The sequence below is a fragment of the Magnolia sinica genome, chromosome 10 (genome assembly GCF_029962835.1).
Source record: "Magnolia sinica isolate HGM2019 chromosome 10, MsV1, whole genome shotgun sequence".
Lineage (NCBI taxonomy): Eukaryota > Viridiplantae > Streptophyta > Magnoliopsida > Magnoliales > Magnoliaceae > Magnolia > Magnolia sinica.
In genome coordinates this window covers 51,806,266-51,878,354 of record NC_080582.1, presented here as the reverse complement: position 1 = coordinate 51,878,354, position 72,089 = coordinate 51,806,266, and the positions used below count along the sequence as shown (strand labels likewise).

Below are 72,089 nucleotides of genomic sequence, written 5' to 3'. Positions count from 1 at the left end.
GTAATTCTTCAAAGTCATCGACCTGCGTTCGATGTCATCGAACACTGGCTTCGATGTCATCGACTGGCAATCGATGACATAAATAGTAAAGTTCAGATTTTGTGAATTTCTGCACTTTGTACTCTCGATTTCCTTCCTTCTCCACTTAGTTTTCTTGAATCTTGGGTCTTGAAATCTTCAATGTTGGTCTCCGAAGATCTATTGTAAGGCCTGTATCCTAGTCCGTACCATTATGTAGACTCCCACGATCCTTCCCATTAAATTCTGGCAACCCGTGACCTATAATTGACGTTTGTACGTGACCTTAAGTCTTATCCCATAGATTTGAGTTGGCTTAATTTGAGACTTGTATGATTACGACCGCGCTGTCGCCGTGGTTCCAACGCCATGTCTTGCACACCAATTCGATACCTTGGCCAGGAGATGTGGGCCCGCGTTTATCTCGAAGAAACGTTACACATTTGCGAACCCAAAAGAATCTCTACAACCCATCCTATCAATCAATCAATCAATTAATCAATTAATCAATTAATCAATCAAAGTACACAACCCATGCTTTCTTTCTCCCTAAGACAAGCAACCTACCCTAAGTCAACTCTCAAGCCAAGTACATCTATCACTCACATCCATCACTCACACCCATCACCTCTCTCTTACAACCACCCTTTCTCTCTCTCTCTCTCTCTCTCTTCACATTCTTCAAGCAACCAAAGAGGTGCACGTCCAAGCATTACCGAGGGGAGAAAAGTCTGTTGTGTGTGGCCCACTTCCAATCCCAAGATCCATCGTCCTAGCCCTTTAATTATCATCATCTTCCATCAAAGTGAGACATAAGGAGTTTAACGTTCCATCGGACCAAGAAGATCAAACAGTGGGTGTTTTATAGGCCTAAATTTCATATTTTGATGATGGGCCAAGTGGGGCCTACCGATTGATGGTATGAATCTCACTTTGGACCCTAGATGTGGCTGATTGCCCACTATGATTCACATGATCATTCCATGATAGGGCCATTCTCCTGGACCCCATCATGATGTTTACTTTTCTAATTTGAAAGGGGTCATCTACACCTTCCATTTTGGTGGAGAAGGAATCTCCACCATTGATTTTGATTTGGTGGGCCCACATGTATTGGGACCCACTTGATGTATGATTGAAATGCATGGAAAGGGAGGGCTCATAGTGGCGGAGCCCTCCATCGCACGTCTCTCTCTCTCTCTCTCTCTCTCTCTCTCTCCTTCCCATATGTTATGGCCCACCTTGTGATATGTTTCACATCCATGCCGTCCACCTAGTGAGCCCACCTATCAGTTTGTTTAGGCGGGCCTAATTGGAGGAAATACACAAATATCCACTTTATCCAAGGCTGGTGGGTCCTACATTTGTGGACCCACCCCAATGTGAAGTACATAGTGTAATGTGTGGCCCTACCTCGCTGGAGGTAATCCAATCTGTCTATCGTCTAACCTCCTTGGACGCTGGAGGTTGGAAAGTAAAATAGAAATATCAACTTGATTAAAAAAGTTTTGGGTGGACCACTCATGCAGGCCCCACTATGATGCATGGATCTAATCCACGCCATCCTTCCTACCTCTCAGCTCATTTTAGGCGTTGAGCCAAAAAATCAAACCAATCCGATTATCTGACGGGCCATATCATATAAAATAGTGATTTTTACCATTAAAATCCGTTAGGGCCCACTTTGATGTTTCAACACACCAAAACATGCTGAATATTGGGCTTGTTTGGTCTGTCATGAGCTATAGAATCCAATGGATGGAGTGGATCCTCCTGATGCGGGCCCTACCTAGGAAAATCCTCGGGAAAATAATATATATATATATATATATAATCATGTGCAGCAGGTGCTGCTGCTACTCGTCCTGCTGGTGCGCTAAGTGGAGAGGCAGGGACTGTGAGTCTCAGCCGCAGGCCCCATCATGATGTGTGTTGAACATCAGAATCGTGCATTTGATGGGGCCCCTTTAAACAATGGGGTATCCCAAAAATCTAGCCGTACACAGAGCTTAGGTGATCCACGTCACAAGAAACAGTGGTGGGTCGAACGTCTACCATTGAAACTCCTCTAGTCCAAAGGTTTTTGATAAATATAAAATTTATTTATTTATTTTTATTAGGTCTGTGTGATGTTATCAACTATTATGATGGAAAATAAACATTATGGTAGGCCCCACGTGGGACCCACCTGTGATGGGATTGGATTGGCAGGTGTACCACACACTAGCCCTATAGCTGCTTTGATGTAGCAGGTTATGTGGAGCCCACCTTGGTGACGTGTGCACTCGATTTGTGGGGTCCTCTTTGATGTATGTGTTGTATCCAAACCGTCCATCAAATTGGCAAGCCCGTCTTAGGCTTAAGACTAAAAATGAGGCAGATGTATCAGGTGGACCACACCACAGAAAACAGTGGAGAGATGAACGCCTACTATTGAAGTCCTTTTTGGACCATAGCCATCTTGGATTAAATTGATATTTGTTCTTCCTCCCAACCAGGTCTTTGTGACCTTACTGACAGATTGGATGCAAAATAAACGTGATGGTGGGCCCTGGAATTTTTATAACGGTGCAAAATCATTATCTTCACTGCTATTTGTGATATGGTCCAGATGATCTTTCGATACGGTTCATTCCTTTGGAAATGCTCTAGAATGATCTGTAAATAGGTTATGGTCCATTGCAATGTATATAAGGCCCATGTGATGCAGCCCATTTGATGTATTTGAGGCCCATGGGTCGAGGCCCAATGGGATGTATATAAGGTCCATTGCGATGTGTAATTCTACCATGGTTTATGTAATGATGTATATGGTAGGCTATGCCTTGGGAGCAATGATGGTTTTGACATTCACATTGTAAGAATAATGTTGGTTAAATCTCCGCATTGTAACTCTCCCTAGGGCCCATTGATAGGCCCATACTTGTTGTGTGTAGGCCGTCTAGGCCCATCTTCATTGTGAGGATAGTTCATCACCATATAACATGCTTAGTATAATTCCATAACTCATGCCATACACATCATATGTATGCTTGATATGAGTAGTGACTGATCATAGCATATGCCATTGGGCAGATTATTTATGGGACTCACTGATAGGAGTTACCCACATGAGCGCGTGGTACACGCAGGATTGCTGCATGACTGAATAGTGTGACTCATGCATCTCGATATGTGTGACATCATCATTGTACGCCCTAGTGAAATCACGGTCGTGGCCTCCACATGCACATCGTAGATGGCCGGATTGGATACCAAAAATATTGGCTCTAGCACTGTGGGCACATAGGATGTCCTTGGGTGAAAATCCCATAACCTTTTTAGTACCAGGAGTTGCTCCAACGTCTAGACCAAGTGGGTACACAAGCGCACGAGTGTTGAATACCAGTAGGTCGCGTCTCCTACTGTGTCGAGGTTGGTTGGAAGGGGGTGTGGCCTTATCCACCCAAGTGACGGGGTTGTAAGCTAGGCTGAATTTGACCAGCTCACAATTGGGTCCGCTATCAACGAGCTGGGTAGGTATTGACAGACTACTAGTCAGGCGGATAGTGTGGCCTCTTCTACTCGTGGGGCTATATGGCTAGGGAGGCGGCAGTCAGTGTGGAGTGTACTAGACCCCGGTGATATCCCAAAGGGGAACTGTACTGATATATGTACTTGATGAGGACTGACATGCTTACATTACATCTCGCATATGACATTCAGCTACGTAGGCCTCGCATCGCATGGCCTTGGTATGGCCGATAGCATTCATGCCTTGCATCGCATAGCCTTGGTACGGCTGATAGTGTTCATGGACTTACCAGCATATTTTACATTTCTCTGATACTGCATACTTGACACTCACCTTGCGCACACACTTACACCACCCTCTAAGCTTTTATAAGCTTATGCACGATCGTTGCATGCAGGTGACGTTGGATCGCAGCAGTGCTTAGGCAGGAATGTGCATAGATTATTTTGGAGCCTTTTGATCACCTTGTATTTCCCTTTCTGCATTATACTTAAAGTTTTGATATAGTGGATATGTGGTGATGTTGTTTTGTGACTTGGTTATGCTTGTGGTTATGCTCCATTATAAAAAAAATCATATTAAAAATCCTCCTAGCAGGATCCCAGGATCAAAATCTGTCATATGAGTGCCGAGAGCCGAGAATGGGGCACTAAGGAGGCTGTCAGCACCAGATTCGGTGATTGGAAATTTTGTGAGCACGTTTTCTAAGTTTGAGGCGTGATAGAAGTTGGTATCAGAGTATAACTTGGGAATACCTGAGGACCACATCACATATCTAATATGAACTTAGAATAAATAGGTCCTGAGTCTAAAAAACTTAGTGATTTTTCGATATAGACCCTTAACGTTTATGCCTTCGAGAATTCTCAAAGCTGATAGGCCCATGTTCCTTCCTCTAGGACATGCCGCCTATGAGAGCGACCCGAGTGATTCCTGCTCCCCCATGTGAGCCTGGCGCAGCACTAACAGCACCCATGACTGCAAAGCAGCTTCAGCAGATGCTGCAGACGATGACCGCTATCCTTCAGGGGTAGGGTGGGCGGCCCGTTGTTACATAAGCCCAGGCAGAGTAGGAGCGTGCGAGCGCCCTTCTCAGAGACTTTCGACGGCACGATCCCCCATGCTTCCAGGGCATGTCAGGCCTTACTGCAGCAGAGATATGGCACTCTGAATTAGAGAAGATTTTTAACAATGAAATGTATGACCCAGCAGTGTGTCCTGTTAGCTATATTTCTTCTCGAGGGTGAGGCTTAGCACTGGTGGGCATCAGTCACCTGAGCAGTATCGGCTGATTTCGTGTGGACCTGGGAGGACTTTGTACATCAGTTCGATCGGAAGTTCTTTCCTAAGCACGTTCGACAGCAGTGCGCATTAAAGTTCGAGACCTTGGTCTGGGAAGACATGTCCGCGTTGTAGTATGAGGCACGTTTTGTCGAGCTATTGAGGTTTGCTACATATCTTATCGATGATGAGGGACTAAAGGCCTACCGTCTTGAGAACGACTTGCGTCCTGCCCTTATGAGCCATGTGATCGGACACATTCTTCCAATGTTTAAGTAGATTATGCAGAGGGCCCAGATCTACAAGGTAGATTGGACTAGTTTGCAGAGGGCCCATGACCAGAGAGGAGACCGGAAGAGGAAGGAGCCCTCCGGTAGCTTCCAGCAGCAATAACATCGTCCACAGCAGCGACGCATGACTCACCCAGCATTCCAGCACTAGTGGGACCTCCAGCACTACCTTTGGGACCGTTCCCAGGTACTTGCTTTGGATGCGGTAGGACAGGACATCGTAGGCACGAGTGTCCCCATCCATAGCAGCAGCAGCCGAGGGCACCATATTAGCCTCCGCTGCAGCCCCCACAGAAGCAGCAGCGACCACAGCACCAACCTCCTGGACCTCCCCCACAGCAGCAGAGGCAGCAGATCAAGCCGCCACAGCAGCAGAAGCAACAGTAGAGACCTTAGAGAGGACATGCACCTCCCCAGCAAGCCCAGGGCAGATTTTCTACTGCCCAGCAAGACCCTCAGTCATCAGGAGGGGTCGTTGAGGGTACTCTCCCTGTTTCTACATGCATTGCACGTGTATTGTTTGATTCAGTGCATTGCATTCCTTTGTGGCTGATGATTTCTGTCGATCTACCAGTTTGTCGATTGAGTCTGCTTATGCGGGTTTGTCGTTATCAACACCCTTAGGGAAGACTACAATGATAGACCAATTTTGCTCATCCTACCCCGTTCTAATTATGGATATCTTTTTGCCTGCAGATCTGTTCGTATTGCTGATGTCTGAGTTTGATGTCATCCTGGGCATGGATTGGCTCGCCAAGTACCATGCCATATTAGACTGCTCCTCGAGGACAGTCACGTTCTATATACCCGGCGTGCCAGAGTTACAATTTGTTGCTGAGCCTAGAGGAGAGCAGTTTTCCTGCCTATTGTCGTGTGTCATTGAGGAGTCAACTGCTTTGACTATCGACCAACTGCCAGTCATTTGTGGTTTTCCTGATGTGTTCCAGGAGATTTTACGGTTACCACCTCATCGGCACACTGAGTTCCAGATTGAGCTTGTACTTGGTACCACGCCTATTTCGAAGGCGCTATATCGTATGGCACCGTTGGAGTTGAAGGAACTGCAGAAAAAGTTAGATAAGTTGCGTGATCTAGGCTTTATCCGTCTGAGCAGTTCGTCGTGGGGAGCGTCGGTACTCTTCGTGAAGAAGAAGGATGGCTCGTTGAGTCTTTGTGTAGACTACCACGAGCTCAACAAGGTCATGATCAAGAACATGTACCCGCTCCTGAGGATCGATGATTTGTTTAATCAGTTGCAGGAGGCGTAGTTCTTTTCAAAGATAAACTTGTGGTCTGGTTATCATCAGGTTCGGGTCCGAGATGAGGATATCCTGAAGACGGCCTTTAGGACATGCTATGGTCATTTTGAGTTCCAGGTCATGTCCTTCGGGGTGACTAATGCGCCCACAGTATTCATGTAGTTGATGAACGAGGTCTTCCGTCCGTATCTCGACCAGTTTGTTGTGGTGTTCATCGATGACATTCTGATATATTTGAGGACCCGTGAGGAGCATGAGCGGCATCTGGAGATTACCTTGCAGACCCTCCATGCACACTAGCTTTATGCAAAGCTGGAGAAGTGCGAGTTCTGGCAGGAGGAGGTAAAGTTCCTCGCGCGGTGATGAGGCAGGGCATCGTAGTGGACCTCTTGAAGATCGATGCCATGCGTTAGTGGGGCCAGCCCACGAATGCGTCTGAGATCTGCAGTTTCCTAGGTTTGACGAGCTACTACCGACGTTTCATTGAGGGATTCTCTCGTATTGCAGCCTCGTTGACCAAGTTGACCCGGAAGGGTGCCGAGTTCATTTGGAGCGAAGCTTGTGAGAAGGCATTTGTGGAGCTGAAGGACCGCCTCACGTTTGCTCTTGTCCTCACTCTTCCTTATGGGAGTGATGGATTTGTGGTATTTATCGATGCCTCGCGAGTTGGCTTGGGTGCAGTCCTGATGCAGCACAGGAAGCCGGTGGATTATGCTCTTGCTAGCTCAAGGTCCATGTGTTGAACTACCCCACGCATGATTTAGAGCTGGCAATAATTGTCTTCGCACTGAAGGTGTGGAGGCATTATCTCTATAGGGTGAGGTTCGAGCTCTTCTCCGACCATAAGAGCTTGAAGTATCTATTCTCTTAGTCCAAGTTGAACATAAGGCAGAGGCGTTGGATGGAGATCCTAAAGGACTATGATTTTGATCTTCAGTACTACTTGGACAAGGCGAACATGGTGGCGGATGCTCTCAGCCGTCAGCCACGAGGCCTGGTGCCGCACATGATGATTCAGGAGTGGAAGATGCCCGAGGATGTGTCAGCATTTGACTTCGAGATCAGCTTGTAGTCTTCTATTGTGTAGTTATCAAGCTTGTCAATTCAACCTTCTCTTGTCACAAGGGTGATCGAGGCTTAGCAGGCAGATGAGTCAATGTAAAGTTATCAGGCAGAGGTAGCATCTGAGAGTCAGTCTGATTAGCAGATTGGTTCTGATGGTGGGCTTCACTTTAGAGGTCGATTATGTGTCCCGGATATTCCTGAGTTATGCAGAGAGCTTATGACCGAGGCACATCGATCGCGGTTCTCTATCCACCCTGGCTTAACAAAGATGTGTCGCGATATGAGGCATCAGTATTTTTGGGCAGGGATGAAGCACCAGATAGCCAGTTTTGTGGCTGAGTGTGACACGTGCTAGTGTGTCAAGGTCGATCATCAAAGACCCCCAGGTCTGTTGTAGCCGCTATGCGTTCCGTTATGAAAGTGGGTGCACGTATCCATCGATTTTATCATGGGATTGCCGAGAACTCAGCGTGGTCACGACGCCATCTGGGTTGTCATCGATCGTTTGACAAAGTCAGGGCATTTTCTTACGATTCATGTGACCTGGACTTTACACCGGCTTGCGAGGTTATTCATAGAGGAGATTGTGAGACTGCACGGCGTTCCAGTTTCGATCATTTCTGACCGAGACCCAAGGTTCACATCTCAGTTTTGGAGGAGCTACCAGACGGCGATGGGGTCTATTTTGCAACTCAGAACTGCATATCATCCGCAAACAGATGGGCAGACCGAGAGGGTCAACTAGATCCTTGAGGATATGCTTCGAGCTTGTGTGATTGATTTCTCGGGTAGTTGGGATCAGCATCTACGATTGGCTGAGTTCATGTACAACAAAAGCTATCAGGCGACCATTGGCATGGTTCCTTTTAAGGCATTATACGGCAGACCGTGCAGATCTCTGAGTTGTTGGACTGAGGTTGGAGAGCGGCATCTCCTAAGTCCCGAGCTTGTGCAGCAGACATCAGAGGTCATCGACATCATCAGGTAGAGGATGCGCACAGCTTAGAGCGGGCAGAAGAATTTTGTTAATCATCGGTGTCATCCCTTTGAGTTTGCCGTTAGGAACCATGTGTATCTCAAGGTCTCACCCATGAAGGGTGTGGTTCATTTTGAAGCGAAGGGCAAGCTTGCCCTGAGATTTATAGGACCTTTCGAGATCACTGGGCACGTTGGCACTGTGGCCTATCGGCTTACCTTGCCATCTTAGTTATCTGGCATCCACAACATTTTTCATGTCTCTATGTTGAGGAAGTGTAGGTCAGACATTGTTCCTTTTATTGATTGGCAGCTATTGGAGGTTCATGAGGATGCTTTTTACATTGAGCAGCTAGTTCGTATCCTCGATTGGAAGGAGCAAGTCCTCCGGACAAAGGTCATTACCTTGGTGAAGGTGCAGTGGGACCATCATAGTATGGATGAGGCATCTTGGGAGCATGAGGCTGAGATTCAAGAGCGTTATCCCCATCTTTTCGCTTTTTGATTGTATGTTGTATTGTATATTGATTATATATGATGTTACGTTTTTTATTCCCTTATGAGTTATGTTTAGTTGCGATGGTAGTGTAAATTTTGAGGATGAAATTTTTATTATGTGGGAAGAGCTGTAAGGCCCGTATCCTAGTCTGTACCATTCCGTAGACTCCCACGATCCTTCCCGTCGAATTCTGGCAACCCACGACCTATAATTGATATTTGCACGCGACCCTAAGTCGTATCCCATAGATTTGAATCAGCTTAATCTGAGACTTGTACCATTGCAACCGTACCGTCGCCGCGATTCCAACGCCGGGTCTTGCACACCGATTCGATACCCTGTCCAGGAGATGTAGGCCCGCGTTTATCTCAAAGAAACGCCACGCATTTGCAAACCCATGAGAATCTCTATAATCCATCCCATCAATCAATCAATCAATTAATCAATCAATCAATCAATCAATGTACACAACTCATGCTTTCTTTCTCCCCAAGACAAGCAACCTACCCTAACTCTCAAGTCAAGTACATCTATCACTCACACCCATCACCTCTCTCTTACAACCACCCTTTCTCTCTCTCTTTCTCTTCACATTCTCTAAGCAACCAAAGAGGTGCACGTCCAAGCACTTCCAAGGAGAGAAAAGTGTGTTGTGTGTAGCCCACTTCCTATCCCAAGATCCATCATCCTAGCCCTTCAATTCTCATAATCTTCCATCAAAGTGAGACACAAGGTGTTCGGCATTCCATCGAACCAAGAAGATCAAGCAATGTGTGTTTTATAGGCCTAGATTTCATGTTTTGATGATGGGCCAAGTGAGGCCTATCGATTGATGGTATGGATCTCACTTTGGACCTTAGATGTGGCCGATGGCCCACCATGATTCACATGATCATTCCATGATGGGGCCATTCTCCATGGACCCCATCATGATGTTTACTTTTCTAGTTTGAAAGGGGTCATCTAGACCTTCCATTTTGGTGGAGAAGGAATCTCCACCATTGATTTTGATTTGGTGGGCCCACATGTATTGGGACCCACTTGATGTATGATTGAAATGCATGGAAAAGGAGGGCTCATAGTGGCGGAGCCCTCCATCGCACGTCTCGCTCTCTCTCTCTCTCTCTTTCTCTCTCTCTCTCTCCCCCATATGTTATGGCCCACCTTGTGATATGTTTCACATCCATGCTGTCCACGTAGTGGACCCACCTAGCAGTTCGTTTAGGCGGGCCTAATTGGAGGAAATACACAAATATCTGCTTTATCTAAGGTTGGTGGGTCCCACACGTGTGGACCCACCCCAATGTAAAGTACATAGTGCAATGTGGGGCCCTACCTCGCTGGACGTAATCCAGTCTGTGTAACGTCCAACCTCCCTGGACGCTGGAGGTTGGAAAGTAAAATAAAAATATCAACTTGATTCAAAATTTTTTGGGTTGGCCACTCATGCAGGCCTCATCTTGATGTATAGATCTAATCCACGCCATCCATCCTACCACTCAGCTCATTTTACTCATTGAGCTGAAAAATGAAGCCAATTCGATTATCCGGCAGGCCATATCATAGAAAATAGTGATTTTTATCGTTAAAATCTGTTAGGGCCCACTTTGATGTTTTTACACACCAAAACATGCTGAATATTGGGCTCGTTTGGTTTATCATGAGCTATAGAATCCAATTGATGGAGTGGATCCTCCTGATGTGGGCCCCACCTATGAAAATCCTAAGGAAAATAATATATATATATATATATATATATATATATTTATATTTATATATAATCATGTGCAGCAGGCACTGCTGCTGCTCATCCAGAGGACGCAGCAGCAGCGTCTTACAGCTGCGCTGAGTGGAGAGGTAGGGACCGTGGGTCCCAGTCGTAAGCCCCACCGTGATGTGTGTTGAACATCAGAACCGTTCATTTGATGGGGCCCCTTTAGACAATGGGGCACCCCAAAAATCTAGCCGTACACAGAGCTCAGGTGATCCATGTCACAGGAAACAGTGGTGGGTCGAACGCCTACCATTGAAACTCCTTTAGTCCAGAGGTTTTGGATAAATATAAAATTTATTTATTTATTTTTATTAGGTCTGTGTGACCTTATCAACTGTTAGGATGGAAAATAAACGTACTCATGGGCCCCACGTGGAACACACCTGTGATGGGATTGGATTGGTAGGTGTACCACACACTAGCCCTATAGCTGCTCTGATGTAGCATGTTATGTGGAGCCCACCTTGGTGACGTGCGCACCCGATTTGTGCAGTCCTCTTTGATGTATGTGTTGTATCTAAACCGTCCATCCAATTAGCAAGCCCGTCTTAAGCTTAAGACTAAAAATGAGGCAGATGTATCAGGTGGACCACACCATAGAAAACAGTGGAGAGATGAACACCTACCATTGAAGTCCTTTTTGGACCACAACCGTGTTAGATTAAATTGATATTTGTTCTTCCTCCCAACCAGGTCCTTGTGACCTTACTAACAGATTGGATGGAAAATAAACGTGATGGTGGGCCCTGGAATTTTTATAACGGTGAAAAATCATTATCTCCACTGCTATTTGTGATATGGTCCAGATGATCTTTCGATGCGATTCATTCCTTTGGAAATGCTCTAGAATGATCTCTAAATAAGTTATGGCCCATTGCAATGTAAATAAGGCCCATGTGATACGGCCCATTTGATGTATTTGAGGCCCATGGGTCGAGGCCCAATGGGATGTATATAAGGTCCATTGCGATGTGTAATTCCACCATGGTTTATGTAATGAGGTTCATGGCAGGCCATGCCTTGGGAGCAATGATGGTTTGACATCCACATTGTAAGAATAATGTTGGTTAAATGTCCGCATTGTAACTCTCCCTAGGGCCCATTGATAGGCCCATACTTGTTGTATGTAGGCCGTCTATGCCCATCTTCGTTGTGAGGATAGTTCATCACCATATAACATACTTAGTATAATTCCATGACTCATGCCATATGCATCATATGTATGCTTGATATGAGTAGTGACTGATCATAGCATATGCCATTGGGCAGATTATTTATGGGACTCACTGATAGGAGTTACCCACATGAGCGCGCAGTACACGTAGGATTACTACATGACTGGACGGTGTGACTCATGCATCTCACATATGTGTGACATGATCATTGTATGCCCTAACAACATCAGGGTCGTGGCCTCCATAGGCACATCGTGGATGGCCGGATTGGATACCGAAAATATTGGCTTTAGCACTGTCGGCACATTGGATGTCCTTGGGTGAAAATCCCAGAACCTTTTTGGTACCAGGAGTTGCTCCAACGTCTAGACCGAGTGGGTACACGAGCGCATGAGTGCCGAATACCAGTAGGTCCCGTCTCCCACTGTGTCGAGGTCGGTTAGAAGGGGGTGTGGCCTTATCTGCCTGAGTGAGGGGGTTGTAAGCTAGACTGAGTTTAACCAACTCGCAAATGAGTCTGCTATCCACGAGCCAGGTAGGTATTGGTAGACTACTGGTCAGGCAGATATTGTGATCTCTTCCACTCACTGGGTTGTGCGGCTAGGGAGGTGGCAGTCAATGTGGAGTGTACCAGACCCTGGTGATATCTTAGAGGGGAACGGTACTGATATATGTACTTGATGAGGACTGACATGCTTGTATTACATCTCGCATATGACATTCATCTACGTAGACCTCGCATTGCATGGCCTTAGTTTAGCTGATAGCATTCATGCCTTGCATTACATAGCCTTGGTACGACTAATAGTGTTCATGGACTTACCAGCATATTCTGTGTATTTCTCTGATACTGCATACTTGGCACTTGCCTTGCGCATACACTTACACCACCCTCTAAGCTTTTATAAGCTTATGCACGATCGTTGCATGCAGGTGACGTTGGATCGCAGCAGCGTTGAGGCAAGAGCGTGCATCAGATTATTTTGGAGCCTTTTGATCACCTTGTATTTTCCTTTCTGCATTGTACTTAAAGTTTTTGATATAGTGGATATGTGGTGATGTTGTTTTGTGACTTAGTTATGCTTGTGATTATGCTCCATTATATAAAAAAAATCATAATGAAAATCCTCCTTATAGGATCCCAGGATCGAAATCCGGCATTGAGTGTCGGGAGCTGAGAATGGGGCACTACGGAGGCTATCGGCGCCGGATTCAGCGATCAGGAATTTTGTGAGCCCATTTTCCGAGTTTGGGGCGTGACATCTATCCCTTGCCTTGGTAATTCTTGAGCATTAAATTCATGCATTTAACATTCTTTTCAATCCAAGCTCTTATATTCACCTTGCAATACAAACATGTATAAAATATACTCATTAAGTATTATCATGTTCATAAAACCAAGATATAAAGTGGGGGAAATGTGTAATATTTGACACTCAACACCTCACCTCGATGCCGAAAAAGGACATAAGTCCTACATTAGTCATTTCGAATTCCTGAAACATGGCATGCTTGAATTCTTAGATCATCTGTTGGCCGTTTCTTGTGAATAGCTTATCATCAACATATAGGCATGCTATGAGTATATCACCATGAGCATTGTTCTTGATGTAGACTGCATGCTCATATGGACATTGGGCAAAGCCGTTTTCTTGAAGATAGTTGTTGATACGTGCATTCTAAGCACGTGGAGCTTCCTTCAACCCATTGAGCTTTCTTCAGCCGGTACACTTTGTGTTCCTTCCCGTGCACAACAAAAACTTTAGGCTGGTCAACATAGACCTCCTCTTCAAGTACTCCATTTAGAAATGCAGATTTCACATCAAGTTAGTAGATTTTCCAACTGTGATGGGCTACAAGTGAGATTATCATTCTCACAGTGTCAAGTCGAGCAACAGGAGCAAAGACTTCTTCATTTGACACCAATACTCCTTTGGCTTTTAGGAAGAGTAGTCAACTCCCATGTATGATTTTTTTATGACATGAATCTCTTCTTCCATGGCAGTTCTCCAGCATTCTTCTTTTACGACTACTTGAAATGTAAGAGGCTCATGGTCTACATATAAGTAAAATAGATTGACCTCTTCCATTTGCTCATATATATCACTTAGACTCCTCATTTTGACAGGATCCATGGGTGAAGGAGAGTTCGATGAAGAAGGGTTGGCCGAATTTTGAATTGATGAAGTACTTTCAAGAGAGATGGAATGTACTCCTAGACTTTTGTGCAATGCTGGTGAACCGGATCGAGTGGGTGTTGCAATGGTCTGCTCCTGGCTTTTATGTTTTTCTTCATGTTCTTTTATCTCGATTTAATTTTCTTTTATAGTTCCATCATCATTCCATTTCCATGCTTCTTTCTTGCTTAAGATTACATCTCTACTCACCGCTACTTTAGTGGTTAGAGGATTGTAGAGTTTGTAGGCCTTGGATTCTTCACTATATCCGATGAAGATATATCTCTCACCACAATCATTGAGCTTTTTTCTTCTTTCCTCTGGAACTTGAGTGTAGGTGACACACCCAAAGATTCTTAAGTGTGACATGCTCGGTTTGTAGCCTCTCCATGCCTCTTGTGGTGTCATGTACTTGACACTCTTGGTAAGACACCGATTTAACAAGTAGGCAGTACATGCAACTACCTCTGCTTAGAAACTCTTTGGTAGTCCTTTCTCTTTCAACATGGTCCTCATCATGTCGAGTATGGTACGGTTCTTCTGTTCCGCTATCCCATTCTACTGCAGTGTATAGGCTGCAGTGTGTTGGTACTTGATGCCTTATTCCCTGCAATAGTCTTGAAATGCATTTGAGGTGTACTCCCCACCTCTGTCAGATCTGAGAACTTTAATTTTGTAGCTACTTTCAACTTCAACATGGGATTTGAATCTTTTAAAAATACTGAAGGTGGACAATTTCTCTTTGATGTAATACACCCACAACTTTCTACTAAGATCGTCAATAAATGTAATAAAATATTTATTACCTCTAAGAGACGGTGTCTCAAATTGGCCACAAATATCAGTGTGAACCAACTGCAGTGGCTCTTTTCCTCTTCGTGACACTCCAATTGGGAATGAGTTTCTTTATTGCTTACCAAGTGTGCACACCTCACACTCATGTTCTGAATCTTTAATGGCTAGCAAGCCATGTACCATACTTGTTGAAGATAAAAGCTTCAGGCCATTGAAATGGAGATGCCCAAAGCGAAGATGTCATCTGCCTGATTCATTCATTACAAGACCATAGAGACACTTCTCAAGTCTTATGTTGATATAGAGTGGAAACATGCGATTCTTTTCCATTTGGACTTAAGCAATACGTCTCCCATGTACATCTCTCAAGAAAAGAGAGAAACTCTTCATATGTATAACATACCCTTTTTCAAGGAGTTGGCCGATACAGAGTATGTTACTTTTCTTGTTTAATACATAATACACATTGGAGATGAAATTTTACACACCATTCTTCTGATAAATTTTAATTTTTCCTTTACCTTTCACTGGGACTTAGATGAATCATGAAAGCTCACATTGCCTTGAACTCCTTTTATGAGTTCATGAACAATTCTTTGTTGCCGTACATATGGTTGCTTGCACCAATATCGAGATACCACATGTCCAGCCGATCACACACCTTTTCTTATGCAACAAGAAGAGTGGAGTCTTCTTTTTCATGACTCGATGCTTCCGCATAGTTGGATCGTTCATCTTGATCCACTTTTCTCCAACACTCTGATGCATAGTGGCCGAATTTCTTGCAATTATACCACTGAACATTCTTTGTATTTCCATGGCCACGCATGCCCGGCCACTACCATTTCCTCTTCCATGGACATTGGTAAAATTTTGTTGATTTTGAGCTTGGCTTTGATGATATTCACGCCCTTTGCCTCTTGCATCATTGCTACTGGTGCGACTCCCTCGAAAATGGGAACTTCCATGACCATGACTGGTTTTTTGTTCATTTAGAGTCAATCTTGACTCTAATGCTTGCTCTAAACTTGTGGAACTAGTATTCTTTAGTTCCTCAATGGAGTGCTTTTCAAGATCTTTTGATTCTTTAATGGCCATAACCACATGTTCAAACTTGATTGTAAGGGATTGAAGCACCTTTTCAACTACATGAATGTCTTCGATCTTTTTACCATTTCTTTTCAAGTTATTAATAATAATGAGTAGTCATGAAAAATAATCCAGGATGCTCTCACATTCCTTCATGTGAGCAGCATCGAACTCGACTCTAAGTTTTTGTAGCCGGACTCTCTTTAAAGAGAAACACTTGTTGTTTTTCTGATATTGCTACACGATTACAACACACCTATTTATAGGATTAGCTAATGAAAAATAATCTAGGATGCTCTCACATTCCTTCATGTGAGTGGCATCGAACTTGACTCTAAGTGTTTGTAGCCGGACTCTCTTTAAAGAGAAACACTTGTTGTTTTTTTGATATTGCTAGACGGTTACAACACACCTATTTATAGGATTAGCTAATGATTTTAAAAGATAAAATTGCCCCAGTCTAGTACATTCACCAGGAGTAAATGACATTGGGCAGCCAAACAATTCTATGAAACCAACAGATTTCATTCTTAGCAAATAGGGAGAATGAATCTGGATGAGTCTGGATGAATCTGGAAAGTGACAGGGAGAATGGATCTACTGGATGAATTTGGAAAATATCAGGGAGTACGAATCTGCTAGATGAGTTTGGTTTGGACATTTCAACAAGATCTCTAGCAAGGACTAGGGCCTAATCTATCTGCCTCTGTAAAATCTCCCTCTCCCTATGTAGATAATCAACCTTTATCCATCGATGGTCTTGCTCCCTCTCAAAAGCATATCTCTTTGATCGCAACCGGTGCACTTTTGCCTCCTGACTCTTTGCTACTATGGACAATTGGGACACCTAAGCAATAAGAGGGACATACAACAGTCTTAGAAAGTCTGCAACCATCGCATGACGAGGGTCAAGGGGGCTCTCACCATATATCACAACTCTCGAGAATGGCAAACCAATCCTAATATTGTCTCTCTATCATCTTGTTCGTAGTAGGATGGTATGTCTGTCGCAATAAAGAATCTAGAAGATTCCAATCAGGAGGAAGCGTGACACACACCCATAGATTCATCCCTAGGTGATCCCACAGCCAAAGCTGAAAAAACACAAAATATTATACTAGAAGCCAAATTACTCGATCGAGGCTAAAATCAGACGAGGTGAATGGACATATGAGCGTATCACTACAACAAAAAGCGGCATAAGCGGCATTTGCGCTGCACGTTTATCGGCGCCAACCAAGACCCAACGACGGATATCGTATCATATTAAAAAAAAAAAACTCTCTCACATCTCTCTCTCTCTCTCGCTCTCGTACCATATTAAAAAAAAACTCTCTCACATCTCTCTCTCTCTCTCTCTCGCTCTCTCTGCAACTCTATGAATCTCCTATTTCCTACCTGTCTCTCTCTCTCTCTCTCTCTCTGTAACTCCACGACTCTCTCCTTCTCTCTCTCCTCTTTCTCTCTCACGGCTGCTTTGGGATCTCTCTGTAGTATCTAGATCTGCCACTCTCTTGTTTCCTAGGGTTTTGGATCTGTTTTCTGCACTCTGCTGCAGTTTGGTCTTCTGCTGCTGGTGATTCTCAGATTCTCAGGTATGATCTATTTTAGAATACTTGATTAGGAATATGTTTTGTTAAATACAAATCCCTAATTAGGGATTTGCGTTGTAGAATCCATTTTTAGGGATTTGCATTGTCGAATCCATTTTTAGGGATTTGCATGGTCGAATCCCTAATTTAGAAGTGCTTATTACATCTACAGATTCTCGAATCAGGGTTGTTGATGGTGTTGATCTGATTCACAAGTTCAAAGGTATTAGCTAAAACCTTCATATATATATATATATATAGAGATAGGGTCTGCATTTTGGAAGATTAGAATGAGAAAATGGGTTTTTTTTTTCATTTGAATTTGCATTCTCCATATGCACACATCGCCCTACACATCTGCACGTGGGCACATGCATGAGAGGTCTAGATTCTGCATCCAGTGGACCACACTGATTAGATCGTATTCCAGGGCCCACGATTCTACCCTGAAAATTAGGTTGTTCTGCTCCTTAGGCGTGGAAATATAATCAGGGTACTTGATGTTTTCTGGATCTATGATTGTCTCTATTTTTCCTTTTCATCCCTCTTTTTTATTACTTTGATTGTATTGTGTTTGTTTGTTTGTTTGTTTTATTTTTATTTTTATTTTTTTTATTTTTTTGTGCATAAAAGGGCAATACTTGTTTTTGCTCAGAAAAACCAACCATTTCATAGTAGAATATGTATGATGTTCGTCTGAGAAATGGCTAGTTATATATATATATATATATATATATATATATATATAATTGCATTGCAATAAATCAAGCTGATAAGGAAGGAACTGAAAAATGTGGAACTGGGCCCCATATCTGCTGCTATGACCTTTAAAATTATTTGGTACACAACTCGAATTGCATGGAATTGCAACTTGGGCTTCCACCATTACTATGAATTAGAATGGTGCCATGCCAATTTGGAAATTCACTCTTTGTTTATCTCAATACAATATAATTGAGCATCCAAACATGCCACTGTGGCTATAAATCCATCTGCATCAGATACTTGTGAGTTTGGGTGTGAAACCATCTGCTTCAGATACTTGTACTATTTAAGATTTTAAGGGGATTAGATAATATGTATTTGGCTCTTGGTTTGTTTAACCTGCATTCTTTTTTGTTCGTCACTACATGAAATACTCATCTTTCTCAAAGGGGATACGACCTCTAGATATGACTTCTTTACATTAATCTTGTATGTGAACTGTCGCCATGAAAATATGTTGATGCATTTGTGGAGCAGGCATGCCTGGCTAATAAAACATGTGGATGATGTATGTTTTTTTTTTGTCATTATAGATTCTTTTCAAGTATCATCCTACGAAGAGCTTTGCGGCAAATGACATGTTTGGTTTCTCTGTTCGGACCAGGCAAAGGTAAATTGGCTTTGGGTTTTCTGATTTCTGTACCATTAAAAAGAAAAAAAAGATGCACACATTATGGGTATATTAATGTGTATTTTGTATTGGATTGTACTTGCCTGCAAACAGTACCTTTCAAAATGTAGCATATCACAATATGGTAGCTTGTATTCTATATATTTCATTCATATGCCTGTATCTCACTTTTGCTGTCACCTTTTCTAATTTGGGATCTACCTTAACTGTTGTTTGCAAATTCAAAATGCAAGAGGTACTTCCACAACCAGCTGAAGTTGTCAAAGCTTTCCTGGACCATGTATAGGAAGCAACACAAGGAGGTGATATTCAATTTATTTCTCTAATTTTGCTTGAGATGGGCCTTCTTGCTTTTTGTTGTGCAATTTTGTCAAGTGGTTTTGCCCATTGATTGGGTGGTGGAAATTAAACTTTGATGGTTCCTCAATGAGGCAACCTAGCACAATACTAGATTGGAGTCTTAGTACATGATAGAGGCCAAAATTGAATGTTCTTTTCTGGCCTCTGTTTTTTGGTGATGCTTTGGAAGCATTGTTGAAGTTTTCAGCTTCCAACTGCTTCTGTATTCCCATTGGAATTTCAAACTTTGATCATCAATGTGGGAATTCAAATGTGTCAACTTAGTGAGTTCTAGATTTATGCTCATGACAATCATGTTTATAATAGATTTTAGTCATTTTCACTTTCATGTTTGTGAAGATTCTCAATTTGAATCAGTCACATGCTGTTATAAATTCTTCAATCATTTAGGAACTGCTATAGGATGAGGGTGGCAAAAGACCAGTGCTCTCATTAACCTTGGAGCTTTCTACATTGTGGGAATTCCAACTGTTGTTCTCTTTGCTCGTCTTCCATTTTGGAGGAAAGGTGAGCTTTCATCTTTCATGGCTACACCCTTCTTTTTAAGGTTTGCTAATTCAATAGACAACAGACATTCTAACACATGAGAATGTGGCATACATGTGCTACATCTAGGTTGTGCATCAGGTAGACCACCCCAATATGATCAGCTAGAAGACTTAATAGTCAGGCTCTACAAAAATTCAATTCAACTCAGAGACTCATTATAGATATACTCAACCTGAGTTATTCCAGGTAATTTTGTCACCACCCAATCTGAAATGTTCAAATAACTAAATTAGCCTTGTCGGGTAAGTGATAATGAAGAGTGAAAATATAAAGATATCAATCCTTAATGGAATATTAGATTTTCCAGAATACATACCCATAAATCCGTTGAATGTGGCCTGTGCATCTTCTAAGTTGCTGGATCTTTCATGCGACAATTATCTTGTAAGTTAGCAATGCATTTTGTGTGTGATACGAATGAAGACTGTGTGTGGGAATATAGAAATCCAGTAATATTGTATTCACCTTATCATGACATTTGGAAATTGCCAAGCCAATTCTTTTAGTGTAAAAACATCTATCATCTAACCATAATTCAGTTTACTCCAAACAGTTATTTTGCAGAGGTGATATTTAGAATATGAAGAACATAGATTCAAACAGTTTTAATCTAAAGAAGCTATAGTTGGATTTAGATTATTTATGCTAGAAGATGCCCTTGAGGAAGCTTTGGTCTTAAGTAAGAAATAGAGATTTGAAACTGTATGTTTTTAATGAAGAATAAAATCACCTGGACTGAACTTGATGAATTACATCAACTAATCTCAATAGAACCACAAAAATGTCAATTAAAGATGCAAAGTACATCACATAATAAGGGAAATGACATAGTTACATTGAAGTAGCGAAATGACACAATTACATTGAAACAGTAATTCTTTTGCTGAATCTGTATTCTTACAGAAAATGCATGAAGCAACAAATTTTTACAAGATTTGAAAAAATTGAAAGAGAATTTTCATTTAAAGATACCGAGTACATCAAAGATACAGATAAATTTTAGTATCTTGTGAAAGAGAATTTCAGCTGTAGATTTTTTTCCTCTCTTTAGATGAAATTCAACATGATCTTCCAAATTTCATCTACAAGATTTGAAAAAATTGAAAGAGAATTTTCATTTCTACTATAGCCTGACAAAATTACTATGTTAGTATCTTCTAGAATTTCAGCTGTAGATTTTTTTCCTCTCTTTAGATGAAATTCAACATGATCTTCCAAATTGCATATCTTTGATTCTTAGAAACAATACAAGCAATCTCTTCCTATATAGCTCTACAAAGTAAGTCAGCGGGTTTCACTCCATTTGTTAGCCAGGTATTATTCATCAATCTCTTCCATAAATAATTGATCTTGCTTAATTTATATTTTTATCGCTTCATTTATGTGTTTTCCTAGAGAGTAGAGGCCCAACTTGTAACTCCTCAGAACCCGCTCTGCCGTAAGATATTACGGTGTATGACGGTTCCCAGCAGGTTAAGTTGCAAGTTATTATATAGAGTTGGTTGAATGTCTTTTATTTTTGTAAATGTTGTTAATAGTTAGTTGGATGATGAATGATACTTGTGATTGTGAATGACAATAACAACTTATTATATATGGAGCCCCAACATGCCCACAATTTTTGACCTTTACGCTGACTTGCAATTGAATTCGACGTCCCAGATGGATCGTTCATTGATTCCAACCGTGCAACCAGAATGATGAGTATCTTACCTTTATTTATGTATCACGGGATCTTCGTGGTGGGTCTGACCATTTACATGGTACTGATTTCCAACAAAATCAGTATATTAGTGGAAAAGGTAGTACGGTAACACTGGTTGGGGGCTGCACGTGATCGGTTCCCTTTTTTTGTATTTCGGCATGGTATAGTGTGCGTTTATGACCACTTTACGAATTGTTGCAATTCTCTCCATAGCATACACACACGCCAATCTGGACCGATCAAATTACGGTTCCTATTGTGGATGGAGCACCATTAGCTAGATGATGAATGCCAATTGTGATTGATTATGTAATTGTTTAAGTATAGGATAATCAGTTGCCTATTTGAGAATTTTTGTGTGGCCAAGCATAGATATAGTGTGCTTTTGGAGGCATAAAAATTCTCAAATTGTCCCACATTTGGACAATTCAAGGCTGGATAGATTGGAATGCTTTTGGTTACCTGATTTAAATGCACATGCTAGTTCTGCGTTGTATCTATCCTTTTCTCTCTGGTTACGTTTCTTATATTTATTTCTAATGTCAAATATCCTCACATTATGTGGATACTTGACATGGGAATCAAATGTAAGATCAACGTATTCGGAGAGACATGGGGAGATGCTGCCAGAATTTCAGTGTGGGCATTTAAATGGGAACATGAAAGTAGTACAATCTATCCAGTCTTGGATGGGTGACTGATTTAGTTAGTCAGTTAAAGATATCATTAGAGATTCTATTAGATGCCTAAATCGTCGTTGCTTGTGGGGTGAGCAATAATGGTCGACAGTTGTCTGATGAACCGTTTGTGTTTGCATCTCAAGCTGAGCAGGTGTTCTATGTACAAGACCCTGTCGAGAAGGATTGGCATGTTGTGATGAGGGCGAAACCTAGGGACTTGTTTGACATGCATGGGGAGGAGTTTACAGATGATACTGATGCATACTTGGGGAGCTCCCCATGCAATGATCAAAGTTTGGAGGATTCGAGTGATGACATTGATAGTTGGGAAAGGATAGATATCGATGGTACAATAATTATCACACCTTTACCTCCCACCCAGACAATGGTAGATGACCAAACAGATGATACTGAGTTTTCTGATCGTGATGGAAATGACATTATGTACAATAATTGATTTCTTATACACTAGATTGTCCTAAAGTATGAAAGAGAAATTCACATCTTTTTTCATATGGTTGAATTATTATTATTTTCACATGTTCATTTATTTTTATTGTCCAGACATGTGCTTCTGTATATTTCAATATGCAACTGTCCACAAATCAAGTTGTTCATTTTATGAATCTCCATTTAAATGAGAAATATTTGATTATCATATTGTCATATTGCTAGACATATACAGGTTTTAAACATGAGTACTAGACGCAGGGTTAGGCAATCTGTAGGCCCTATGACTGATAGCACCAGCCAGCCTCAGCTGCCCCAAACTAATGTTGGTCCTGCCCAACCTCAGCTGCCTCAGGCTACTAGTGGTATAACAAAATGTGTTCTTCTCTCGTGGACAATGTGTTTTATCGTGTAATTTGCTTTTGTTAATTAGTTTTATATGTACCATTGTGATTTTATTCAACAGATTCAACGTCCAAGAAAACAAAGACTCGAGGCCCCACAAGATCCTTTGATGTTTGGAAAATACGTGAAGGTCAACGGATTTTTATTTCCATCAACGATCTAGGGCAGCCTGATTGTGACAATGCTAGTAAGCTGACAAATTTCATAGGGACAATAGCACGCAATGGGGTATATGCTCCCCTTACATTTAATGATTGGAGGGCGGTGCCAAATGCGAAGAAAGATGATATGTGGGGGCTTGTCACGGTAATGGTTACGATGCTTTTTTTTTTTGTTCATTATGTGATTGTCCGCTTTTAACATGTGATGCAGTCCAAGTTTGAGTTTGACGGTAATGCTAAGGCTTGGGTGCTGAAGTCACTTGGTAAAAAATGGAGGGAATGGAAGGGCAAGCTGAAGAAACTCTACTACTCTTCTCATGAGACTGATGAGGAGCGGCTCGCAGATCTTGATGGGCGGGTCCAAGAAGATCAATGGAAGACTCTCGTTCAGTTTTGGAACTCTGAAGAGGGGAAGGTATGCCTCATTCAATTATAGAATTATACAAAATCTTTTGTTGATATTTTATAATTTACTGTCTGTGTGTCACATATAGGCTCGTTCTAAAAAAAATAAAGAGAATCGGAAGAAACAACTGATTAACCACGCGGCAGGCTCGAAGAGTTTTGCGCGAATACGTGAGGAAGAGGTAAATTTTATTAATAACCTGACTAACCATGTTAGTATATTTGTGTTATATAACTTGTTTGCATAATAATAGAGGAAAAGGGCCAATGGGTCGGATCTGAGCCAGGCAGATATGTTTATCTTGACTCATACATGCAAAGATGGAAAGCCTGTGGATGAGGCCTCATCAGTAGTAATGGTATGTTAATGTATTTACATGCAAGAAGAGCTCCATATAAATGTGTAGCAGCAGCTAGAGTATTTACACATTAACTGTTACCATGTGATAATTATTATTGCAGACAAAACTCAATGAAGAAATATCTCAGCAACCCGGGGCCTCACAGAGTAGCACGGCAAGGGATGATCTATTATCTCAAGTTATGGGAGAAGACAAGTATGGTCGTGTCTGCACTCATGGGTTAGGACCATCTCCATCTGATTTGTGGGGTGCAACATCCAGCCAACAAAGGATGACTTCCATTGATCAGAAGAGAGATGAAAGATATGAGGAACTACATGCTGATATAGTCTCTTTTAAAGAAAATATAGCCGCACTCTCATCCCTTAAAGAAATTATGGTTGAAATCTCATCCGCAAGAGATGCTGAAATTTCTTCCTTGAAAGAAACTCTGATGAAATTGATAGCCACTATGAATAATGCAAACAATAACCCACCCATAGTATTCAGTGCTGCAGCTAGTTCTAACATGAACCAACCGTCCTCATCATCAAGCCATTGGGTGAACTCTCAGGTAATTATATTATATAAATGTCTTTATTTACATATGCACTATGTCCTAGATTATATATAGTTTAGTTGGTATTTAATGATTGATATTGATTTATCATTTGCAGAAACACTCGACGAATAAGGGGAAGACCACGAGTTGCACTAGCGCTGGGGTAATTCCTTATACCAAGTGAATATTTCTTTTATTATATTTTGATGTTATTGTGTTCTTAATTATATGTGGTATACGGATGAGTGTTTATTCAATACAATGCAGTTTGTCAAATAGTGAATTTTATTTTGTAAGATGTGACTAGAGTTCTTCTTACAAGTATTGTCAAACCCGGGGTTACTATTGCTAAAGGAATTGTTTTGAGCAAGGATCCGCTCACAAAAGTAGGGGGGCACGAACTTGAAATTGGTTTTTGGGAAGTATTAATTCATGTGGCAATAGTACGGGAGGAGGTTTTGATAAGACCCTATGGACGATATAAAACAATTGGGGATGCTATTGGAACAAGTATTGTTTGGCCCTCTATTATGTGTAAGGTCAGATTTTTTTTTTTTAATTTTTATTTTCCATATACAATAGAATTTCTTGTACAAGAATGCGAGTACTAATTAATTTCTTTTTATTGTTTTGTTTTGTAGGTTTAAGGAGAGATGGATTGAGCTAAATGAAAGGATCTCTCTCTCTCTCTCTCTCTTGTAAATGTTTTACGTTTTGTGCATGAGTTTAGGACTGATGTGTGATTGGTTTTGGATAGAAAGTGTTTAACTCTCATTTTGGAATTTGGATTGACTTAAGATCCAATGCATATGACAGGTTGGGTAACTAAATCAACAAGTTAGCCAACATGATTTACTCTTGTTCTTATCATTTTTCTTTATAACTCAATGCAACTCTTGTTCTTTCCATGTTTCTTTACAACATTAATAGGATGGCGTTGACCTTTTTTAGCGTGTTTTTTGTGGCAGTGTTAGATGATGGAAGCCAAGCGAAGGAGAACAACTACATTTATGTAAGTATTATAAGTCTTAAGCTCCATTTGGTCATCACATCAATCTTTATGAATATAATTTTTTATCAAACCAAATGGATCTTAAGCCCCTTTTTTAACTCCGCCAATGCAACTACTTGCATTACCGGTCCCAAGCCCGGGTAAAGGAGGAAGGAGAAAGGCTTGAGCGTCAAGATTGAGTTGTATCATTTTCTTCCATATTTCTTTAATGTAGCAATACTATGTTGAAATTTTCAGCATTTTTACAGGTTGAGAAGTGGGTTGATCCAAAATTCTGTTGGCAGTGTAATCTCTAATTGCTTTATGTTGATATTTTCAGCATTTTCATATGTATGTTACCCATGTTAAAATCTGAAACTTTCAGATTATATGACTGAATTGTTGAAATTTTATGTTTCAGGGACGATCCTTCACAGAATTTGATAAGATATGTAAGTGCAAGTTTTCCTTCTTGATCCATGTATATCATCACTAACATTGTATCCAGCTGAGCCATATTTTTTCTGTAATAACAGCCTGCCCTTTTTGTGAACAAAGAGAGATAATTCAGAATTAGCAGAGACAGATGGGCTGGCATGTATATCATCACTAACATTGTATCCATGCTGGCAGATGTCTGGCATGTACATGAGCTTCCTTGTACATGCATGTGTTGACAAAAACCTATAGTACCAAAAGGCAAGAAAGAAACAAGATAAACCTATAGTACATGGAAAACTTTAAATCATTCACTCTCTTACTCAATTTGTACCACATTCTGATTTTGCAGAGAGGAAATGATGTTCTGCATTCACCAATGACTATGCATATTTAATTGTGGAGATCGAAGGTGCTAAATTGTTTATCGATAATTATATTAATTAACAGGCTGGAAAGTTCTATCAAAGAAAAGTGCCCATTTAAGATTGATATTGGACCTGTATACAGTGTAGATGTATGATTTGCACATTCTCTTTGGTGGTCAAGTAGTTAATGGTTGCTGATGTATTTTCTATCCTTAAGCTCTTCTTATGTCTTTTTATTTTTCCAGCCTGCTAAACGGCATGCATATGCATAAGGTGGTAATAATGTTTTCATGCCAGTAGAGAGGGAGTTCGTTTTTGATATTGTAAGTATAAAGCTTCTGGCAGACAAACTGAACTGGACACTGAATGTTTCCAGCCCCACCAACCACCACTAAACAAGGTGGTTGTTTGGTGGGGCTTTTTCTTTATTTAGCTCTAATGCTCGATTCTTTGACAGGATATGTCCGATTATGATGATGTTCGGTACTGCTGCTCAGGAGCAGAAGTCTGCTTAGAATGCTGGCCATTGATGACCATCGCCATTAAAGTGATGGATATTGCTCTCAGAGGTGGGAAACAATAGTTTTTCTTTTTGGTTACATGGTGTTCCAGTGGTAGTATTTTATACTGAGGAATGATAGGATATTTGAATCGAGGCCTTCCATCACAATGAGGATGGATCATGCCCCAAAAAGGCCCTTGTTAAAAATTGTAACATTTAGATTCGTAGCAGACAAGTAGATTAGAATAGAAATACAACAACATTCTACATTCAATTGGAAAAAAAACCAGTCCATGAGATTTATGGGGCATGGTCAATCCATGTTGGAATGACATTAACCAATGTTCTGGATCACTTGACTATGGACCCCACCTGTTAGAGCTGAAACCCCAGTATACTTTGCAAAGCCTCTGGTTGACGATCTTATGATTCCTCTTTTGTACTATCTGTTATATCTATTAACTAAGTACCTCAAAAAGCCTCCATCAGGATCTTTTTTCTCTCCATATTATATAGTCGATGTTCGGGTCTTTATGTCATCGATTTTCCTTGGAAATGTATTTATAGGGTGATATGACTGACTTCTTTTATGAGTATCCTAATGCAGATGATTTTGGTTTTAATCACATACTCTAGGTATATAGTGGCAGACGCGATGTTCATTGTTGGGTTTGTGATGGGAGAGCGAGGAGGTAAATTGTGCATATAGTCTGAAACATGAATTTCATCTGCCCATGACCTTTATATGCGTATTGAGATGGTGTTTATTCTGCCACCGTTCTTCAGGTTGACTAATGAACAGAGGGCAGCTATTGCAGACTACTTCAGGGTATACAAGGTAGCAATAGCTGAACTGTCAATAATTTCAACGTACCAGATCTTTCTTAGGACCCAATGTCATGGAACTCCCTGACGTAGTCTCTGTTATAGGGAAATGAAAATAGTAATAAGAAAGTGTCTTTGATGGGTCCAGCTCTGCATCCTTTACTGGCGTAAGTCTCGATGATCTGCTTTACATATTTAAGGAACTTGAGAAGATGTCATTTAAGCTCTTTTCATTACGAAGATACTTGCATGCGGTGCAGGAGATCATATACAGATGTCTTGAAGGTCTTTTTTGAAGAGAAACTGCTTGGTGGGCAGAAATTATTTGCATCCATGGTCAGGTCACTTAAAGAGTGATACTTTTTCAGGTATGTAAGCTCACTGCTTGTGATCTCTGTGAGATAGCAAGAAATTCAGCTCATCAATCTGGATTTTCCCATGCAGCAAAGGTGTGAAATCTTGAAAAATGTTTACTTCTTTGCTTTCTTTTGATTGTTTTTTAGTTTCTTTTAATCGTGTTCCCATGCTAAGCAAGAATTAGTTTGAAATGCAATGCATTCTCTTCAAAGTTTTCAATCGGGTCCAAAAAACATAGAACGAAAGGTGGGGCCTATGGATGTGTGATGAGACCGAAATCTCATCTCGCAAACAATTCCAGTATTTTGGCTTGTCTATTTCCAATGCATTCTAATTACAAGTTACCACATATAACTGATGACACATTTACTTCACATGGGTTCATTTGTAAGACATATTTACAAAATAAAAGCAGGTGAAGGATTGGGTTTTATTGAGAAAAAAAAGGTGATTCTGCAATGTACTGGAACTAGATCTGTTTGGTTCCCCATTTGCAGCAAATGGCATCAGCTAGTGTGTTGCCTTCGACTAGATTGAGAAACACAAGTGGAAATGTTATCAGCATGGATAGGTTGCTTGAAGAAATGAATGATATGAAGATAAGGGATGACAAAAACTGGTGTAGTTGAATTAGAAAAACATATCCATGCTATCTGAATCCAGAATTGGCATATGTGAGTGCCCAAATAATATACAGCTGAAATAGAAACCATTACCCAAACTTCCTACCATGTTTTGGAATATTGGCTGTCTTGCTTCTCACTCTTGCTAAAGTCTAGCAGTGAGATGCTGACTGGAAGCTTCAAAATTTATTTTCTTATTGTAATACCCAATGCTTGAATTTATTGGTCTTCTTTGGTTGATCTTTGTCATGGAATTGGCTGATTTTTTAGAGCAACTGCTACATTGTGTTGCTATGAGTGTTCCTTCTTCAGGCTTCTGCGTGCAAATACTTTCTTATTTTTCATCATCCTGATTAGTTCCCTATCAGGTCTTTCTTTTGTCATTGAAATCATAAGCTTTTTCATGTATGTGTATATATATGTACACGCGCATGCATATATTTGAATGGCGCGTGATCAATTGTGTTCTCTATGTTTGGTAGTATATTAATTACATTAAAACTCATGATGCTCTTGGTTAATCACTTTGCAGGCTGCAGAAAGCTCATTTGTGAGAAGATCAGCAGCAAGCATGCTTAGTGGAAAGAGGCCTATCCACCCAACTATAAACTCAGATTTTTGTTTTTATTTTTATTTTTTATTTTTGGGTATTTCACAAATTCAATCTTCTTTTTTCTTAACCATTCACAGTGGATTTTTTTTTCTTGCTTTCTTTTGCAGTGCTGCTGATTGGAAATTTACAACTGACCAACTTGTTAGAACAATTCCAGATAAATTAATAGTTCACTGTAAGGAGTAGTTTTCCAAGTTTTCTGTCTTTTTTCTTTCTGTTATGTTTGGCATTCTTTTCTCACTGGGAACATTCCCTTTGGTCTGCTCGACGTGTATCTTGGTTATAATATCTGCGGACAGAAGTGTTTTTTGTGCTCATCATGTATATCTACACTATCTATTTCATGCATTGGAAAATTCATTTTAGGTTTTTACTTGCTGCCTATCACACAATATGCATTTTTTCTCACCCATGGAGGAGATGGATCGGAGGAAGTCAGCTAATATCACAAAGTGAGGCCATAGCCCTTTTGGAGGAGAAAACAGGACTACAGGAATTGTGTTTTTCCCTGAATTTATTAGGAAAAAAAGTGTAGTCTCATACACCATGGGCAATCTCCTGAATCCCTACCTTGGCAAATGAAGCTACCTCCAAATGGATCTAATGTTATAAATAAACTGTACCGAGTGGTGGAGTGCAAGGTGCCCATTGTGTTGTGAGTGCAAGGTATGAGTTCAACACGAGGGGCTAGGAGTAGACCATATAGAGGATTTGTTTTTATTTCTTTATTTACATTCAAGACCATTTATTGTAATATATATTTTTTTATTGTGTGGTAATATAAATTTTGTTTAATATTCAGTTTTATTTGTATTGCATCATTTTTATGTTTCAAATATTTAAAAAATACAGGTTTTGATTGAATTATATATAATAAAAAATCAATGGCATGCTAGGGCCTCTCCAATCCATACAAAGGCTTCTACCGGCGCTTGTGTAAAAATCTTGCGGCGCTTTTTCGCAAGAAAAAGTGTCCACGAACCATTTTTACCGGCGCTCAAAGTGATTTTTAGCGGCGCTTTTTCGCGTCGGAAAAACATACAATTATCGGCGCTCAGAAAGGCGCCGATAGAAGTTATCTAGCGCCGCCAATACTTTTAGCGACATACCCATTTATCGGCGCTTGACTAGCGCCGATAATAGAATTGTCGGCGCTTTTAGGGAGTTATAGCGGCGCTTGTGAGCGCCGCCAAAAGTCTAATTTGTTGTAGTGTATCCTTAAGAGGCCCTCGAAGGGCATCTGATGCAACGAGGTCCAATCGAGGGCGGTCAACCAAGTCAGCCACCCATTAATCTCAAGCCACACACCGAAAATGCTCCAGAACTTGATCTCCAAACCGAGAAAGATGGTTCTCATCTAATAAGAACAAAGCACAATCATCGACAGGAACACCCCATCTGCTGGAAGATGGCCGCCCGAACAATGCTTTGGAGGCCATTCTACACAATTCACAAATAATAAAAAGCCTTGACTAGGTGGTCGTTTGGATGCCTGTAATTTTTTTAGTTGTAAATACGTTACAACTGAAAAAAGTTTAAGGTGTAATCAGTTTACATACTTACCACTTTTAAATGATAATCTGTTTAAAGGTAAATAGATCGTGTGTTTGATGACAACATATTGGCTACTCCCCTGTCACCAGCTAATGGCTGGTGGTCAGTGCTCTGTGGGCCCCACCATGATGTATGTGTTTCATCCATGTTATCCATCTATTTTTCTAGATCATTTTATAGTATGAAACCAAAAATGAGGTATATCCCAATCTGAACTAGACCACATTATAGGAAAGTGTTAAATTAACAAGGACCATTAAAAACTTTTTGGTGGCCATAAAAGTTTTGGATCAAGCTGATCTTTGTATTTTCCCTTCATCTAGGTCTATATGACCTAATCAACATATTGGATGTCAAATAAATAGTACAACGGACCATAGGAGGATTTTAATGGTGGATATCTAATCGTTATTATTTTCCTGTGGTGTGGTCCACCTAAGATTTATATCCCTCTCATTTTTGGGATCAAACCCTAAAATGATATGTAAAAATGGATGAATGGAATGGATGAAACACATTCATCATGATGGGGCCCATAGAGCACCGACCACTAGCCATGGGGCTGGTGTTAGGGGGAGTAGCCAATCCATATGCGTGTTTGACTAGCCTGTAAAGCGTTTACAAAAAATAAAGTAGGTATTCATGTCATAAAGCTTAGGTGTAAAACCTGCAATTTTTGTTAATAAAATTTAAATTTAAAATTTTTAATTTTAATTTTGACTGGGAAAGAGATCCACCAATCTCATCATCCTTCTTCTTATCTCTCTTTATTCAAAACTTTCCTCGTATCTTGTAGTCTCACAACGAACCCTCTTTCTTAAAAAAGGAAATGTAAGAGAGCGATAGTCCTATCAAAACTAAAAGAACCAAAGAAAACTTTTAGAAAAAAATAAAAACATGGAAGGGAAAGTGGAAATGAGGATTTATGGAATTCATCTATTCAGGTTAGTGTATTTTTGTTTTCCTTTGTTTTCTTTATGAAATAGTTAATTTGGCATGATTTACACATTGGACAGATTGGATCAATCAAACATCCATTGTGGAGCTTTAATTCATTCATGTGAAAAGGTACATTAATGCGCATGACTTTAAGGTTGATGTACAGAAGGTGAAATTTTTCCATGATGGACAGCGATCGGTATGATCTGTAATATTCATGGGTGTTCTAAGACTTAATTATGTAATATTTTTAAGAATCAGAAAAATTTGATGCCTCAATAGACCATACTGATCATATCACTACAAGAAAAGGGGTCTTTAGCCTCGATTCAAAATTGAGGCTAAAAAGGTTAAAAACTGAGGCTAAAGCCTTTAGCCTCAGTTTTGCCTCAATTATCCAAACCGAGGTTAAAACCCCCGTGGCTAAAGGCTTTAGCCTCAGTTTTAGCAAACGAGGCTAAAATGACTTTTATAGCCTCGGTTCTTCAAGTGAGGCTAAAATACCTTTTTAGCTTGAGTTTTCTCGAAATGAGGCTAAATCAAAATTTTAGCCTCCCTTGTTTCCAATTGAGACTAAATCCAAATTTTAGCCTCAGTTGACTCCAATTGAAGCTAAATCTATTTTTAACCTCGGTTCTCAACAACCGAGGCTAAAGCCTTTAGCCACGAGAATTTCAGCCTTGGTTCTCAACAACCGAGGCTAAATCCAAGCCTTGGTTACAAATTGAGGCTAAAATTGTTTAATTTTTTTAAATATTTATTTAAACTACTAATCCATTCATTCAATCCACTCACGAAACAATCAATCATGAAAGCCATAATACTAACAAAATAGTTAACAACTCAATCAAACAATCAATCTCACTTGTTTACTATTTAAAGTTTTCAAAACAAACTCAATCAAACTATTACACAACATTAGATTCCACAAATAATACAAAGTCACAACGCAAGATTTAGGTATGACTTTTGCTTGGCTAATGAACAACTACAGCTCGTTCGGTTGTCTGACAGCATCTGCAAAGAAGAACTCACCATTAGCAATAATTTTGTATGTGATTGTCCATGTGTCAAATGAACACAACTCCCCGTGCTATCTTCCCTATTACAACCCGAGAAAGTGAGTGAACCCAAAAACAAAAACAGAAATAACTCTGCTTTTAACTTGTTGGAACATCAGGTCAATGGAATCTTGGCCATGGTTAAGTGAGATGTGTGCAGGACCTTCTTGAACACATCTCACTCAAGTTTATTCAATACACACACCATGGTTCTTCACAAACTGTTTGATCAGGGACCTAATAGCTGACACTTCAAATGTGCTAGGAAGATAATTTTTTTTAGTCCATGTATGGCAGAGCATAGCAGTTCAATTGTGCTTATAACCATCCAAATCTCAGAGGACATGTAATTTTATGGATACTTATAGCAGGAGAAAAAAGAAAAAAAAAGAAAAAAAAAAAAGATAGACTCTAACATCAAAGGAGAAGCTGGTTGCAAGCCACAACTGTTGGGCATAGTTCCAATCTTCCTGAGAGATATGTTCTAGTCACAGACTCTAAAACATTCAGAGGGAGTGGCTCTAGAAAAGGACAGAGCCATCTACCACTTTTTTTCTACTGATAAAGATAGACTCCGACATACACACGCACACCCAGATTCTCTATGACTTATAAATTCATACTGGGAATTCACGAATCTTGTATTACTGGATTGTCCTTCCATCTGCATTCATAATGCCAATCCAATGACCAAAATGAGAAATGGTATCCAAGATACAACATCCAACTTCGAAAAAGGAAAAGGAAAAAAATATCTAAAACACTGCAATGCAAGCATAGTTTTCTTCAAAGCAAAACTACAATAAGGTTGGACATACAAACTTCAACTAAGATAATAAGATGCAACAAAGTGGAAATAAACAATCGCAACAATTTTCTGATTATAGATGCAGTTTTCTCTAAACATTGCTGCAATTATTTTTGTTTCAAGTCCAACTTAAAATAAATGTAATTGCAACTTGGAACATATCACTCACTAAATAAAATGGGAGTAATCCAATTTTGGATATCTTACTTGTTGGAATTTAATTTAAATCAACTGCACATCCGAATGTAGCTTAAGTTAAAAGCATGGTTGTAGAAACTGCTATAGCGGCATAGTCAGTTGAGTGCCATGCTCATCTGAGCACACATTACTACCACTAGATTGTAGAATATGTTGTCATAAAGGAAAACTGAGCACACATTACTCCAACTTTTGTAAGTTGTCTTTGATGCACATCTGAAATGCCATATACATTGAAGAGAGCACCTGGCTTGTGTATTTTATTTTTTTTTACGAAAAGAAATGTTTGCATTTTTACCCTCAGGGGTACGATGGAGTTGATAAAGAAGGGAGACCCGTCTACACCGAGAGGCTTGGTAAAGCTGAACCAAACAAGCTTATGCACATCACTATAGTAGATCGCTACTTAAAGTATCATGTACAGGAGTATGAGAGGGTCTTCCGTGAGAAATTTCCTGCATGTTCAATTGTGGCAAAAAGGCGCATTATTTCCACAAAAACGATCTTGGATGTTCATGGCCTGGTATGTGGCATGTTTGTTCCTTTGTTGCAGTCGGCTTTTTGCATTTTGAATACACTTTATATCTTTTACATTAGAGGGATTCTCGTCTCTTTGGAGATTCGGGTCCATTTGCATCAATATGGATGGCACATTTACCTCACATGGGTTCATTTGTGAGACACAGGGGACAAAAAATTTAACAAAGTGTGCTTGGAACCTCCTTGCTGGCATGCAGAAAATTGATTTGAATTACTATCCTGAGGTACCTAATTCTTTTTGTCACTAGGAATGTTCATGCTCCAAAAGTTTTTTGGTGAATTATTTAACCTATTACTTTAGTGTATGCAGACATTACATCAGATGTTCATTGTTAATGCTGGTACTGCTTTCAAGATGGCTTGGATGAGTGTAAAGAAATTTCTTGATCCAAATACTATGGAAAAGATACAAGTAAGAGACCTTCCTTTGGGGACTGTGCTGATTTTATAGCTTTTTGCCGCTTTGGGTGAATATGTTTGGGTGCTAAATTTGTAGGTGTTAGGATCCAAATTCCAGAGTAAATTACTTGAAGTCATTGACTCGAGGTATGTTGATTTTTTCCTCGTGCTTTTACTGTTGAGTTTTCCAAAATGTAGGATGTTTTCTCATTTTTCAGATTGTATCTTCTTTTAGTCAACTTCCAGACTTCTTGGGTGGCTCATGCACCTGTTCTGTTGAAGGAGCATGCCTTAGGTCTAATAAAGGACCTTGGAAAGATCCTGAAATTATGAAGTTAAGTTCTAATAAAGGACCTTAGAAAGATCCTGAAATTATGAAGGTAAGTTGCATTATGCTGTTGAGTGACTGGATGCATACTTCTACCACTTATTGGGCATGATTAACAAAGGAAAAAGTACTGATGCATACTGTTTCCTCATAGCTTGTACACAATGCGGAAGCAACATTTGTAAGGGAAGTCACACTAATATCAGAAGGAGAACAGAGAACCAACTCCTATACTAAGCTAAAACCATTGAAGGCAAGACTCTATTGATCTATTATAGGTTGTTGGTTTGGTATAAACGAGATGGTGTTGCACTGAAACAAGTTGCAGGACAAAGCGTAGGAAGAGAAAATTCAGCAAATGTCTTCCCACATGGATTAAGTTGTGAATTGGCAACAGTTTTGATACCAGGGAAGTATGAGCAGAGATAATTTCTAACAGGAGATCAGAGTCACATGTACTACTAGTAGATAAGAAGCAATTGAAGGTTCCTAAGAATCTGTGTTTTATTGCAGGTTCGTGTATTTCAAATCATCAAAAGAAACAGAAAATCCAATGAAATCTCAAAATGTATCTCAAATACATGATATTACATAAATCAAAGATAAATCTCTAAAATCTAAATACGAAAACCTAAATTACAACTTAAATCAGCAAGAATCGAAACAAAATCCAACGAAATCTCTAAGAATAAAGAGACATAAGTTGGATCAAGATCAAAACAGATCAAGCACCAGAAATCAAGAAAAAATTACAAAAATCAAACCCTAAGTGGAAAATCAAAGCTCCAAACAATGAGATCCGAAAGGAAAACAGATCTATCAGCAAGAATCGGATCAAAATCCAACGAAATCTCTCAGAATCGAGAGACATGGATTCATATTAAAATAGATTAAGCACTAAAAATTGAGAAAAAAAAATAAAATCCACAAGTGGAAAAAAAAATTGGAAAAAAGCTCACTGTCTTTTGAGGATCTGATGATGGGGGGGGGGAGAGAGAGAGAGAGAGAGAGAGAGAGAGAGAGAGAGAGAGAGACGGTAGATCTGATGAAGACGAGAGAAATATTGGAGAAGACAGAGAGAAGAGCTAGGGTTCGGTTCGGTGAGGAGTTGCAATCGGTGTATATGCCCCTTGTTTATCTAGCCTGCACGAAAATCGGCAATGGAGGAGCAAATTTCACAGCAGAGAACAAGGTTTTGCTCTCAGATCGAACACCAAACCCTAATCGCTGATATTATAATGCAGAAACGACAGGATTTTCCACTTCTTGAGCAAGATTTCAGTGAAATCAGCAAAAAAAAAAAACTCCTTAGATCGACCCAAAAAATACGGAAATTGGATTTTGAACGGCCAAATGGGGAAAACGCACAAAAATGAGAGATTTCTGCCCCAATTTCTGATTTTTGAGAGAAATCAGTAGAAAAATAGGGAGATCGAGTACCTGAAATCGGCGAAGAGATTCAGACGATGAAAAATTAGGGCTTGAGCTGCAGATTGAATGGAAAACGTAGCGACTGCAATGAAATACGTCGGCTTCCTTCTTCAAAGACTGTTAAGCCGACACGCGTGTACAACTCATCTAGTGCATAAGCCACCACGTATGACAGCATGGCTTATAGATGAAATAAATCCAGTCCATTCATCACGTAGATGTCACTGTATATATGCTTTTATAAAGATATAAAGATGGTCCACTCATTTTTTGGGCCACTAAATCAGAAGTAAATGGACGTGTCATAAAACTTCATTTGATTTTTTTCACAATGGTATTTTTTTCAATTAATTGTGGCCCACCTGTCTAGTGGACCGATCTGGTTCCAAGGAGAGTGAATCTATATAATGGTGCCCTTCCAATGAATAGCTTGGATTTTGCAATCGTGTGCCATGCTGGTGTATTTTCTGGCATGTGCGTTAGCTGAGGTTTACACGTGCGTGGGCTTAGCAAAGATGAATATAAATAAAAGCAAGGAGTGGTTGAGAAGCTGGACCGTTGTACTTTTACTTAAAAAGAACTAAATGGGTGAAATTATACAATGCTCTGGACAAATGTTTGTATGTTCATACTTCATCTTGTGGAAGTGATGAACATGGGTCAGTGATCTGAACCGATGAAGATAAGGACCCCACTATAAATGGACAATAAATTAAAAAATTCTCTGGATGGAGAGATCCTGACCCTTGCAAGAAACAAAATATGGCAATATTCCACATTCTACGGATAGAAGATAGAAGACCATTTTTTTAATAGGGGATGGTTAGCCAATGGGCTATCCAGAGTGAGGTCCTTCATATCAACGGTTTGGATCACGATGAAGTCGGCCACTCTTGTAAGAAAAAGAGTAAAAATTGTGAAATATTAATACTTTTTTTTTATATGAAGTAGACTTTTGGCCTCGGATTGTAACTGAGGCTAAAAAAGTAGAGTTTTGGCCTCGGTTTGTAACCGAGGCTAAAAGGTAGAGTTCTGGCTTCAGTTTCTCTACAACCGAGGCTAAAAAAATAGACTTTTGGCCTTCCTACCTATGCAATTGAGGCTAAGAAAAAGTTAAAAAGTATACCTTTTGCCTCGGTTTCTATGCAACTGAGGTTAAAAAGTAGACCTTTCGCCTCAGTTCTTATGCAACCGAGGCTAAAATGTAGACCTTTCGCCTCAGTTCCTATGTAATTGAAGCTAAAAAGTAGACCTTTCGCCTCAGTTTCTATGTAACTAAGGCTAAAAAGTAGACTTTTTGCCTCAGTTTCTATACAACTGACACTAAAATGTAGATTTTCGCCTCGGTTCCCATGCAACTAAGGCTAAAAATTAGACCTTTTGCCTCGGTTCCTATGCAACTGAGGCTAAAAAGTAGACTTTTCGCCTCGGTTCCTATGCAACTGAGGCTAAAAATTAGGCCTTTCGCCTCGGTTCCTAAGCAACTGAGGCTAAAAAGTAGACCTTTCGCCTCGGTTCCTATGCAACTGAGGCTAAAATGTAAATTTTTCGCCTCGGTTCCTATGCAACTAAGGCTAAAAATTAGACCTTTCGCCATGGTTCCTATGCAGCTGAGGCTAAAAATTAGACCTTTCGACTCAGTTCCTATGCAACTGAGGCTAAAAATTAGTCCTTTCGCCTCTGTTCCTATGCAACTGAGGTTAAAAAGTAGACCTTTCGCCTCGGTTCCTATCCAACTGAGGCTAAAATGTAAATTTTTCACTTCGGTTCCTATGCAACTGAGGCTAAAAATTAAACTTTTCGCCTTGGTTCCTATGCAACTGAGGCTAAAAAGTAGACCTTTCGCCTCGGTTCCTATGCAACTGAGGCTAAAAAGTAAACTTTTCGCCTCGGTTCCTATGCAACTGAAGCTAAAAAGTAGACCTTTCGCCTCGGTTCCTATGCAACTGAGGCTAAAAATTAGACCTTTCGCCTCGGTTCCTATACAGCTGAGGCTAAAAATTAGACCTTTCGCCTCGGTTCCTATACAGCTGAGGCTAAAAATTAGTCCTTTCGCCTCGGTTCCTATGCAACTGAGGTTAAAAAGTAGACCTTTCGCCTTGGTTCCTATGCAACTGAGGCTAAACTGTAAATTTTTCACCTCGGTTCCTATGCAACTGAGGCTAAAAATTAAACCTTTCGCCTCAGTTCCTATGCAACTTAGGCTAAAAAGTAGACTTTCGCCTCGGTTCCTATGCAACTGAGGCTTAAAAGTAAACGTTTCGCCTCAGTTCCTATGCAACTGAGGCTAAAAATTAAACCTTTCGCCTCGGTTCCTATGCAATTGAGGCTAAAAAGTAGACCTTTCACCTTGGTTCCTATGCAACTGAGGCTAAAATGTAAATTTTTCGCCTCGGTTCCTATGCAACTGAGGCTAAAAATTAGATCTTTCGCCTCGGTTCCTATGCAACTGAGGCTAAAAAGTAGACCTTTCGCCTCGGTTCCTATGCAACTGAGGCCAAAAAGTAGACTTTTCGCCTTGGTTACCATGCAACTGAGGTTAAAAAATAGACTTTTAGCCTTAGTTACCTAGCAACTGAGACGAAAAATGAACTTTTAGCCTCAGTTCCTTAGCAACCGAGGCTAAAAAGCACATTTAGCCTCCATTTTTTCAACTGAGGCTAAAAAATTGAGGCTAAAGGCCTACTTTCTTGTAGTGTATATCTACCAGTTTTCTTCCTTAATCTAATGAAATTGAATAAATACCAAAAGAGTAATTCTTTGTGCAAGCTACAATTTGGCACATAGAATTATATGACATAATCTAAAATGTGTGATTAAATCATCACCATTCATTATATTCTTAAGATTAAAATAAATTAAAATCTTAAATTCCAGACCAATCGGACCATATGATGGGCTGCAACGATCTAAAGAAATGATAGATAATGAATCATATGTTGATTCATTATGTGGAATTATAAGATTAAAAATAATTCTTATTTATCTGATTTTAGGAAGTACTAATTCAATTCAGACCATTGGTACACGAAATCATCTCCACCGCGTCAAGGTGAGTGATCTCGATGTGTTTCCTATCCATCAAGTTAAAATAGATGGATTATTTGATATGTTGTATGCTCACCCTGGTATAATTGCCATGTACTCTTAATTGATTTAGATGAATGTGTGATCTCTGTATTAATATAATAATAATGATTAATGTGGTATAATCAATTATTTGAGTTACTGTATTAATGCAACTTATATGTTGAATTAATAACTGGACATGAATTAAATAATATACTTGATAATATGTGCTATATTGATTCAAATGTGATAATCGAAATGATCTATGTAATACACGATTCATGATTCTTTGATATGCTTGTGCATCTATCAATTGCATGCATAACATGTGTTGAATTCCTAAGGGACCTCCCTAGATGGTATACCTAGTAGAATCGTTACCAGAAGCCCACTATACTAGTGAAAGCCTACTCAAGGAGTAGATGCAGGCCTTGTTTATGCCTACCAAATGGTAGAAGCCTATCAGGGGGCAGATGCGGGTTGACGGGCTTCCAACTCAAGCAAGTGGATGGATTCCCACTCGATGCATTGATGCATTCATGTATTACATAATTTTTACGTTTTTTGTCTAAAATTATATTGTGAATGATTATTGGCATTCTATTATAATTTGATATAAAGAACTATGCCGAAAATTCTCACTAAGCCTATCCAGCTTACCCTTTATTGATGTAAAACCATATAGATGAATAATTAGCTGATGAGTAGGTGCAGGAACAAATAGTTCAGAAGAGGAAATGCCCGCATTTAGACCATTCCTAATTATTTAATTAGAATTTTATTTGTTAGGATGATCCGATTAATTGAAGGATTTTAAGCATTTGATTGATTTTATTTAATTGAATTGTTATAGGTTTGTAGCAAGTATGCATTGGTAAGCTGTATTGATTGATGAATGATATCAAGTTTATACTGATTGAATGTTTATGGATGTTGAGAATGGACAAATGTTGATGATTAAATCATTTTGTGTGAATGATTGTGAATGGACCTAGTTGGAATGTAGAAATGAATATTAATTTTTCCTCTGAATAATCGTATAATGGAATGTAGTACACTTTGTGTATGAGTTACAACTCGAAACTCGGGTCTGAGGGTGTTGTAAGTGCTATGGTTTAGATCCAACACCCTATATTGTTAAATTTTGTAATGACAAACCAATTTGGAGTGATTGACTTGTTTGATAGATGGAAAGTTCACCTTTAAGTTCAATAGATGAAAAGTTCACCTTCATACGAAGATGAGCTTCAAGTCATCTACATCAACATCAAATGCTACTATAACTTCAAATTAAAGTTCTTGTTCAACTGCAAATACAAGATTAAGTTCATACACAAGTTCGAATGTAAGGGCGACTTCAAATACTAGCTCAAGTCCAAGTGCATTACATGATCAAGTTCAAGTATACAAGTTCAAGTCTGAGTGTACAAGTTTTAAGTTTTAAAGAGTACAAAATCAAGCTTCAAGTACTTCAAGAATACTATCTACCGAAGCGACTGAAGCTTACAAGTTCAATACTCATATTTAAGGTATATATGACCCTAGAAAGACCTTAGGGTTAGGTCATTCGTATTGCATATTGAACTTGGGTCATTGTACTTATTTTAGGCTTTGCTTCGTCTAACCCTAGATATACTTCGACTAGTCCAGGATTTTTCTCGACCAGTCCAAAAATTAACTCAAATTTTCGAATAAGTCTAGTAGGTCTTCGACCAGTTGAGCACCCTACTCGACCGGTCATGGAAACTAACTCGACTCAAAGTCCAGCAAGGTTTTTGAGCCCCACTCGACCAGTCGAGTGTCAGGTTTATCCAATCGTGCCAGAATATTTGAAAATTGATTATTGCTAGGACCAGTCGAGGCAGACCTTAGGCCAGTTGAGCGAACCGTATTTCGCCCTATAAATAGAGGACTTTTCTTGGCATTTCATAGTCATTCCAAGCTAATTCAAGCTTCCTCTCTGAGAACTAAGTCCCCGCTATTGTGAAGCTATTATACGGTAATTTAAGATTCTTTTATAGCTTTTTAGTTTTGAGTTTTTTGATCTCTTACCATTCAATCTTACTTGTTAAAAAGGGAATTTTATTTTACCCTTTTGAGATCCAAGAAATTGAATTAAAGTAGCTCAAGGTCACTACCCCAAAATAGTGAAAAAAGGACGGTTGAAAAACGTCTCAAATCATAATAAAGGACGGTTTTGAACCGTTGCATTGGCCACCCTGTTTTGCTGCGTCATATTACTTAAAGGATGGTCATGAACCGTCATTGCTTATGAACATTTATAAAGAAGGACGGTCATGGACTGTCAATAAAGATAGATGTTAAAACGACGGTTATGGACCGTCTATTACGAAAGAAGGTCATGGACTATCCTTAAAGATAGACAATAAAAGGACTGTTATGAGCAATCTCTGATGTTACACGGTTGCACTTTAAAAAAGGACAGTTATGGAACGTATTTAAAGAAGGACGATCATGGACTGTCATGAAAGATTAGACCTTAAAAGGATGGTTATGGACCGTCTCAGATTTGAATATTTTAGAAAAATATGGATTGCCTAAAGCCATCAGAAAATTTCTTACATTAAAAAAATAGAAAAAAAATCAGCAACAACTTTCTTTTTGTCATTCATCTAATAAAAAAATATTCAACCAACAAAACATTATAATTCAAAATTACGAAGAATTGCAGAAACTTCATTTGCTTTTTTTTTCCAAAAAAGTGGGCACACTTTTTCAAAATAAAACTAATGCAAGCAAATAATGCAAAAAAGTGTTTCAATTCAAGTTAATAGAAACAACAATAAAAATTAAAGCTTTGTAAAAAGGGCATGTGTTAAAGGGATACATCCTTGATTCCCATACATGAGAGTCCAATGATGATGAGAACAAGAATCGCAGCACAAGGGCCCATAAATACGTCAATGTTATCCTCAAAGGAATAGGATAGTATTAGATGTTTGATCAGATTGCACATAAAGTTCCAATTAGAGTTACAGTTTAGTAAAGGTTTACAGTGCCATGCATAGATGATAAGGAAGCTTAAAAGAACTCGAAAACTAAGCCCTTTTCTTTTCCTTTGCAATAGATTATATACAATCTTATGGAAACTAAGCAATGAATTAAAAGAGAGTTTTAAAAAATATAGAAACAACAATAGGTAAAGGTTAGGTTTAGGTTTAGGTTTTAGGTTTAGGTTAAGGTTAGGTTATAGGTTATAAGTTTAGGTTATAGGTTATAGGTTAAGGTTTAGGTTATAGGTTTTAGGTTTAGGTTAGGTTATAGGTTATAAGTTTAGGTTATAGGTTATAGGTTAAGGTTTAGGTTATAGGTTTTTGTTTTGGTTAAGGCTATAGGTTTAGTTTTAGGTTAAGGTTTAGGTTTAGGTTATAGGTTTAGGTTAAGGTTTAGGTTTAGATTATAGGTTATAGTATATAGGTTATAGCTTTAGGGAATTGAGAATAGGTTAAGGTTTAGGTTTAGGAAATCGGGTTCGGGTTCAGGATCAGGTTTAGGTTTGGGTTTTCAAGTTTAGGTTTAAGTTTAGGTTAGGGAGTTGAGATTAGGATTAGGTGTAGGTTTAGGTTTAGGGATTTGAGAATATATTTAGGTTTTAGGTTTAGGTTTTAGGTTTAGGTTTAGGTTTTAGGTTTACGTTATAGGTTTAGGTTTAGGTTATAAATGTAGGTTATAGGTTTAGGTTTAGGTTAGGTTATAGGTTATAGGTTTAGGTTATAGGTTATATGTTATAGGTTAAGGTTTAGGTTATAGGTTAAGGTTTAGGTTTAGGTTATAGGTTTAGGTTATAAGTATAGGTTTAGGTTAATGTCGTAGGTTATAAGTTTATGTTAATGTTGTAGGTTTAGGTTTAGGTTTAGGTTTAAGGATTTGAGAATACATTTAGGCTTTAGGTTTAGGTTTATGTTTTAGGTTTAGGTTTAGGTTGTAGGTTTAGGTTATAGGTTTAGGTTTAGGTTTTAAGTGTATGTTATAAGTTTAGGTTTAGGTTAGGTTATATTTTAAGGTTTAGGGAATTGAGTTTAGGTTATAGGTTATAGGTTATACGTTATAGGTTAAGGTTTATGTTTAGGTTATAAGTTTAGGTTTAGGTTATAGGTTTTGGGATTTGAAAATAGGTTTAGGTTATAAGTATAGGCTTAGGTTAATGTTGTAGGTTATAGGTTTAGGTTATAAGTTTATATTAACGTTGTAGGTTATAGGTTTAGGTTTAGGTTTAGGGATTTGAGAATATATTTAGGTTTTATGTTTAGGTTTAGGTTTTACGTTTAGGTTAAGGTTACAGGTTTAGGTTATAAGTGTAGGTTATAGGTTTAGGTTTAGGTTACGTTATAGGTTAAGGTTTAGGGAATTGAGAATAGGTTAAGGTTTAGGCTTAGGAAATCGGGTTCGGGTTTGGGTTCAGGTTTAGGTTTGGGTTTTCAAGTTTAGGTTTATGTTGAGTTGTCATTAGGATTAGGTGTAGGTTTAGGTTTAGGGATTTGAGAATACATTTAGGTTTTAGGTTTAGGTTTTAGGTTTAGGTTAAGGTTATAGGTTTAGGTTATAAGTTTAGGTTTAGGTTTAGGTTTAAGTTATAGGTTGTATAGCTTTAGGGAATTGAGAATAGGTTAAGGTTTAGGTTTAGGAAAACGGGTTCGGGTTCGAGATCGAGTTTAGGTTTGGGTTTAAGTTTTAGGTTATAGGTTATAGGTTTAGGTTATAGGTTAATGTTTAGGTTTAGGTTTAGGTTAAGGTTATAGGTTTAGGTTTGGGTTTAGGTTATAGGTTATAGGTTATAGGTTAAAGGTTTAGGTTTAGGTTATAAGTTTAGGGATTTGAGAATAAGTTTAGGTTATAGGTTTAGGTTTAGGTTAGGTTTAGGTTTAGGTTATAGGTTTAGGGATTTAAGAATAGGTTTAGGTTAGGTTATAGGTTATAGTTTAGGTTAAGGTTATAGGTTAAGGTTAAGGTTATAGGTTTAGGTTTAGGTTAGGTTATAGGTTTAGGTTTAGGTTTAGGTTTAGGAATTTGGGTTCAGGTTCGAGTTCGGGTTATATGTTTGGGTTAAGGTGTAGGTTTAAGTTAAGTGAATTAAGTTTAGGTTATAGGTTTAGGTTTAGGCTAAGGGTATAGGGATTCAGATTCAGGTTCAGGATCAGGTTTAGGTTTGGGTTTTTAAGTTTAGGTTAGGGAGTTGAGATTTGGATTAGGTGTAGGTTTAGGTTTAGGGATTTGAGATTAGGATTAGGTGTAGGTTTAGGTTTAGGGATTTGAGAATACGTTTAGGTTTTAGGTTTAGGTTTAGGTTTTAGGTTATAGGTTATAGGTTTAGGTTGTAGGTTTAGGTTAAGGTTTAGGTTTAGGTTTGGGTTTAGGTTATAGGTTATAGGTTTAGGTTATAGGTTAAAGGTTTAGGTTTAGGGATTTGAGAATAGGTTTAGGTTATAGGTTTAGGTTTAGGTTTAGGAATTCAGGTTTGGGTTCGGGTTCGGGTTATATGTTTGGGTTAAGGTGTAGGTTTAAGTTAAGTGAATTAAGTTTAAATTATAAGTTTAGGTATAGGGTATAGGTTATAGGTTATAGGTTTGAGCTAATACATAAACACAGTCTGTCCTAATGGCCAGGCCACTCCAATGTTGTCTAAAGAAAATGGACAACTTTATCATGGTCATAACAGCGGTTCCCACCTTCCAGGGACCCCCACTCAATATCCGAATAGCTCAGACGCACATTCAGGTCTGCTCCATCAATGTTTAATACATAAACATGGGCCTGTCGAAATGGCCAGGCCACCCATATTGCTATCCATAGGAAATGGACAGCTTCGTCATGGTCATAACAACGGTTCCCACCTTCCAGGGACCACCGCTTATTTAAATCATAAATTAGCTACCCATCTAAGGTTGGATAGATTGTAATACTTAATACCAACCTTCCATACTTAGTTCAAAAAAAGGAAGAAAAAAGAAAAAGAAAAAGGAAAAGAAAGAAATTGCATGTAAAATTACCTCGAAGAGAAAACGCTTTTGACAGCCTCGAAGACCTCTTTAACAAGCTTTCTAGCATCAATCTGACCAAAAGTAACAGCAGTTAGTTGTTGCAAACAGCATCCATGTGTTCTATAGTTTACGTGAATTTACAACCTCATGTGTTCTATAACATAAAACAATATTCATGAAGCATTTACAAAGTTATGGAAATTTATTTTCACAATATTGGCAAACTATTTTTACTAGCAAGTGTTTAGGCAAATCAACTTTTAGCCAAAGTCAACTCCATGGCAGCTTCCATAATCCATTATAGACCTCTAAATCACTAGCCACAATATCTGCCTTATTCCTAACCTCATGTGTCAAGAACAACACATAACGCCTTCGGTACAAGTAAGGTTCTCCAACAAAGTTGGCTTCTTAACACCTTCCACAAAATTATCTCATATTTATAATGTTGCATTTAGTGCAAGAATAAAATTCATATACAAGCTTCTCAACTTAGTGCAAGTCAACTCACCTTTGTTTAATGCCAATAAAGATGCATCTAATAAGGCCAAATATGCATGTTCAGATTTTCACCACAGATAGGATCGAATCCAATATTTCCCCACCAGAAACTTGAAAATCAGAAACTTTTGTCATGATTATAGAGATTTATCATCGTCATCTAAGCCTTGCTCGATTCTATTTATAAATTTTGCAAGTCTACTTATAATTATCATTGGCTCTTAATCTATTTATAATGAAAATCTTAAATATCACCTGATAATGATCTTTGATAAAGCTTGATTGGAACGAATAATTTGGTGAAGATTAATGTCCATGAGCTCATAAACAATGTACACATCATTAAATGTTTCCCTATAAAGAGGTGATATTATATCTTTGATAGCCACAACCTGTATGACAGAGAAAAATGCAACCAATACAATCTGTTACAATTCAAAGGAGAAAAAAGATTTGTGACTACACCGATATTCTAGTACATTACGAACGGCTACCTACGTACCTAAAAAGTCAGATTGGGATCAAGCCACTACATAGTTTTTTTTAATTAACCAAGTTACTAAAGGTCATAAATTTCATATTTAACAAAGTATCATTGAACATCGTCTCAAATTGTTTCTGGATGGTGCATTTAAAAAAATTCAAATACACAATCAATGTGTATTCTTATTACATCTCGTACTGCAACTAGAGACAACGTTCTGTCGATACTTCAGCTACATTTGAAATTGAAATCCTTTAGTGACTTGGTTAATAAAAAAACAAATGAGAACAAGCCATAATTAATAAAACGGATGCTAAAGATTAAATAAATAAAAAAGGCAACTTGATCAAAAAATGATTTCAATGAATAATCAAGTTTTCGTCATACAAATTACCAAAGCATGTCCTAGAGTTTAAAAAGTTAAACAAAACTACTAAATATTCAAATTCTCATCAGGAATTTGGGCCAAACAATAATTTCACCCAATTAAATATCTTCAAATGTCTTGTCATCATTAAAAAACTCTGCTGTACGAACATTGATATGATCTATTACAACTCTGATGCATTCTAGAGGGATGCCTGTATTATCTGACACCATCCGCCCACTAGCAATAGTTCAACCATGGATATCTCTCAATTGAAAAATTTGTTCCATCGATGGAGTTGTTGCAGAGTCTTCTCGAATACTTGAGGGCTCACGAGATCGATGGTTTGCCTATAAATAAAATAATGGTTTCATGTAAATAATAATGCTACTTTTATCTTTAAAAATAATAATTATATCATTTAATCATGACAAATGTAGTACCTGAGATGCAGTTGTATCAGGGGAGTGGTGACGTAGTTGGCTTTGATGAGTAATTTGTTGCTTAAGTTCAGCAAATTGTTGCTCAACAATCATACGAAATTCTTGTATTTGAGTCATTAATGCTTCAAATTTAACCTCAATGGACATACGTGCATTCCTCTCCGATCGAGCTTCTATGATGTTGGTGGTGGCAACCTTCATAATAGTCTTAGAAATACCAAAAGTCATCCCCCTAACCCGGCCTCTGCTATCACGACCACAAACCTAAACAATAATTTTTAAGATTAGTGATGTGTGTATAGTATTATTATTTTAAAAAAAATCAATGACAATGTATGTAAAGTGAGTAGAATTGATGGAAAACCTGTGAAACTGGGTTGTGGTCTAAATCCTTGTGCTTACTGGAAGGATCACTGCCAGCTATCGATAATATTCTTTCCTGTTAGAAGATAATTATTACAATAAATCCTTCATTGTACTTAAATAAAAAAAATTGATTAAAAATTGAAAAATTATTCTCACCGCTGTTTTAAGACGTGTTTGTGTTGGGTAAGACCCATCAGGTCTGCTATGAGTGGCAACAAACAAGTCAGTCCTGGTGATGATAGTATTTGGATTTTCTTTTCGCTGTAATTATATAAACAAATTAGTTAACGAGAATTTATATTCATCAATTAAATTATCAAAAAATGTAGTACAAATTACCATTTTCTCTAATGTCCTAGCAGCACCTCATCTTCCAGTCGTGTGAGGGCATTTCACCTTTACTCTGGAAGTCTTTCCCTTCTTGCAACGATTGATTAATAATTTTGTGGATTGTAGATTAATGAAAATGTCTCAATCCTCTTTCTTTATACCAATGTGAAAATTTCTTCTTCTTACTACATCTTTATCCAATTTATCATATTCCTTTTGCAAATTGTATTTCCATACCTTCCAAGCTTTGCTTACTTTCGAAAATGCATATTCTTTTAACTCATCATTGATGTCGTACATGGCCTGTTTCATTAAATTAATAATCAAACAATCTTATTGAGTACGAACTAGAAATAAAATTAAGAATAAACATGCTCACCAAAACCATAGACCAAATATTATCTTTAATTGCACTAGGCACTTTGCACCAATCAGCGTATGAAATTGGATAGTGTGTCCTACCAAGTTGCCCTAAAAATGTGTTGGAAGGCGCTGATGTTTCTCCGACTGGTTGTTTATATTCATTTAATTCAAGTCTCTTCCTTGTATTGCTTCCTTGGGCTGAAGTTGATGAACCACCAAAATGCGACATAATTCCTGTAATTTTATAAAACAAAATAATATCTCATTATTATGTAATTGGCATTCTATTAATATTTTGATAGCTAAAAAATTGTAACAATCATTACTAAATAGATTTAAACTCACTTGCAAACTGATTTGAATCTTATTAGTTTCTTTTCCATTTCCTATGACATGAGGTACTTGGCTCACTCTCTACCCATGATTTTTCCTGTACATCTCCATTTTCTTCATATAAATCATCGATTAATGAAAGTGATGAAGAACCTATATTCATTCTGGCCTCAAACTCAAGTGGATCTTCAAATGCATATGCATCTTTTGTCAATCTCTTAGGAGCATCCAGTATAACATGCCAGTCATCTCTAGTTTGACAAAATCAAATTTGTTTCAGGATCTATGAAACATCCATTTAATTTATCTTCCATATGCACCCAATCACAGTAGAAGAGTGCTACTCTGAAGTCGAAGTAGTTCAATTTGAGAATTTGTCTAATGATGTCATAATAAGTGACTTCTTCTTCTATAGGATTCCTATCCCTGACACTTGCCCTAAAGCTAGTTAGTGCTTTCATTGAGACTCCACGATTATATGTTGTTCTGTTCATTTCGGAATTCGCAGTGTTAAAAACATATCCATTTATTGAGTAAGTATTATATGATATGCATTTCAAGTCAGCACCATCAACAATTCTCTTAAATTAAGACATTTCTTGATTATTTAGTTGATGTTTTAACCAAGGAATGTATTCCATTGGTTTTCCTGCTAACAAATTACCCTTTCGATTTTGTCTTGTACGTGTTTGGCCCTGGATGTATGTTTAGTACTTCCTACAAATTCCAAATCATAGCAATTAATTTTATGTATATAACAATGTTTATTACCATAAGCCATTTAAAAATATAAAAAAGAATAATAAACTTCATTAACTTACTACTCCCATTGATGATTTTCAACATGTTGTTGCAAAACCCATCTGCGTGCTTGTTGGTATTGCACTGTAGTAAGATCATAAACTTTTCCTTTCTTATCATTTTGGGAATCACCAACATTTTCATCATCGTCATTGAATATTTTTAGTCCCTGCTTATGACCTCATATTGTATTATTAGGATAGTATTTCATGCAGTACATCATAGATTCCTCTATAATGTAGCGTTCCGCAATACAGCCCTCTGGGTAAGCTTGATTCATCACATACTTCTTGTATCTTCTTATCATCCTGTTAAATATTAAAATTAGGTATTGATGAAAAAATATAAGCTATTTTGAAAAGGTTAATAAATTAAAACAGTTAAAGTTACCTCTCAAAAGGATACATCCATCGATATCTGACAAGTCCGCAAAGTTGTGCCTCCTCCGCCAAGTGCATAACAAGGTGTGTCATAGAAATGAAAAACGATGGTGGAAAATACTTTTTGAAAACACATAATGTTTTCACTCTTTTATTTTTCATTTCTTGAAGCTCCATACGATGAATTTCTTTAGAACATATAACGTTAAAGAATCTTGACAATTGTATAATGGCGGCGCGCAATGACTCTTCATTTCTTGAAGCTCCATACGATGAATTTCTTTAGAATATATGACGTTAAAGAATCTTGACAATTGTATAATGGCGGCGCGCAATGACTTTTCTTTCTCGAATGAATGCATCAATAATACGGGAAGTAACTGCTGTATTAGAATGTGATAATCATGTGACTTAAGGCCCTTGAGTTGATAGTCATCCATACTGATATGATGTTTCTAGTTTGCACTATACCCTCTCAGAACTTTCAAATCACTCAAGGTTCGACAAATGAGTTCTCTTTCAGATCTGGATAATGTGAAAGGAGCTTTAGGTAATAACAACTTACGTTTTTTTCCTCTGCCCAATATTTTGATCTTATCTTAATAGCCATAAGATCCTGATGGGCTTGTAAACCATCCTTAGACTTGTCCTTCATGTCCATGATTGTTGCAATAAGGTTCTCATTAACATTTTTCTCAACATGCATCACATCCAAATTATAACGAATGGGCATATGCTCCCAATACAGCAATGTAAAGAAGATTGATCTCTTCGACCAAGCAGTAAGGTTAGACTCCTCATCCGTGGTCGTCTTCCTCTTATTTCCTATATGCTTTCCGAACTTGGTTTATATATTATTCATTTTAACCAATACCTGTTCTTCAGATAATTGGAGCCTGCCAATTTTTATCATTCCCATTGAATCAAGATCTTTGGCTCCTAAAGATATGAGCTCTTGGGAGGAATCTTTTGTGCCCCATATAAGAAAATTTCTTTTCATGTTTTAGCCAAACAGAGTCAGTCTCCTCACTACAAACAGGACATGCATACTTTCCTCCTATCCTACACCCAGAAAGATGTCCATAGGCTAGAAAATCATGTATTGCCCATAATAAAATCACCTTCATTGTAAACCTGTTCTTCCCGAATGAGTCATATGTTATAGACCCTTTCCACAATTCATTTAATTCTTCAATTAATGGTTGTAAATATACGTCGATGTCATGCCCTGGACCATTTTTTCTAAAAATTAAAAGTGTTAACATAATAAATTCCTTCCACATACATAAATGAGGTGGAAGATTGTATGGAACAATCATAACAGACCAGCAACTATATGAGATGCTCATATGCCCAAAGGGGTTGAATCAATCTGTTGCAAGTCCCAACCGAACGTTATGTGGATCCACAGCAAAATCACTAAATTTTCTATCTACAAACTTCCACATAGAAGAATCCACAGGATGATGGATGTACGAGTCATTTTTAGCCCCCTTTGAATGCCACAATATATTCTCTATAATCCATGATATGCTATAAAGTCTTTGTAACCTTGGTGTTAATGGGAAGTATCTTAACACCTTCCATGGTACATGTGAGACTCTTGATCTTACAACATTATTCACTTTCCATCTATTTGCTTTACATGTAGAACAAGTTTCCTTATTAACATACTCCTTCTAGTATGGAATAAATCAATATGGCATGCATGTATCACCTCATAGTTCACACCTAACGAACTGATCAATCTCTTTGCATTATAAGTACTATCTAGTAGAGTTCTCACTTGGCAAAATCTTCTTGAGCAGTTGCAGCAAACTCGTAAAGCTATTATCTAACCACTGATATCTAGCCTTCATGCTCATCAACTCAACTGTCACTGACAACTTTGTATACTCGCGTTTACACGATGGATATAGGGGTTGTACCGCATCCTCCCTTAATTTATTGTACTGAGTATCATTGTCTATGTCATCTTGAGGCTGACTACTATGTTCCTCATTAACCTCATTCATACATGCATCTAAGTCATCGGGTTGAACACGACCAAAAGTATCATTAACCAAATCAACCATTCTGGGCAACAACTCTTCATTACAATTAGTGTCAGATGTACTAGGAACCTTGGCATTGACACCCATATTGGGAAGTTGTTCTCCATGAAAAAACCAAGTTGTGTATGTCTAATCTATACCATTCATAATCACATGCTCAGAAACTGTATTTAGTATTTTCTTCCCACGCACATTACGATATCCAGCACAAGGACAACTATACCAATCAACACCCCTCGAATTACTTTTCACAAAAATAATAAATGGTACAATGCCTTTAATGTATTCATCACTCAATATATCTTTCATCATCCAATTCTTGATCGGGGGCGTCAAATCCATTTCTGATATCACGTGTATGCAGCATAGAAAAAGTGAGATACAATAAAAAAAGAGGCTTTTCATAAACTGTCAAAACATACCACACATGTGGTCAGCAATCACAAAAAAATAAAGATCTATATACATCTGCAAATATATGCACATGATCATCCATACCACATGAATTAATTAATTACAATTTCCCAAGAAGAGTGCAAATCATTGAATCATTGAATTTAATCTAGTCATCAATTATTTATAAAGAATTACTCAATTAGAACTAACATTTATCATCATTTTCATATTGTATTAAGAAATCAATAAGATAAACAAATGAATATAATTAAACAATGCCTACTATCAATTAAACGATTTTTTTCGTAGGTAAAAATATTTACAAAACTTTTACCGACGAATTGTTTCGTCGGTAAAAAATAAGTTAAAACTTTTACCGACGATTTGTTCCGTAGGTAAAAATATTTCACAATACTTTTACCTACGAAAATTTTCGTAGGGAAAAAATGTGGATGAGACTTTACCTACGAAATATTTCGTAGGTAAAAACGTGGATGAAACTTTTACCTACGAAAATTCAGAGGAATTACTAGTGTGTCTATATTTCGAGCTAATACATTTAAAAGCAACATAAAAGGTAAGTAAAGCAAGAAACATCCATATGAAGATATTGAGGGGAATTACTAGTGTATCTATATTCCTTCTATGTACTAGGTTGATTTTAAGTTGATTATGACTAAGATGTTGGGATGGATGCCTTAAGGCATGTCATTATTTGTTCATATTGCATCCCTATGACATGGTGAATTGTCCTTGCCATGAGTTGAAGGAATATCTGGAATGTTTCTTGCTTCATAGCATTCCTTGAAGGCTAACAATTCAAAAATCGATAGCCTTCAAAGAAAGATCCCACGTCAACAAAATTTTCAGCTATTACTATATTAATGACATTTGTCATCAGCTTCACCTTGAAACATAAATAAACAAGTAAAAGAAATATATGACAATGAACAAAAAATCCCTTTGAAAAAAAAATAATAAAAGAAGGAAAAGCATGAATAGTAAATAAATGAAAGATCCATAGAATAGAAGCAAGTTAAGCATATGTAATAGCATGAAACCAAATCATGACATCAAATCTCTCTATACTTTTATGTGCAGAGACAGTAATGTAATACCATCTGGATGGTAACCAGTTTCTATGGAGTCTAAGATGGAAAAGGAAATCCCTTTTTTGGGCCTTAGAAAAAATATCCCATTTCAATATATTTAATGTCAAGTACAAATGCAACACACACTTAGGATGTGTGCTATTTGGGATCCCAAATGTCCATCATATGATCCCACGAGTCCATATGTCCTTATCCAAAAAAACAAGTTATCCACTCATCAGGAGACACATGCCTTGTGAACAAAATGCTAAACATTTACCAAAACTAATCAGCTATTTGGAGAAGGTTCTTACTTAATCAACTACTTCAACTCAAAACTTCTGTAGCTCCAATGAATGTATGAACGGTGGGCATTAAGTCCCACCATTTCCTACCATGGGGTCCACTTGAGTTTTGGATTTGTCTCATTTTGAGGTCATGTCCTAACATGAGTTGGCAAAATGGATAGACTGGGTGATTTCTCATAAACATGTCCATGGGTTCTCGCAGACATCGTGGTGGGTCCCACTTAGGGGGTTGAGTAAAGTCAATGGAGAACTAATTTACTCTGGCCGTGAAGTAGAGTTTTGAGTAAACTTTGCTAGGCCATGGTGATGTATGTGTTTTATCCATGCTGTCCATTCATTTCCCAGCTCATATATTAGTGCATGGGCCCAAAATTGAGTATATCCAAAGATGAAGTATACCACACCATATGAATCAGTGGCAGCTCATATATTAGTGCATGGGCCTAAAATTGAGTATATCCAGAGATGAAGTATACCACACCATATGAATCAGTGGGAATTAAACGCCTACCCTTGAAGCCTTCTGGGGGGGTATACACGAAAGTTTTAGATCAAGGTTATATATTTGTGTTTTCCTTTCATTCATGTTTACCTAGCCTTATGAACTGGTTGGACGAGAAATAAACATCTTCAAGCTATTGGACTGAACACTAAACAGTTGTCCTGTTTAGTGTTCTTTCTCTTTATCGGTGTTTTGTGTTTTTATGTTTTTCATAAAACACATGCATGGGGCATCTTTGAGTGAATCCAAACTGTACAACTTGAGACTAAAATCGCTCTTTCAAATTTGGAAGGTGAAATCCCTAATTTTAAAATTCTCAAAATCCCAAAATCCTAAAATCCCCAAATCCCCAATTTGTAAAATTAGAAAAACCAAATTCAAGGTCAACATTCAAATCTGTAAGCCCTAAAATTCCCAAATCCCTAAATGAGGGTCTACATTCGAATTGAAAATTCACAAATTACTAAATCCCCAAATTCATAAATCAACATTGAGATTGAGAGAGAGAGAGAGAGAGAAATACCTCACGTTCATGAATCTAATTGAATTGAGCTTCAGAGAGAGTAAGGCAGGTTGTGATTGAGAGAGGAATGAAGGTGGTGCGTGGATAGGGAGGGACTTGGACCACCGCTCGGCCAAACGAGGATCGGCAGGGAGACAAATGAAGAGTCGAGGATGGGGTTATTTTTGTTGCGAGTTGAGATGGACAGAGATTGAGAGAGATGGGGAGTCGAGATGGAGAGAGAGAGAGAGAGAGAGAGAGAGAGAGAGGTGGGGAGAAAGGAGCGAGAGGGCTTTTTTGTGGGCACTAGAATGAAATGTGGGTGCGAAATGTGGGCGCTGGAATGAAATGTGGACGCCCACTTGAGATGAAATGCGGCCCCACCCTAATATATATCATTTATCTTTGCCATTCATTAAATTTAACTAATGTTTTAGGGCTTTATCCCAAAAATTTTGGAAAATAGAAGGCTCACATGGACCACACCAGAAATCAACGAAAGGCACTTGATCTCCACTGTTTCCCATGGTGTGGTCCACTTGAGCTTTCAATTTACCTACTTTTGGGGGCTAATGCATTAAAATTAATGTCAAAATGGATGGATGGCTGAGATTAAATACAAATATTGTGATGGGCCCCATAGAACTTCTAATAGATGTGCCTTTGCCATGAGTGGTGTTTTGCAAGTCGCTGCAACTAGTAGGCGTCTCTTGGACTGACCTCACCATTTTCTGTGGGCCTCACTATGATGTATTTGTTATATCCACACCGTCCATCCATTTTAAGATATCGTTTAAAGTCATGAGCCAAAGAATGAGGCAAATATAAATCTGTAGTGGACCACACCATAGAAAACAGTGGGGAGAGTGATTCCCACCGTTGAAACTATATTAAGGCCCATCGTAATGTTTATTTGAAATCCAACCCATTCAAAAGTTAAAAAATACATTAAATAAGGGAAAACACAAATATCATATTGATATATATATATATATATATATATATATATATATATATATATATATATATATAACTTTTGTTGCCTTTAGAAGTTTTTAATGGTGGGTGTCACTGTCCCACTGTTTTTTGTGCTGGGGTCCACTGGAGCTTTGGATTTAACTCATTCTTTGGGTATTGCCCTAAAATGATCTCTCCAAATGGATGGAAGGTGTGGATATAAAACATACATCATGGTGGGGCCAAAAATGAGAGGTATATAAATATCAGGTGGACCACACCACATGAAAACAATAGTGATTGGATATCCATCATTTAAATCCTCGTAAGGCCCACTGTATCGTTTATTTGGCATCCAATCTGTTTATTAGGTCATACATGCCCAGATGAAGGGGAAAACAAAAATCATCTCGATCCAAAACTTTTATGGCCTCCAAAATGTTTTAAATGGTTGCGCTCATTCAACACCGTTACCTGTAATGTGGTCCATTTCAAATTGGGATATGCCTCATTTTTTGTCTCATGTCATGATATGATCTTTAAAAATAGATGGACGGCATGGATTAAACACATACATCATGGTGTGGCCAGGCCATAGAGCACCAACCACCAGCCATTGGATGGTGTTAGGGGGAGTAGCTAATCTGTTCCCCTTATTTGTGGTGTGGTCCATTTAATCTTTTGATATGATTCATTTTTTGGATAATTCACTAAAATGATTTAGAAGAATGGATGAACGGTGTGGGTTGATCCCAAATTTATAGGTAAATCCAAAACTCAAGTGTACCATGCCACGCGAAACAGTGTGGAATAATAATTTCCACAAAGGTGGTACTCGTCGTGCAAGCTGCCCAAGTGGTTGTTAAGGATTCTCTTTATTCCACCTGGTGGGCTTGTCAAAGATATTATTCAGGTCTATAAGAGCACTTATTAAAGCATGATACAGCTTGCCACTAACAATGGAAAAATGCAATTATGTGCCTATCACCAGCAACAGATCTTCATCCATGAAGGTGACAATTGCCATGCAAGTTGCACAAGTGCTTGGGAAGGATTCCCATGATTCCACCTGGTGGACTTGTCAAGGATAATCTTTGGGGTCTGTGGAGCCCTTATTAGTAGGGCTATCAATGGGTTTGGTTTGGGTCGGGTCTTATAGCACCTGTTCTTGGGCTAACCAAGTTCGGGTCTTACTAGGTACTGGTATGGTTCTTGAATACCTGGACCTGGATCTGATTGGGTTCGAGTACCCATCAGGTATCCATCAGGTCTTTGTATCTAGGTTGTGAGTTGGGTTTTGGAATTGTAATAGCATTTACATGGTTGAACCCACCCGATGGATAGATTACATCGCACACACGTGCCACTTTGACATCATTAAAATTATTATATATCCATCATTAAAATCCTCCTAAGGCCCACTGTACTGTTAATTTGATGTTCATTCAACACTGTTTCATGGAATGTGGTCCACTTAAGATTTGGATATATCTCATTTTTGGTCTCATACCATAAGATGATCTTTAAAAATAGATAGACGACATGGATTAAACACATACATCATGGTAGGGCTCACAGAGCACCAACCACCAGCCATTGGATGGTGTTAGGGGGAGTAACCAATCCGTTCCCCTTATTTGTGGTGTGGTCCATTTAATCTTTGGATATGATTCATTTTTTGGATAATTCTCTAAAATTATATTGAAAAATGGATGAACGGTGTGAGTTGATCCCAAATTTTCGGTAAATCCAAAACTCAACCTACATTGTTCATCCATTTTTCGAGATCATTTTATAGAATTATCCAAAAATGAATCATATCCAAATATTAAATGGACCACACCACAAATAAGGGGAACGGATTGGCTACTCCCCCTACACCATCCAATGGCAGGTGGTTGGTGCTGTGTGGGCCCCACCATGATGTATGTGTGTAATCCATGTCGTCCATCTATTTTTAAAGATCATCTTATGGCATGAGACAAAAAATGAGGCATATATAATCTGAAATGGTCCAGTGGACCCCCAGCACAGAAAATAGTGGGACAGTGATGCCCACCATTAAAAACTTCTAAAGGCCACAAAACTTTTATATCAAGATGATTTTTGTGTATCCATACCATTCATCCGTTTTGTCGACTCATGGAGCACATCCAAATTTCAGCGTACTAAGTAAGCTCCATGAGGTAGACCATGATTTATGTATTTGATCCACTCCGTCCATCCATTTTATCAGATAAGTTTAGGACTTTAACCCAAAAATGAAGCATATCCAACACTAAAATGGACCACAAAAACAAGTGTGAAGTGAACGTCTACTGTTGAAAAATTCTTAGGGGCCACATAAGTTTTAGATCAAGCTTATTTTTATGTTTTCCATTCATCCATGTCTATACGATCTTATGAACAGGTTGGATGACAAATAAACATCATTGGGGGGCCTAGTAAGGTTTCGACGGTGGAAATCATTATTCCCACTGTTTCCTGTGGTATAATACACTTGATCTTTTGATATGCTTCAATTTTGGGTTCAACCCCTTAAATTATTTGGAAAAATGGATGAACGGCGCGGATAGACTACATACATTCATGGTGGGCATAACATACATTGATCCAAAACTTTCGTGGGCCATGTCAAAAGAAAACAGTTTTCTCCTTTGATTTTCATATCACTTTTCTATGACCCACTGAAGTTTTAGATCATATTGAAAATTAGTCTTTGGGGGTTTAATGGGATGTTTCATCACATGAACTGTTCGGATTAGATTCCCATGACACGTGTGGAAAGTTTCGCACGTGCACAGGTGAGCATGCGTATGAGTAACACCTAATCCACTCCCATTTTCAAAGTAGAAAACGAAACATTGCAATCAAACCCTACCATTTTGGGGAGGAGTAGAGAGGGAGGGCGGTCATTGTAGACAGAGAGAGAGAGAGAGAGATTGTAGAGAGGGAGGGTGGTCGTTGCAAACAGAGAGAGAGAGAGAGAGAGAGAGAGAGAGATTGCAGAGAGGGAGGGCCGCCGTTGCAGACGGAGAGAGATTGCAAAGATAGAGGGCGATCGTTGCAGACAGAGAGAGATTGCGGAGAGGGAGAGTGAGAGATTGCAGAGAGGGAGAGTGTATTTCTCCATCTTCCCCTCTTTTTAAATCTCCAGCAACATTGAGGTATATCTCTCTCTCTCTCTCTCAATCTCTCTCAATCTCAATTCTGATTTAGGGTTTTTCAGATTTTTGGGTGGATTCCACCGGAATGTTTATTTGCCATACAACCTGTTGATATGCTAGGTGGGGCTCACGGTGATGTTAGTCGCAATGGACCGTGTAGCCCACCTTACCCAACAATCCAACATGGATTTGAGGATTTTAGGGCTTATAGATTTGAATGTGAACATTTTAGAATTTTAAGGAGCTGAGTAATTTTAGAATTGGGAATTTCACCTTCTGTCTTTTATTTATTTATTTTTATTTTCTTTATTGACATTTATAAACATCTAAATTTGGAATTCATGCATAGTAGTAGTTATAGTCATGAATCTGATTTAGCTATTTCTTGAACTTGGTATTTAGCTCTCTCTCCTCTCTCTCTCTCTCTCTCTCTCTCTCTCTCTCTCTATATATATATATATATATATATATATATATATATATATATCTATATCTACTCATTTTAAAATTTTTAATTAAAAACCAATGATATCTTTCTTCGTTTCTTCAAAATCCATAGCTGGTTTATTGTTATTTTGCCAACTGAGTTTGCTGCCGAGTTAACTCACTTCGGTTAAATTCTGCATTCTGATTCAAGCCCATATACAAAGAGTGCACCATTGGGACTTGGTAATAATCATTGTATCATGAAGGCCAACTGTCCAAGATTCCTATTACACTTAGGACGCGGTTCAAAGAGGGCAGATTTGGTTTCAAGCCGAGTGACTCAATCATTCTTTGACTCAAATAATTAAGTTATCTTTACTTACTTTATTATATTATTTAATTTTCTATTTTTTCAAATATTATATACTATTCTCATCACATTATTTCCAACAATCTTAAAACCAAATATTCTGGTCTTGGATGAAGCTCGTAGTTGTAGTGCATACTTGGATCACTGAAGGTTCATTTCAGTTAGGTTGCTTTCAGTGGCTGTTCATGGCTCCCTAATTCCCTAATTTGGCTTGTTTGAGAAATGTACAGATATGTAGGGTGTTGAGATTCTAAAAATCCCTAATTCCCAAATTTGGCTTGTTTGAGAAATGTACAGATATGCAGGGTGTTGGTTTGTGGTGGTTATATTGGTTCATTTCAGTACATAGAAGGAATATAGATACACTAGTAATTCCCCTCAATATCTTCATATGGACGTTTCTTGCTTTCCTTACCTTTTATGTTGTTTTTAAATGTATTAGCTCAAAATTGATGGAGCAGACCTGGATGTGCGTCGGAGCTATCCGGATGTTAAGCAGGGGTCCCTGGAAGGTGGGAACCGCTGTTATGACCATGATGAAGTTGTCCATTTCCTATGGACAGCATTGGAGTGGCCTAGCCATTTGGATAAGCCGTGTTTATGTATTTGGTCAAGATTAGAGCAGACCCGGATGTGCGTCGGAGCTATCCAGATGTTGAGCAGGGATCCTTGGAAGGTGGGAACCACTGTTATGACCATGATGAAGCTGTACATTTTCTATAAAAAATATTGGAGTGGCCTGGCCATTTGGACAGGCTGTGTTTATGTATTAGCTCGAAATTGTTTGAGCAGACCCTAGTATAACCCTAAACCTAAACCTACACTAAAAACTAATACCTAAAACTAAACCTAAACTTATAACATAAACATATAACCTACAACATTAACCTAAACCTATACTTATAACCTAAACCTATTCTCAAATCCCAAAACTTAAAACCTAAACCTAAACCATAACCTTAACCTAAACCTATAACCTAAACCTAAACCTAAACCTTAACCTATAACCTAAACCTTAACCTATAACGTATAACCTATAACCCAAACCAATAACCTATAACCTAAACTCAATTCCCTAAACCTTAACCGATAACCTAACCTAAACCTAAACCTAAACCTATAACCTAAACCTATAGCCTAACCTAAACCTAAACCTATAACCTAAACCTAAACCTATAACCTAAACGTATTCTCAAATCCCTAAACCTAAACCTACACCTAATCCTAATCTCAACTCCCTAACCTAAACCTAAACCTAAACTTGAAAACCCAAACCTAAACCCGATGCTGAATCCGAACCCAATTTTCTAAACCTAAACCTTAACCTATTCTCAATTCCCTAAAGCGATAACCTATAACCTATAACCTAAACCTAAACCTAACCTAAACCTATAACCTTAATCTAAACCTAAAACCTAAATGTGTTCTCAAATCCTTAAACCTAAACCTACACCTAATACTAATCTCAACTCCTTAACCTAAACCTAAACTTGAAAACCCAAACCTAAACTCGATCCCGAACCGGAACCCGATTTCCTAAACCTAAACCTTAACCTATTCTCAATTCCCTAAAGCTATAACCTATAACCTATAACCTAAACCTAAAACCTAAATGTATTCTCCAATCCCTAAACCTAAACCTACACCTAATCCTAATCTCAACTCCCTAACCTAAACCTAAACCTAAACTTGAAAACCCAAACCTAAACCCGATCCCGAATGTTCACTCCCAAAGTACAGGGTTGTGATGTAGTAATAAACTCGGTGAGACCGAGGTCGAATCCCAAGGGGCTGATACTTGTACGTTATCTGAAACTAGGTAGAAATAGAACTAGCTTAAGATGAAATCTAAATCCAATATAAAGTGATGAATAATGGTGAGAGATTAATCTAAAACTTAAGAGAAATCAAAGACAGGAAACTCGGGATTCAGAGGATCCACTTGTAGAGATCAGGGAGATCTTACGCCTACTTCAAGAATCATGGAACTTAACTGAACTTACCTGATAAAAGTTTCAAGAGATGAAAGGTATAGGAATTAGAATGGATTCCATCACCAAACCATGCCCAGGATACAAAGTAAACAACAGGATTAAACTAATTACCAACCAATCAACATGTTATGAGGGTTAGGAAGGGTACCGTCATCCGACCATGCTCATGAGACTATGGTGAACAATAGGGTTTCTTGACGTCATAAACATGAAAAAAATGAAGAAACATGCTTAAAGCCATCACAGACCTGTTGTAATTTTAGTCACAACAGACCATTAAAAACTGAAAACATTCCCTTACAATCAACCCAATACCTAATCCATTCAGTTTAAACAAGAATTAAAGGCTTAAAATTCTTCCCATCACGCTACAAGCTTCACCCCTTAGCCCTAGCTAAGGGGTTTAGCCACACATGAATGGGCTAGACCCTTTAGACAAAGCAAATAAACAGAAAAAGAAAAAGAAAAGAACAAAAAGGAAAGAAAAACCAGATATCACTTCCTACTCCAGCCTCACGTCCAGCCACGTCCAAGCCTCAGCCGTCTTCCTTCTTTCTTCCCCCCCTCCACAACTGGCCGTCCCTCTCCTTTATACATGCCAGGGGCGGAGGAGGGCTGGAGTCCGCAGAAGAGTCGACTGCGGAAGCTCTCTTTACGCATAGCAGTCCGCCAAACTGGAAAGTCGGTGGCGTGAATAACCCTTACGCAGTCAAATTCGGAGCCTCCCAACTCCCATTTTCCTTGCATTCTATCCATAAAATCAACGTCCCTTGGGACGTTTTTGAATGAGCTACATGATGGACGGATCAGATCTTCTATCCGATCATTGCCATGATCGTGCAATGGCCAAAAAAGGAACGCCCAGTGTCCGACGCTAAAACAGGGATTGCGGATGACACTTGCGCTGTTTCGATGGTGGGGCCCACTTCGTTGTTATTTTGTAAATCCAAGACGTCCATTAAATGCAGGACGAAATCTCGGTCGGGAAAGGTTAGTTTGTACTTGGATGTAGTCCGGCCCAAGGAAGAAAATCGCATTGCACTGGTTTGAACGTTGCAGGACTGCTTGCTTGTGACCTCTGTAGCGAGCACATGTGCCTGCATTGATGAATAATGTGAACATGGGTTCGACCTTTGCGAGCCCCTATACAAGGTGGACGGCTTGGATCATTCACATGGGCCATGATAGTGGCCCCCCAGCATCCGCCAAATCCGTCCGTTGGATGGTTACGCAGCAGCAACACGGCAGTTGCAGTTTTTGAAAAGGAGAGACGGGTCAAACGTCGGTTTGACCATCTTTAAGGTGCAGTGCACAGATGGTGCGCATGCGCATTATGTACACTCCACACAAGGTGGGGTCCACTGTGATGTTAATCCGAAATCCACTCCACTAATTCATTTTTTCTCCCCATTTAATGGGTTGAAGCCAAATTGGAAGTATATCCAGACCTCAGGTGGGCCAATAATTAACGGTTTATGGGCTGATCTGTCGTTTGAAATACTTCCACAGGGATCCGATGGCTGATTTTTTGGTGTATATGGTTAATTTATGGTCCTCAGGCCATGTATGAAGTTTCGAGCCGAATGGATGGTTGAAACCATGTGATCTTGAATCTTGGACAACTTTTGGGCCTCTTTAACGTGAACGGCTTGATTCCCTCAGATCTTTGTCATGTAAATCCATCAATCTTGGTCCTCTGAAATCCGTCCCTTGCTTTGGTGACTTCGGAGCATTAATTCTATGCTTGTAGTATCCTTTTTCAATCCAAGCTCCTGATTACACCGATCTTGCATTCTGGACGTCTTTCGGGCTACTTGAGCATCAGTTTCTCGATTTTCTTAGATCCCTAGGGTGCAAATCTGTCGATCTTGGTCTCATGGGGTCCGTCCCATGCTTTGGTGTCATTAGAGTGTTAAATTCATGCTTTAAGTACTCTTTTTCAGTCCATGCTCGTAAATACACTCTGCATCACAAACACGATTAAATCGGGCCATTAAACGGTATCATGCTTGTAAATCCATGCAATAACTGGGTCTAATATGCAATATTTGACCCACAACACAACCCCCAACCAGCATTTTGCTAGTCCCGAGCAAAATATGTGAAAATTACTTTCAGAACTAAAAGACAATTCCTGTAAACCCGAGTGACTTGTGAACAAATAGTCGAGATGTGAAAATTCTAAGATTCATGAATGTTGGGTATAATTCTCTCCGAGACTCAAGCACATGGTGACTTCGTAATTAAGTTCAAAATATTAATCTGTCAATTAGAACAATTCTAACATTGAATACCATGGATGTATAGTCTAATCTCGACTTATCAACATTAAGATTCACCCCTATATTTAAGGATATCATTTTTAACCAATAAGGGAATTCACGATAACCCAAACTTGTCTCACACATTATCTTTTTCTTCTTTAAATTTTTAATTTTTTCATAAAAAGTAACGCCAAGAAGGGGAATCGAATCCTCACTGATAGGGAGCAAACCTATGGTAAAGACTGTACACCCAACTCTTTTTCAAACATCATCCGTGGGGAATCGAATCCTCACCTATAGGGAGCAAACCTATGGTAAAGACTGTTCGCCCAATCCATTCAATTTCCCCAAGTTGGTTCCTTTCATGTTTAGTGATTAGCAAGTTAATCCTTCAATATTGAACTGAACCCTTAATGTGAAAGCGAGATGTGATATGTAAAATTATGATTCAATCAATGTTCAAAACTTCTAATCATGGATTAATAGTTCTAACTTAACTGTGAAATCTAAAAAATAGTTGAATCCAAGAGTCATAAATTCCAACATCACTTATCTTGTAATTCTAAATCCAAGATAGCCGTCAAAATCGCTTCGAATTTATACGAAATTCTAGAAAAAAAAAATTTAAAAATTTTTCACAATTTCTGCTCAAGACTAAGAAAACACTGATTAGGGAACTTAATCTCCCTACCCCCAACCTAAAATCTACATTGTCCTCAATGTAAAAGAAATAAGCATGCAATGCACATGGGACAACGAAAATAAAGAGGAGTGATAGAAAGATAGCACCTAGACGAAAGAATCAAGAGGCTTTCCAAAAATATCTACGTAAGAGCAGGTCAACACAAGAGAGAAACCAATAGAAGTACAATAAAAATAATAAAAATAAAATCCTACCTACACCACTTTCGCAGGTGCTCTCGATTGCATTTAGCATATGCAACAAGCCTTTAAACCCCTAGGTTGCCCCTAGTGGACGAGTTGTAGTCTCATGAGGGTTTGCAGCAATGTTACCCACAAACATTTGAACTAACTAACTAAAATAAAATAAAATAAAAGGCTGGGTTGCCTCCCAAGAGTGCTAAGTTTACCGTCTATCCTAAAACAGCATAAAGGAAACTATCCTAGTCCTAGGAAAACAGGAAACCTACCTATACCTCCATCAGACTAGGAGGTCAATCCTGGTAAATAGGATCAGTCAGAGGTATGGACATGTCCTCTGAATCGAATTTCTCGACAAATGGCTTTAAGCGATGTCCATTTACTTTAAACTCCTTGCCATTGTCAAGATCTCTTATCTCAACGGCCCCATGAGGATACGCAGTAACCACAATGTAAGGGCCGGTCCAACGAGATCGAAGCTTACCTGGAAAGAGATGTAATCGGGAATTATACAAAAGGACTTTCTGACCAGGTGTGAATGATTTTCGTAAAATACGTTGGTCATGAAACGCCTTCATTCTGTCTTTGTAAATTCTCAAGTTCTCGTACGCATCGTTCTGGATTTCTTCAAGTTCATTTAATTGAAGTTTACGTAGCGAGCCAGCATTGTCCAGATTGAAATTCAGATTTTTGATCGCCCAGTACGCTTTATGTTCCAACTCCACAGGCAAGTGACAAGCTTTCCCATAGACAAGTCTAAAGGGAGACATTCCAATAGGGGTTTTAAAAGCAGTACGGTATGCCCATAAGGCATCGGTCAATCTGATTGACCAATCCTTACGATCAGGGTTAACCATTTTCTCCAGGATATGTTTCATCTCCCTATTGGAAATCTCAGCTTGTCCACTTGTCTGTGGATCGTATGGGGTGCTCACCTTATGAGAGATACCGTATTTCTTCATTAAGCTCTCGAATGGTCTATTACAAAAGTGTGAGCCCCCATCACTAATGATGGCTCGAGGCGTCTCGAACCGTGAAAGAATATTCTCTTTTAAGAATTTAATGACCGTGCGATGGTCATTATTTCGGCACAAAATTGCTTCGACCCATTTAGTGACATAATCTACGGCGAGTAAAATATACAAATTTCCAAATGATTGGGGGAATGGTCCCATGAAATCAATGCCCCAGCAGTCAAATGCTTCTATGATAAGAATGAGATTCAAAGGCATCATATTTCGACGGGACAATGCTCCCAATTTCTGACAACGCTCACAAGCCTTGCAAAACTCATGAGTGTCCCTGATCATAGTGGGCCAATAAAAGCCACACTGTAAAATCTTGGTCGTGGTCTTTTTAGCAGAAAAGTGACCACCACAGGCCTGTGAGTGACAGAAGGAGATGACACTCTGATGCTCATCGTCTGGCACACATCTCCTTAGGATCTGGTCTGGGCAATATTTAAACAAATATGGATCGTCCCAGAAAAAGTTGCGCACCTTGGTGAAAAATTTCTTCTTATCTTACACAGTCCAATGTGTCGGTATGGAACCTGTGGCAAGATAATTAGCAATATCAGCGAACCAAGGTGAATGGGAGACTCTGAACAGTTGTTCATCAGGGAACATATCATTGATATGAGTCACCTCAAGGGAATCAGAGGTATTAAGGCGAGACAGATGATCGGCCACTACGTTCTCTACTCCCTTTTTATCTTTAAATTTCAAATCAAATTCTTAGAGTAGAAGGATCCATCGTATCAGGCGGGGCTTAGAATCATTCTTAGAAAGAAGATACTTAAGTGCCGCATGATCTGTGTAGATAATGATCTTGGATTCGATCAAGTAGGACCTAAATTTATCTAAAGCGAACACTATGGCTAGGAGTTCCTTTTCCGTAGTCGAGTAGTTCACTTGGGCAGAATTTAAAGTTTTACTTGCGTAATGAATGACGTAGGGCCTCTTATCTTTTCTCTGGCCTAGAACCGCCCCAAGAGCATAATCAGAAGCGTCTCACATAAGCTCAAAAGGAAGGCTCCAATCGGGTGGCTACATGATGGGTGCAGTGGTTAACATGCCCTTAAGCTTGGTGAAAGCTTCTTGGCATTGCTCAGTCCACTCGTATGGTGCATCCTTTTGCAAAAGATTACATAAGGGACGAGAGAGGAGACTAAAGTCCTTTATGAATCGTCTATAAAATCCTGCGTGTCCTAAGAAGGATCGCACATCTCTGATGTTCTTGGGCGGAGGTAGGTTAGAGATAAGATCGATTTTTGCCTTATCCACCTCGATTCCTTTGGACGAGATAATACGTCTAAGGACAATTCCCTTATGAACCATGAAATGGCACTTCTCCCAATTAAGTACCAAGTTCTTTTCTTCACATCTTTTCAGCACACATTTAAGACTTTCCAAGCACTTGCTGAAAGATGGACCGTAAATAGAGAAATCGTCCATGAAGACCTCCAGATATTGCCCCACCATATCAGAAAAGATACTAAGCATACATCGCTGAAAGGTGGCAGGGGCATTACATAGTCCGAATGGCATCCTTCGGTAGGCAAAGGTGTCGTAGGGGCATGTAAATGTGGTCTTTTCCTGGTCTTCAGGGGCTATATCTATCTGGTTGTAGCCCGAATACCCGTTAAGGAAACAGTAATAGGAATGACCAGCTAACCTTTCCAGGATCTGATCAATGAATGGTAAAGGAAAGTGGTCTTTCCTCGTGACGGTATTCAACTTCCTGTAGTCAATGCACATTCTCCAACCAGTAGTGACTCTAGTTGGCATGAGTTCATTATTAGCATTGGCTACGATGGTGATTCCGGACTTCTTAGGGACCACTTGAGTTGGACTCACCCATTGACTATCTGATATAGGGTATATGATACCCACGTCCAATAGTTTAAGAACCTCGGGCTTAACCACTTCCTTCATGTTTGGATTTAGTCTACATTGTGGTTGCCAAGCGGTTTTTGCATTATCCTCAAGATATATGCGGTGAGTACAAATCAAGGGATTGATTTTCTTGAGGTCCGCTATCGTCCATCCCAGGGCTCCTTTATGCTCAATGAGAGTAGATATGAGCATACTCTCCTGTTCTTTCTTCAGGTGGGCAGAGATCACCACCGGGTATGTCTCATCTTGACCTAAATAGGCATATTTCAAATCAGAGGGCAAAGGTTTTAGGTCAAGCTTCAGCGGCTTGAGGTTAGATGGTAGAGGCACTACATCGGTTTGTGGCAATTCTTCAAATTGTGGCCTCCACCGGTTAACTTCAAGTACCGGTGCAGTATCAAGCAAGGTGCACGTCTCCCTAATCATGTCATCATCAAAATCATGGGAGTGGGCCAGGCATGTCTCTAGATGGTCGGAGGATAAGGTCAGAGGTGTCGTATCTTCCACGAAAGAGTCAATCATGTTAATTTCATGGAAATCGTCATCATCCTCTGAGTTGCTGCCGTTATTGAAAAAGATGTTTGACTCCAATATCAAATTTTGAAAAGACATAGTCATGACACCATTCCTGCAATTGATAATTGCATTTGACGTGGCAAGGAATGGGCAACCAAGAATGACGGGAATCTGAGTGCTTATGTTATTGATGGGTTCGGTGTCCAGGATGATAAAATCTACAGGGTAGTAAAATCTATCGACCTGGACTAACACATCCTCAATTATCCCTCTTGGTACACGAACAGAGCGATCAGCAAGTTGTAGTGTGGTCAGGGTGGGTTTTATCTCACCCAAATCTAACTGTTTGTATACCGAGTAGGGAATCAGATTTACGCTCGCTCCTAAGTTAAGAAGTGCGTGATCAATTCGATGGTTCCCGATTACACATGATATGGTTGGGCTACTGGGATCCTTGAATTTCTGCGGCACGTCTTGCTTCAGGATGGCACTCACTTTCTCAGTCAAGAAGATTTTCTTTTGAATAATTTACCGTCTTTTGGTCGTGCATAAGTCTTTCAGAAATTTGGCATATGAAGGAATCTGTTTCACAACATCAAGTAGAGGAATATTAACTTTCACTTGTTTCAACACCTCCAGAATATCCTGAGAGTTAGAAAGACGTTTTGGTGCAACCAACCGTTTGGGGAACGGAGCAACTGGCTTCTCTAGAAGTTTTGGTTCTAATTTTTATGGGGCATCACTAGATCTATCATTGTTGTCCTCTTCTGGTGCTTAAGGCTTTTCGGGCCTAACCGGAAGAGTTTTATCAATGATCTTTCCACTCCTAAGAGTGGTGATGGATTTAGCGTGCCCCATCTGATTTGAAGAGCTGGGATCACTAATCTCGTACTACGGTTTAGGGTTGGGGAGAGGTTGTGCAGGAAGCATCCCCTTTTCTATAACCGTCATACGAGAATCTATCTTTTGCATAAAATCTATAATTCCCCGCATTGCCTGAGCCAGCTCTTGTATGGAATTTTGAACCGGTTCCTCTTGAGGTTTCATTTGATTTGGATTTTGATTGAAGAAACCTTGAGGGGTAGCCATTTGTCCATTCCTCCAACTAAAGTTTGGATGATTTTTCCAACCAGGATTGTACATATTGGAGTTAGGTCCAATAAAAGGTCTTTGATACTTGTTTACGGCATTAACTTGTTCATTCAACACTCCTCGAAAGGCGGGTATTGTAGGACAATTTTAGTTGTATGAATGTTGCAATCACAGATGCCGCAAACAATTTCATTAACCTTATCCTTCTTTCCTTCCATGGCCTCATCTTTCTTTATAAGAGTAGTCACTTTACACTTGAGATCATTCTCTTCTTTCAAGAGATATAATCCACCTTTCTCCTTTAATTGAGTCGGCCTAGACGTGGTGTTTGATTTTGGGTAATAGTCCCAAGATTGTGTTTTTTCAGCCAGACTATCGAGGTAGTCCCATACCTCGTCGACATCTTTATTAATGAACTCTCCATTACACATTGTCTCGACCATTTGGCGCATGGAAGATGTCAGTCCATCGTAGAAGAAATTTGTAATGCGCCACGTTTCAAATCCGTGTTGTGGGCATGAACTGACCAAATCTTTGAACCTTTCCCAACATTGGAAGAATGTTTCATCTTCCTTTTGGGCAAAGTTCATGATTGCTTTTCTGAGGGTAATCATTTTATGATGTGGGAAGAATTTTTTTATGAATTCCCTCTGCATGTCGTTCCATGTGCCAATGGATCTAGGACACAGTGAATGTAACCACGTCTTAGCCTTCTCTTTTAAGGAAAAAGGAAAGAGTTTCAGCCTGATTGTATCCTCAGATACATTAGGAAAATATAATGTAGTTATAATCTCATCGAACTCTTTCAAATGTAAATATGGACTTTCTGATTCAAGTCCATGAAATTTGGGAAGGAGTTGGATAACTCCTGGCTTGATGTCCATTTGTACTATGTTTTCAGGGAAAATCATGCATAAGGGCGTACTCACTCCCGCCGGTTGTAGATAATCTTATAAAGTACGAGGCGGGGGTGCCTGATGCACCTCATTCTCATCTTGGGTATCCTCCACCCTGGGTGGAAGTAGAGGAGGTTGGTCTTCAGCCATAACTTCAATTAACTCAGGGGATTTCGAGTAGTGTCTAGTCCTGCAATGGATAGTCAACCCCTCAACCAATCCTCCTTCAGTCAAGAGACGTCGTGTGTTGTCAGGGGCCCACTTGGGCATGAAACACTCGTAGCCCCCAATCAAATTCGAACGAAAAGAAAATCTAGAAATAAAGAGAGAGTTGGAAAGAAATTACCAACTTGAAGTCCCTAAGTTAAAGACCTGCAAAAGAAAACAAACAAGTCAGTTTCTAAAAGAAGAAAAGTCTAAACTAGAAAGTAAATTGCTAAAAGAGAACTGAAAAATAGAAAGTAGAGAGAAAGCTTACCGAATTAGAAATTTCTACCTTAAAAGCCTACACAATAAGAAAGTTAGTTTCTAAAAAGGAAAGTACCAAAATTAGAGAGTTTCTAAAAATGAAGGAAAGATGAGTTAGTTTCTAAAATTAGAAAGAATCTCTAAAGAGGGAAATAACTAACCTAGTTTCTAGAAACAAAAGAGGAAAGTTTCTAAAAATAAACTAGTTCCTAAAAATAGAAAAATACTAGAAAATAGAAAATTTCTAAAATTAAAAGAAAGCTTAGAATAAGAAAATTTCTAAAACTCAAACAATAATTCTAAAAATAGAAAAAGTAGAGGAATTAGAAAGGGATTACCAATTTAGAAGTTATTTCAGGATCCTACAAAACAGGAAAACAGGTTAGTTTCTAAAAATAAAATAAAAACCTTTAACCTAAAGTTAGTAAAATCCTAATCTTAACCTAATTCTAAAACTAATTAATTTCAGAAAAACGTAGCCGTCAATCCCCGGCAACGGCGCCAAAAACTTGTTCACTCCCCAAGTATAGGGTTGTGATGTAGTAATAAACTCGGTGAGACCGAGGTCGAATCCCAAGGGACTGATACTTGTACGTTATCTGAAACTAGATAGAAATAGAACTAGCTTAAGATGAAATCTAAATCCAATATAAAGTGATGAATAATGGTGAGAGATTAATCTAAAACTTAAGAGAAATCAGAGACAGGAAACTAGGGATTCAGAGGATCCACTTGTAGAGATCAGGGAGATCTTATGCCTGCTTCAAGAATCATGGAACTTAACTGAACTTACCTGATATAAGTTTCAAGAGATGAAAGGTATAGGAATTAGAATGGATTCCATCACCAAACCATGCCCAGGAGACAAAGTAAACAACAGGATTAAACTAATTACCAACCAATCAACATGTTATGAGGGTTAGGAAGGGTACCATCATCCGACCATGCCTATGAGACTATGGTGAACAACAGGGTTTCCTGACGTCATAAACATGAAAAAAATGAAGAAACATACTCAAAGCCATCGCAAACCTGTTGTAATTTTAGTCACAACAGACCATTAAAAACTGAAAACATTCCCTTACAATCAACCCAATACCAAATCCATTCAGTTTAAATAAGAATTAAAGGCATAAAATTCTCCCCATCACGCTACAAGCTTCACTCCTTAGCCCTAGCTAAGGGGTTTAGCCACACACGAATGGGCTAGACCCTTTAGACAAAGCAAATAAGCAGAAAAAGAAAAAGAAAAGAACAAGAAGGAAAGAAAAACCAGATATCACTTCCTACTCCAGCCTCATGTCCAGCCACGTCCAAGCCTCAGCCGTCTTCCTGCTTTCTCCCCCCCCCCCCCCTCCACAACTGGCCGTCCCTCTCCT

The 72,089-nt window shown here is 38.8% G+C and overlaps 1 long non-coding RNA gene, 1 other non-coding gene and 1 pseudogene across 2 annotated transcripts; 2 read left to right on the top strand and 1 right to left on the bottom strand.

Moving 5' to 3' along the window:
• Positions 1 to 22,789: 22,789 nt before the first annotated feature.
• LOC131217514 (uncharacterized) lies at positions 22,790 to 35,092 on the top strand (annotated as a pseudogene).
• Positions 35,093 to 47,538: 12,446 nt separating this feature from the next.
• On the bottom strand, positions 47,539 to 48,164 carry LOC131257466 (uncharacterized). Its single transcript, XR_009177429.1, has 4 exons — positions 48,061 to 48,164; positions 47,878 to 47,982; positions 47,720 to 47,794; positions 47,539 to 47,619 (listed from the first exon to the last, which is right to left on the bottom strand). It is a non-coding gene; the product is annotated as an uncharacterized LOC131257466 (long non-coding RNA).
• Positions 48,165 to 69,847: 21,683 nt separating this feature from the next.
• Positions 69,848 to 69,954, top strand: LOC131217747 (small nucleolar RNA R71). Its single transcript, XR_009157338.1, has one exon. It is a non-coding gene; the product is annotated as a small nucleolar RNA R71 (small nucleolar RNA).
• Positions 69,955 to 72,089: the final 2,135 nt, after the last annotated feature.